The sequence below is a fragment of the Sylvia atricapilla genome, chromosome 10 (assembly GCF_009819655.1).
Source record: "Sylvia atricapilla isolate bSylAtr1 chromosome 10, bSylAtr1.pri, whole genome shotgun sequence".
Classification (NCBI taxonomy): domain Eukaryota; kingdom Metazoa; phylum Chordata; class Aves; order Passeriformes; family Sylviidae; genus Sylvia; species Sylvia atricapilla.
The window spans coordinates 13,931,150-14,001,422 of record NC_089149.1 but is presented as its reverse complement, the minus strand read 5'-3'; the positions used below and the strand labels follow the sequence as shown (position 1 = coordinate 14,001,422).

Below are 70,273 nucleotides of genomic sequence, written 5' to 3'. Positions count from 1 at the left end.
CACGTCTGAGGTGTATCTCTGGGGCTCAGCCCTGAGAGGTGCATTGAAACAGGCTCAGTGTTTGGGAAGGCAATAGGGGGGGTGTGGTGGCTGATTTACTCCAAGGAGTTTTACAGTGTGCAAGAGGGAAAACCCCCCAGTGCAGGGGAGCTCCTCAGGATTTCTCCCCCTCACCTTCCCTCCCTGACTCTTGGGGCACCAGATTTTAAATTAGCTTTGCCTTTCTCCCTGCTACACTGCTCAGGACAGGATGTGGATTGCTGAAAGCATCTTAGTGCAGACCAACAGCATCTTACAAAAGAAGTGTTTATTTAATTGGGTAGCCTAAGATCACTCTTCCCTGTTTTTGGAAAAAATGCACATACTTGGCTGTTTGTTGTTCAAAATAGAAAAAGCTGTTTAAAGGATTCTTAAAAGATTTAGGTGGTAGAAAATGACTAAAAAGCTTTTAGCTTTTATTTTTCAAGTTTCCACCACAGCAAAATCTGCAGCGTCTGTGGGCCAAACTTGGGACTGACTGGTGAGAATCCCTGTTGGAATGGAGGGGAGTCAGACCCTCCATCCTGAGGAAGCCTGCAGGGAAATCATCTGCCTGAAATGTGGGAAAGGGCATTTGCTTTGGGATTGCTGCCAACACAGAGAACTGTCATCATCATTAAATCGATATCTGGAGGGCATCAGCATGAGAACCTGCTGGGCATTTGGGTCCCCAGTGAAAAGGCAAGAGCTAAAATCCCTTTGGGGTCACCTGAACAGCATCCAGGGCATCCCATTGCGTGGCTACACATCACCCAAAGGCAGAAGTGACCCCTGACCTGGGGAGTCATTAATGAAACCTGCTCATCAAAAGCCAGCTCTTTGGGAAGCTGCAGTGCCACCTGCCAGGATCTGACAGTAATTCTGTAAATAAACCTCTGGCTTGGCAGATGGGGCAGCTCAGAACTCTGAGCTGGGGCTTTGGGGTTCCTGCCTTGGGCTGCACCCACTCAAGAGAAGCACAGCCTGGCCAAGCACATTTATTTCTGTAACCTCCTCACTTGCCTGCTCACTTCCAGCAGGTCTAGATAGATTTCCTCCGTCCCTCTTGTCTTAATTATTTTATTCTTATCTGAAAAGTATCAGTCTCATCAAATTCAGAGAAGTGCAACTAAAATAAACATGCCCTCTCATTTCTTGGAAACACAGATCCCTGTTTGTTAGACATGCCTCTGACCTCCCAGGTTAATTGAGCAACTTTCCAATGCAGCGTGGGGGTGAAGCTCTCCTCCGGTTTGGTGTCAGATGGAAAATTCAGGAGGGGGAGGCCTTTCCTGCAGAATGGGCCTTGGAAATGTGCAGTGTGAGCATGGGGCAGCTGTGTGAAACAAGTGCCCCTCTCCAGGAGCAGGGAATTGCTGATCTAGTCACTGAGCTGGTTCCTGGCAGCTCAAATCAGACCAAACCAGGAGCAAAAGCTCCTGCTTCCATTTCAGACCCAGCCGAAGATGTTTTAGCACTGGAAAACTTGTCTGATTAATCCTATTCTCACAGATTTACCACTGTGTCACTCTGGTTTTTAATGCAAGGTGGTGGGCGTTTATGGCAAATTACATTGAAATCCCCAGCATGTAGAATTAAGATTGAAGGACGCTCTTTCTGTTGCTAATCAATCTTCATCTATTCCTTAAACATATTTTTTATCTTACCATCATCATTTTGGAATGAAGGGAACAATTCTGTTATTTACCATATTTATAAGTCAGTCGTCTTGGTTTTTTCTTTTGTTTTCCTCACCCTTATTTTTAGGGATACAAATAAGGGAGAGGAAAACCAAAGTTTCCCCAGTTGTAAGATACGGTTTCATCTTTCAAGAGGAAGACCATAACTGATGTTGGGGTTTAGCAGTGGCAAACCCTGCTGTGACTGGAGGGTGCCCTGGATCCAGGGGGTCACTCAGTGCTTGGCATCTCCTGAGCTGGGCATGGTGTGATTGTGGTGCTCTGGCAGGGTCTGCTGGGGGAGCTGAGCCTGAGCCCAGCTTTGGGAGCTGAGCCCAGCTCTGGGAGCTGAGCCTGAGCCCAGTTTTGGGAGCAGAACCCAGCTTTGGGAGCAGAGCCCAGCTCTGGGAGCTGAGCCTGAGCCCAGCTTTGGGAGCAGAACCCAGCTTTGGGAGCTGAGCCTGAGCCCAGCTTTGGGAGCAGAGCCCAGCTTTGGGAGCAGAGCCTGAGCCCAGCTTTGGGAGCTGAGCCCTGAGAGGGGAAGGCTCTCCATGCAGTGCATGCAGAGAGGACACTCTAGGGTTTCCATGCAAAGAGCTTTTGTTATTTCTGTCAGAGACTTTTTTTCATGCTAATTTTAAACTTTTAAGATGTTTCTCATGGGCTGTTTTTAGAGTCTTCAAAGGTCCAGAGGGACTTTTTCTGTAGAGCAATCCTGAGAACTTTGCTCAGGGAGACTTGCCAGGAGCCCAAGCCTTTCAGTGATCATACTCAAATGCACAGCTCACTAAAGAGGGTGAATCCTGCAGGCTTAAGGCAGCTTCTCAGCTTGGGCTGAACACACTGATGCTGAGGGAACTGCTCAAAAGATTTCAGATAAAGGCTTGTATCTATATGGATGTGTGTGGGGCTGGGGTCAAAGAGATTCCAGTACCCCAAAATCTGTACCTTTTGAAAACTAGGCTGCTGAAAGAACTTCTCCAGCTGCCATGCTCCTAAAAAGTTAGGGAAAGACCACACATCCTCACCAAGGACACCTTATTTCGGAGAAGGCAGTTTTCTCACCTGACTGACCCCATATGCAGCAGTTTCCTACCTGGTTTCTGTTATGCTGAAAAACTTGCAGCCTGACTGGGTTCACTGTTCTGGAGCTTAAGGGGACAGTTAAATCCCTCCTCTGCTCAGCAGTGCACATGTAGAGGTTTCTTTCTGAAAGCAAACCTTTCTGTAGTGAGGATTAAGCATCAGTGGGCAGAAATAAAGACAAAGGAACAAACAGTCCTCTCTGAGGTTGTTATAGAAGGCCCTGAGGAATAATACCTCAAATTATTGACTGCATTTGGGTTATATAGATGGACAAGACAGGATCTTTTCCCTGTGTTCCCTCCAGTTCCAATCTGATGGGAATGAATTTTTAAACCCAGGCAGTTCAACAAAGCAAAGGCAGGGAATTGGTCACATAATGCTTGTATAAATCTGTTTCCAGTTCTCGTGATGGAACAGAGTTGTGTGAACTTTGACTTTAATCATCTTCTTTTATTTTCCATCTTCCTTTAAATAGATGCTGAAATTCCTTCTCCGCTGTTCATCAGTTTGGGCTGTGTAACTGTGTCAGTTGCTAATTTAGAGCAAGTGGAATAGGATCCTCTCTAATCATTCCTCCCATGTCTCCTTTGAAAGGATGTTTTTCTTTCTTGGATCACAGCAACTTCTGCTGGAAGTATTTGTGGCTGGCACTTGGTGCATTTTTACTACATTTAGATCATAAGGGTGGCACTTGCATGAGCCCTCATCAGTGGAGCTTTTTTTCAGCATCTTTGCCTTCAAAAAGCACTCCAGGCTTTTAAATCTCCTCTGTGGGAGGTGCTGTGCAAGGCTCCATTAGGTGTGAGCAGCAGGCTTTGAGTTATTTGAAGAAAACCTGTCTGTGGTGTGTGAGGCTGGCTGCTGAGGGACTGCAGGCAATGAGAGATCTGCTCTGTTGGCAGCACCAAACGGGGCATGGCAAATGTGCTGCCTTTGGGACGTAGCAAAAGGCCTTCTGTGAGCTTGGTAAGGTCCTTGGGTTTGTTTCCATCTTCAGCTTTGTTTCCATCTTTGATTACAGCAGAGGCTCAGAGTGCTGCAGGTGTGAGCCAGATCTCCCTGTCTGTGCCCATCAGCAGGTTAGTGCTGGGGCTGGTGCCCTGGAACAGGGGCCAGACAAGATTCAGAGAATAAAGTGGGTGTTTATTAAAGGCCTTCCACAGACACACCTTGGGCACTCAGAGCCTCCCAGAGGTTACACCCAAGGTGGACCATGGTCACGGGTTTTTCAGACAATTCTGAGTTTGGTCCGTTTACATCTCAGGGGTGAATGCTGCAATTACAGCTTCAGGTAATGAGGTAGTTTACCCCCAGTTTGCTCCCCCCAACTCACTTTTGTTGATGCTTTTCAGGCTGTGAGGGTGTCCTTGTGTCCAAGCCCAGAGGAATTGTTCTGTCTGACCAAAATGTGAAGACAGTAACTCTTCATATCGGGTTCAGAGTTACACACTCATGTGGTACAGGGCCTGGGAAATATAAAAGCTAAAATCCTAAGGCATCAGTGCCTCATAAAAACTCTTGTGGGCTGGGGATCTCCAGTGTGTAGGTCACTGATACCCCAGTGACCTAGGGGTATCACACTGACCATACTCAAATGCACAGCTCACTAAAGAGGGTGAATCCTGCAGGCTTAATGCAGCTTCTCAGCTTGGGCTGAACACACTGATGCTGAGGGAACTGCTCAAAAGATTTCACATAAAGGCTTGTATCTATATGGATGTGTTAATGTGAAGGATCTCTGTGGGAAGGATGTGGAAGGATCTCTGTGGCAGGAGACTCCTTCCCAGCCCGGGATGGTGTCAGGGTGGGACGTACCCAGGCCAGGGCAGAGCTGTGGGAAGGAGCTCTCTGCTCACAGAGATCCTTCCTTCTGTTTCCAGATCCTTCCATTCCTGCCTACAGATACATTCCTGCCTTCCAGATCCTTCCATTCCTGCTGCAGCCCTGCCTCTGCTGAGTGACTGAACCACATCAGTGCAGTGGTGTCCAGCTCACGGGGAGCACGGGGAAGGGATGGCAGGAGCTTTTTGTGCCTTTGGACGTGTCTGCAACTTGCAGATTGAGGAGTGGATAGTCAGGGCCAGGCTGTGGCACCTGCTGACAACCAAGTGCTTGCCCTTTGGAGCACTTCTGGCTGCGTGAGGATGTGCAAAGTTGACCTGAAAATTTAAAGTTGACCTTAGAAATGTAAAAAGCACCAGATTTGTTTATATTGGTTAAAGCCTCCTGTGGACCTGTGTCACTGTAGGACATGAAAGAAAGACTCCAAATATTTCAGAAGACAAAGAACATAGAAAAAGAAGGCTTTATTGTCTAATTCTTACTACCTTTTATAAGGTGTTCCCATGCAGACTGACCATGGTTGGGGAATAGGAACCTCTCTAATGCCATTGGTTAAACCAGAGAAACAGCAAAACACCACCTGGAGAAAGATTGTTTTCAGAAAGGAGAGTTGTTTGCCAGGATTGTTTTGAGAAGAAACTTTTTGGAGAAATTTTTACTTTGGAAAAAGTTAGCAGCTGCCAGCAGGCTAAAATCTCTCAGACCCAGAAATATCAGGCCAACAGATATGTGGATTTCAAACAGTGTTGCTTTACTATCAGGTACTTCAGATTAATTATATCTGAGAGTACAGTAGGCACCACCAACTCAGAATCAAAGCAACTTAATGCAGATCACACAATTAACTTTAAACCCACCCCCCTAAATTAACTCCAATGGATTTCCCTCTGTGTCCCTGTGCAGGCAGGTCCAGGGCCCCAGTGCTCCCCAGGGTGGTTCTTCTCTCCCAAGCAGAAGAAGCTTTTAAGTAAATGAATTTGATGGCCTGAAATTGCCTCATCACTCCTTTTTCCCTCCTTGGAAACTGCCTTTCTCCCTGCTGAGGAGCAAACACTGTAATGTTACAATTAATGGCACTATTGTAATTAAGAACTGCCTGGAAGACACCCTCTGCTCCACTTCTCATTGGAAAATCTGGTGGAAGGAGCTCGAAAAGCTCTCAGTCTCTGTCATCTTAGTGACAGTCCCAACACTGCTGCCGAAACATCCTTTTATGTTTAAACCACAACTGATAATTTACACTTTTTGCAAGAGTTGGATTCCCATTTCGCTGGGTGTTGCCATCAAGCCTTCTGGCAAAGCAGAACTGGGAACATACTCTGAAGTAAAACTGCATGCAAGCACGTGAATGATGATCTGGAGGATTTGATGCTGCCTCCTCTCTCCTGCTAAGAAAAGGTGCTGAGAGGCCTGAAGAAAAAAACAAAACAAAACAAAACAAAACCAAAACAAAAAACAAAAAACAAAACAAAACAAAAAAAAAAAAAAAAAAAAAAAAAAAAACCCCCAAAAAAAAAAAAAAAAAAACCTGTGGGGAGGGGTGAAAGGGGCTCTGCAAAAGTCATTCATGGTCTGCAAGTTCAACTGGCCCTAGCAGCAGGACTTGCTGGTGCTCAGTGAAAATCAAGGAATCAGGAACAGGAAAAGGGGTATGTTCTGGTGTATTCTCCCTGCTTGAGTTGCCAAAACATCATGAAAGTGTTGCACGATCCTTTATGGGCTCCTTAAAGTTCTGCTGTCATTCTGCTGTCAGTTGTTCATCAAAAACTTGCATATAGTTTTATGGGAAAACCCAATAAACAGAAAACCATTTTCTGGGGGCTGGATGTTATTGCAGTTGTCAGCGGTGGGACCCCGGAGCACCACTTTTTTGGGGCAATATTCCCTAAGGCTTAGGGGCAGAAAAAGCCATCCAACCCACGTAGAAGGCAAAATCCGTCACTATAGCAACTGCAGGGAATGTTAATCACAGTGACTTTAGTTCTCCCCTGGTACTGTGCTGTGTAAAAATAACGTGTGTGTGTGTGTGTGTGTGTGTGTGAAACTCTGCAAGGTCGCTCCAGAATGACTGCTGGCTGTCCCCTCTTGCAGTAACCCCAAATTTCCCTGGGATTTTGCTCCCTGCAGCTCCAGCAGGTGCTTCTCCTTCTGCTGTAGGACTTGTGCTTGTTCTGCTTCTATTCTGGGCCTTTTAAAGCTAAGCTGGTATTTATGGTCAATTCAAGGTGAGGCAGAGGGTGACTGAGAACTGATTTGCCTAAAATGAAGTTTCAGACTTTGGGCCTGAGGCTCTTTTAGAGTGGTGAGAAAACTCTGTTGTCTGAAGAGACTTTTCCTCACAAAACTCCATTGTCTGAAGAGACTTTTCCTTTCAAAACTCCATTGTCTGAAGAGACTTTTCCTCGGGCACAAGGAAAGAGTTCTTGAAAGCTTTTCCTCTAATCAGCCCCAGAGGGTCTGTGCCTCTGGGTGAGGACATCTGATGTGTCCCAAGGGACACTGCAAGGCTCCCTCCTCCCTGGGAGGGTGATGGTTGTGCTGGAATCATCCTTTGTTACTGCTGCCTGATGCCAAGAAGGGAGAGCTCTAAAGGAAATGGGGCTGCTTGGAACTGTTTAATGTTCATTTCCTTTCTGGTATCAGTTTTGCTTGACTCGAAACCCAGTTCTTGGATTTGCATCTGGAAACTCTGCAAAGTCTCTTGTGGGATATCCTATGGGTTCCCTAGGGGTTGGGTCTGCATGCAGTGAAATGCCCACGTTCAAAGCCAAAGAGCTTTTCCTTATCACAAAACAAAAAACAAAACAAACCAAAACAAAAAAAGGATGCAAAGTAGTGCCAGGGACGAATTTCAGCCACTAGGTAATTTTTCATCTATTGAAGGTGCTGAAAAACAGATAAGGGAAGGCTTGACTCCTTGCTGAACACCCTGTGATACTGCTAATTACACAGCTACTGTGCTTTGATTAAAACAAATCTGGGTAAATGGTTATGAAATTGTCAGCTCTGCTAATGACAGCCATTGCAGACAGCAAATCTACCTGCTGAAATGAAATGACAAGCTGCTCATAAATCTCAGGAAGTACAGAGCTGTACACTCCTTGAAAAAATGGGAACTGCACCTCCTTTTCAAGAAGGAGAATTTTGCTCTCGCTTTGGATGTGTAAATTGAAATTTGGGGATATTTGTGTGGTTTTGCTTGTGCTGGGGTGTGTGTGTGGCCTTTTCTGGATGTTTTTCATTAAGCTGGTATCACCTAGATGGCATTATCCATCAAATTGTCTGGAGTATCCCAAGGGAACTGTTGGGCAGCACAAGTCAAGTGCAGTTGCTGTCCCTTTGGTGCCAAATTTGAGAATTGTGTGAGGGCTGTGGTAGTGAGTTGTTCAGGAGATAAGGCTGGTGAGGTTCCACAGGAGAATATTTTTATTTACAGCTAAAACACCCTCCATGTTTCCAAGCAGGGCAGTTACTGTTTGCAGCAGGTTACAGGGTTAATGGAACAGAAACCAACAATTTGTGTTGAAAACATACATTTGTGTCACAAACCATGAGCTATTGAACACCTCAGAGACATCTACCAACACCAGATCTGTATGCTCTAAGACAGAATAGATCCTTGCATGTACAAAACCCACCAGTCACAGAGCTGCAGTGTTATTATTAATGTAGAAATTCATACTGGAATTTAACCATCCACCTGGAGAAAATACCAAGGGAAAAGATGAACTGAAAAATTCCTGGCGTGCTTTCTAATCTGAAAATAACAAACTACTCTTTAAAAACATGTGCTTGGGAATAAATAATTGATTAGTATTGCTTAGCAGTAAGTGCATCTATTGCTTTGATTTCATCCATTAATGTAACCTCAAGTGAAAGCCTCAATTCATGGCTTCTGTTTCTGTATTTTAAAACACTTGGTGTTATTTAGGTTATTAGTACAATCGTGGTTTAGAGATTAAAAAAAATAGATTGTGAAATAATGTTGTGACTACAAGGAAGCTTTTGTTAATATTGCAAAGAAAAAAACAAACCCACGTCCTTGGAATAAATAAAATAAAATAAAATAAAATAAAATAAAATAAAATAAAATAAAATAAAATGACAGCTTTGATCATCAGAAAAATCAAAAATGTCCATTTGGAACAGGTGCCCTGGTGGTGATATGCACAGAGTGTTCATTCACTGACACAGACCCCTGTGTTAGTTAATATATGGTAATTGAAGCACTGTGGTACAAGTTTTTGACAGCTGTGTTGGCAGGGCTGTGGATTTGCCTCTGACAAACTCCTCTGAAAGAAAGGATTTCCATGTAGTTTGGGATTTGAAAGGTAATTGTTCACAGAATGGTGCAATTTCATGTTTTCCTTCCAATCTGGGATGAAAATATTGTCTAAATATTGAGATAGTGCTCAGAGCTAATGAGGGAGAAGGTTGTTCCCTATTTGTTTGTTGGTTTGTTTATAATTCTTCCTCCAGCTGCACTTCTGAGGCTTTCCAAGGCTTTTCTGTTTGGAGGAGCCACCACCTGCCCCTTCCTTCCCCAAGATGCTGCAGGAGAAAGATCCTGTAGAAAATCCCCACCCAACTTTCCTGGTGGGGTCACAGGGACAGCTCTGGGGAAAACCTGTTCCCAACTGTATTCCCACTCTATTCCCACTGTATTCCCACTCTGCTCCCACTCTATTCCCACTCTGCTCCCACTCTGCTCCCACTCTGCTCCCACTCTATTCCCACTCTATTCCCACTCTGCTCCCACTCTATTCCCACTCTGTTCCCATTCTGCTCCCACTCTGCTCCCACTCTATTCCCACTCTATTCCCACTCTGCTCCCACTCTATTCCCACTCTGCTCCCACTCTGCTCCCACTCTGCTCCCACTCTATTCCCACTCTATTCCCACTCTATTCCCACTCTGTTCCCACTCTATTCCCACTCGTGCCAGTGCTCAGGCTCTCCCTGGGGCACTGCTCCCACCTTCCCTGGTTGTCCTGGCCCCGTTGGCCCCACAGAGATCCCCGTACCCACACTTCTGGACAGCTTTGGAAGCTTTTCCTCTATCAGCCCAGGGGCCTGTGCCTCTGGGAAGGGACATCTGCTATGTCCCAAGGGACACTGTGAGGCTCCCTCCTCCCTGGGAGGGTGATGGTTGTGCTGGAATCATCCTTTGTTACTCCTGCACAATGCCAAAAAGGGAGAGCTTGTTCCAGCCCTTCTAGAAACAGGAATCACTCCTGTTTTCTCCTCATGCTCACCAACTGGCGGGCTGTTGGAATTCTGGAAACTTAGATTTTAGGGGTTTAGTATGAAGTAGTGTATGTAAAGCAATAGGGAGGATTTGGGGTGTTGTCTAAATCCTTCACCATCATCTTCTTCTTGGTTTTCAGTGCATTTTTCTAATTGGGTGAAAAAGGTCCTCATGGCGGGCCTCGGGTGGTCATTATTGGGTCAGAAATATAAATAATATAGTTGTCACCTCGTTATTGGGTGATTAGTGCTTAAATAACCTTGAAAAAAAGTTAGAGGTGCTCCATTTTACCTTGTTTTCTTGGTGAGAGCTCACGGCTGGTGAGAGCTCACAGCTGGTGAGACTGTATTATAAATAAGAAATAATAACCATCCAAGTCCAAACTCTGAACCTCCACCTCCCATGGTTCAATCTCAGCTTCAGCAGTGGCTGAAAAGAACCCAAAACTCCGACAGCAGATTTCCAGAGCAAGGACTTTACCCAGCTGAGTGCTGTGCATTCAGAGCTGCTTCCTCGCTGAGTGTTGAGAGGGAGTTATTTTTTTGGTGCAGTAACTTTCTAACCTGATAATTAGAAAGGAAAGTCCCTGAAATTTGTATTTTCCTAAGCTTCAGCTGCAATTTGTTTGAAACATAACCTATACACACGCTTTAAATTTTAGTAGAGCTTTACTTTGTAACCACATAGTTCTTCCTAATTTATTCAGGTTGGTATTGAAAAGACTTTTTGGAGGAGCCCAATCCAAAGCAGGGAGAGAGGGGCCATGTGCAGGCTGATCATTCCCTCCTGGAGAGCCTCCTCTCTTCTCCTCCAGGTTGTTTCCTGGAGCTGTCCCACAGCACCACGCTCTGCATCTCTGTTTTGGGGTGGGTGGGCTTGGCTGGGCTTTGGCAGAAGCTCTTTAGAACCTGGGTTTTGTTGTTTTTTTTAACCTGGGCAAGGAACTCACGGTGGGTTTGTTGCATCTCAGTAGAGCCACAAAGCACCTGTAAAACTGTCCCACCAAGAGAACAAGTTAGCAGGAATTCAATTCACCTTGGGTTTTATAAGACAAGCTTTATCTCATGATCTTTGTATTAATTAAATTCCTGGGACAGCTCTGGAACAACATGGCAGGGATAATATTTTGCATTGGAGGTTGAAATATTTTGAAGGAAAATATATGTCATTGTGCTGAGAGACCTTGACCTCAGCATGAGCAGTAGAGAGGGGAGAGAGCCATAAGCAAATTTCTGGGACAGGTTACGGGCCTGAAACAGTTGCCCTGTGTTTTTATTGATTACAAATACCACTGACTTCATGGCAGTGCAAAGAATAGAAGGGACTAAATGCTCTCCAGCCTGCTTTCAGGTCTGCAGGATCCTGTCTCCTGACTGAGCTGATGGGAACACTGCTGTGGCACAGAGATTTGGGGGAGCTGACAATCCCTGCCTGCAGTCAGGTTATGGATATATCCCACTGCCAGAAGTGTGGTGTGGATTGAACTAATTGAATTACCAATGACACTGATGCTGGCTGGTTTGGTTTGCGTTTGAGCAGCAAAAAGATGAAAACTTGGTTTAAGCTCTCAGAAGGGCTTGGTTCAATATCCATACCTGGGGGGATTTTTTAGGTTGTGTGGCAAAACATTCTGTGTGTCTGAGAGCAGAGGGCATGTGCCAAGCATGAAGGTGAGGAAACTGCCTGCAGCTGAACAAATGGGTATTGTAGGTGGTGTGGATTGTGCATGGCCTCCCTAAAGCTGCAGGGTCAATAACTGCTGATAACTGATCTCCCTGCACTAAACAGCCCAAAACAACTTTGCTGGTAATTCTTTGTACAACACAGCTGCTAGCCACAAGCTCTGACAACTCTTGTTATCAACAGCCAAGTGAAAAATCATGCTGGTATTTCATCAGCAGCCTTGCTTGCTGGGGAAAATGGCTTTTTCAAAGTTTTACACAAATTTTGCATCAGCTGAGGTTCCTTTTTTTTTTTTTTCTTCAGTGAAAAACTGCATTTTCTCAGGATTAAACACTTACTTCGCAATAATCATAAATTTTTCATCAGCCTCTCACTGAGCACTGAAATATTAAGCAGCTTCAAAACTCGTGGGGAGTACTGTCTGTTTTCTGGTTTTTGCTTTGCCCCCTCCCCTCCTGGTCAAGCTCACATGGCTCTTCCCAGGCACCTTTCTGCAGCTGTTTCATCCCCAGTAGATTTCTGTTACTGCTCGAGAGTCTCCTCAATCTGTTTAACCTTCACCTAGTCCTTGCCTGGATGCATTTCCTGCATTTGAATGGTATTTTGTCTGGCGTGTTCTGGGATTTTATCCAGCCTGATTAGAGATTTCTGAGCATTTACCAAAGTAGGGGAGGAGCCTGGACAGACTTGTTTTAGAAACTGCACAGAATTAGAGGGCAATGTCAGCTGTGTGAGTTGTTAACTCCTATAGATTTTCAGAGCCTCAAGAACATATTGGTGTTGAATGTGGTTTTCTGAATGCCCAACACCTCCTGCTCTCCCCTGCCTGGCAATTCTGGGTAGCTGCAGCATCCTCTGCTCTGAGGTTCTCTCCTGAGAGCAGAGAAACCCAGGTTATTGACTTCTTATTCTGCACTGAGCGTGGAACCCTGAGCACTGATTGCTGCTACAATACTGAGCAATGGGAACCAAGTGGAATTTAAGAAAAATCCCAAACCAGGAAACACCCCAAAAAACCCTCCACAAACGAAATGAAGGAGCACCGGTAATAAAAGTTTAAGGTGAACTTCTGGCATGGACAAACCCAGTTCAGTTTGGGTCTAGCTGCTTCCTCTCAGCAAGCTATTTATTAAAAAATTAATTTATCACTGTCTGTAGAGAACCCCTCTGCACAGTCTGTGCTGTTTTGGAGTGCTCTTTCTAGCCCATGCACACGTTCAGATCAGCCTGTGGGTTCTGAATTGCCTCTCTGGATTCAAGCAGGGCTGGGTGTGTTTGAAGGGAGTCAGGGTTACCCTTTGTGTGTTGCTGTGCCTGGGGCTGTTTCCCGGCTCGGGGGTGGCAGCAGCTCTCCAGTGTTCCAGGGGCTTCCATGAGAGGGTTTATTCAAAAGTTAATAACAAAGGGAAAGGGAAAGGAGTGCTCCTATCCCAGGGAAGATGTCAGGGAATTCTGTAGAAAGGGCCTGCACCCCTCTGAGCTGTTTGTGGCAGTGAGTGGAGCTGATGGATGCTGTGGAGATGATGGATGGACTCATGGAAACTTTCACTCCCTGGGAATTTTTCATGTCCCAGTAAAAACACCCACAGCTAATTTAAGCCAGACCTAAATCAATCTTTTACCATCATCATTTGTTTTCAAGAGAGACTGAGCAATTTACTGTCTGTCCTCCCTAAAAGCTTCCAAAAGTCATTTCAAGTGGAGGATTTGCTGGACACAGAGAAATGAATGATCCACCTGCTGTAATCCCAGCAGTGCAAAGATCAATGCCTGAGCACATGGGCTGGAGGAGCTGGACCTGGCTAAGGGATGGGAAGAGCTCTGATGCTCTCTGTTTTTCACTGTAGATCTCTGCTCATTTTCACTTTTGTTCTCTTGGACCACCCCAGCTGCTGCCTGCTGTGTCCATGCCCTGCTCCAGCTCCTCTGGCAGTGCTTCCAGGCAGATCCTCACTGCTCAGGGCTCCCACCGGCTCTTAGGAGGGGAGAGCAGGACCAAAGAGTGCCTGAAGGATCTGAGGGGGGTTAAAAGAATAAATCAGGGAGGGGAGAGGAGGTGTTGTGAAGAGGAGGAGTTACTGTGGGCACTGTGCTGTGCTGGGGCTCGGCGTGGGGCAGCAAGAGCTCACATCCTCACAAGACTTCACGTGTCTGAGTCACCTCAGACAATTTCTGGTGTTTTCATTTTTGCCAGAACACAGATTTCTTCTCTTTTTGTCAAATTGTGCAAAGGAATGGAAGGACCTATCATTTGCCATGTGCACATGTGAGGAGTTGGGCGTCCAGCTTCCAAAAGTGCAGATTTGTCAAACACATTTGCTCCTTGGAGCCCTCGTCCTAACCCTAACCCTTTTCCAGAGCTTCCCTCTCATGGATTTGAGTGATGTCACTGATGTTCTCTTTATCTCCCCTGTCTATTTTGTCACTCTTTGCATGCCTTGAATCCAAATGAATGAAGGAGAGCATTTCACTGACCTGTTTGTTCAGAAACACGTAGATGATGGGGTTGTAGACCCCAGGATGGCTGGGATGATGCTGGCTGCAGGGGTGATGAGCCCAGGCTGCCCAAAGGTGGCTGTGAGAGCCACAGCTGCATAGGGCAGCCAGCAGAGGAGGGAGCACACCACCATCACCACCACCATCACCAGGACACGCTGCTCCCACCCATGGGCAGGGCTCCTGTGGATGCTGCTCACCTTGAGGGACACAGGCACAGGTAAGGCACAGCACTGCAGTGCTGGGGACACAGGTGGTGCCTGGGAGCTCCTGGGGTGGCTGCACAAAGGGCAGGGCTGGCAGTGCCACCTGAACCACTCTGGCTGGAGACAACCAGCGGGGCAGGGTCGGTGTGGGATATGCTCAGAGTGTCCCTGACAGTGGGGCAGTGACACCTTTTGGGGCTACCTAAAAACAGAGGCCAGACAAAACCCAGGGAATAAAAAGCAGTTCTATTTATGAAAGGACATTCAGGTACATTTTGGGCAGACAAACCCACCCAGGGGCTGCACCCAAAAATGGACCTCAGGTCACAGATTTTCACACTTTTATAAGTTTGGTCCATTTGCACATTGGGGGTTAATCTTCCAGTTACAGCTTCAGGTAATGAAGTCATTTTCCCCAAGTTTGTTCCCCCCCCAACTCACTTCTGTTTCCATCTCTGGGGGCCTGAGGCAGTGAGGTGTCCTTGATCCCCAACCCTGGAGAGGAATTGTTGTGTCTGACCAAAATGGGAAGACAGCAGCTCACACTGTGTGTGGAGTTTAGAGTTATACACTAAAGAATTGCAAGATTACAAATATATGAAAAACATAAAAGCTAAAATCCTAAGGCATCAGCAGCACCAGCAAAAGTGCTCTTCATCTACAACAGCCTTCTCCAGCTTACTCCAAATCCCAGCTTTTCATGGGAGTGTCCTGGGCAGTGCCCTGGTGAGAGCAGAGGACAGCAGCTCCCAGAGCCACTGCCCGAGGGGAGATCCCCCAGCAGGGATGAAGGGCCCTGTACCCACAGGTGCTGGGGCAAGGAATACCAAGGGGTTGAGAGAACTTCCTTCCCTGAATCCATGGCAAAAGGCAGCATTTGAATTGAAGTGATTTACAACAGGCTCCTCCTCTGGAATTTGGGCTCACACACACTTGAAAGTAAATCACTGCATATAAACACTGCTGGCCTGTGCCTCAGCCTTGTTTCCTAGTTTGTTTTGAAAACCAGACCTGTCAGTGGCTGCTGTGTAATGCCTGTGCTGAGAAGTGCTGCAGCAAGCACGAGGAATTAATTATTACAAGCAGATTTATGGGGAATCCATTGGGATGTATTTGAGTGTTAGAAGTCACCTTGAGACTAATTAAAAAACCCAACCAAAACTGTTCAAAAAATAGAGCATATCTGTAATTGCCTGCTGAGGGAACTCAAATACCAAGTACTTTATAAATATCTTGTTAATGTGCAAATGAAATCTTTTATGACACTTGTCTGTGATTTAAAAGGAAAAAAAGTGGTATTTGCCGCTAGGCAAATAAAGTTGTTAATCAAAATATTTCCATTAGTGAGAAGTGAATATTTCACTCAGAGCCACCCACAGGCATCAGTAGCTCAGATTTATTCACAGACATCTCAGACAGAAAGCTCACATTTATCTTTTTACATCGTATCTCCTGAAGCTGATAAGAATTTTTGCAGGGCACATTCCCTGTGTGTGGATTTCTTGAGAGTCTGGCACGCCTTGGTACAAAACTTCACTCAGGCTGTGTGGTGAAATCCAAACAGATGGATTGGGGTGGAAACGGGGATGGAGACAGGAGAGGGGCTGCATTTGGCACTATGTGCTCTTGGCTTTTGAGGCTCCTGATGAGAGGCACTGAAAGGCATCAGCACCAGCTGCCAGGGCTTTGTATCCTCACACAAATCCCAGTTTCTTTGTGTGTTCCTGAGGTCCTCTTGTCCAGCTTCCCTGCCAGGAAACACCTGGGGCAGGTGCTGGGTGATGGCTTGCATGTGGAACACCTCAAGGCAAACCAAAAGCTCCTTTTGGTGCCATTGCTTTCTGTCAAATTCAGAAAAGAAAACCCACCAACCTCTTCCTTCAGGTAGGGTCAGAGGGGACAAATGTTTTACTGATGTGTTCTAGATGGAAATCAGGCTGGTGTGAGGCTGGGCATGGGGGGCTCTGGAGGGATTTCCCATTTAATAACCTTGAGCAGGGGTCACAGGAGCTGTGCAATCTGCAAATCCTGCTGCAGTGGGGCACGGAGCTGCACAGGGGGGAACAGCTGCTTTTGGCCACTGGCTTCAGCTTAAAGCCAGTGGGGGACTTCAGCTGCTGACTGTTCCCCCTGGGCAATGCTCCCTCCCCAGGTAAACCCTACCAGCTATTGCTCTCCTGACTTTTGAAATGTTTTGTCCTTCAAAAAAGAGAAAAGCTTTGCAGTTTTCAGGCTGCTGATGCCAGGGAATGGCTTCATGGGTAAGCAAGGAAAGGTTTCAATTTCCTTGCCAGCAGCAGGAAATTATTATTTTCATCCTATGGGGACAGAAAGTTTGAATATCCTCCCACTTCTGTACCTCTCCTTGAAGCATTTTTGCTTTCAACTGCGAGGTTCCCCTGGTCAGTCAAGGAAACTTTAGATGTTCATATTTGGCACCCATGCAGAAAACTTCTGCAAAACTACCCAAACCCAGCAACCCTGAAATGCTGCTGCACCCCATCAGCAGAGGGTGACTTGGCCATGCCATGGAACTGTGGGCTGTGCCTGGCCTCAGATCCCCCTCTGGAGGTGGACACAGCAAAGAGCTGTGTAAAAACGCTGCTGATGAACGGGACTGTGGGCTTTTAGTTTAATTTTGTCTTGATAACTTCCAGGAAAGCTAAGAGCACAAGTGTGGCCCATGGAGACTGGGAAGTCAGTTCAGGCTGTTCCTGGTTCAGGGGTAACAGCAGCAATGCTATTGCAGGAGTTTAGCCCCGGGGTGCCCTGGCTGTGCTCTCACCTGCTGTGCACTGTCCTGTGCTTCTGGTTTGGTCAAAAACCTAAACTTCAGTTCTGCTGTGCAAGAAATTTGTTTTTAGAATCTCACTGTTTCTGTAGGTTTTGGTATAATAAACAGCCATGAAAAATGTGCTTTTATAGCCTTCGTATTTTCCTCACTGGAAACTGAGTCTCTGTGGCTTCTAAAACGACCTTTTCAATTTCCTAGATTTTTTTTGCCTCTGTATCACGTCTTTTATATGTTGAATGAGTGGCCAGTGTACTGTGTTAGCAGGACTGAGGAGCTGGAAGCCATTGGCCCCATCTTGCTCTTACAATATTTTATTCTCTTACTTCCCATGGGTGTTGATTTTTTTACTGGCTAAGTTTCTTTGTGTTTTCTCCTGCAGAGAAGCACCTCAAGGTGGTGATTCAGCCTGCAGAAGTGATTAATTTGCCTTTTTTTAAATTTCACTGACGATAATTGGGATTGTACACAGCCATCCTCCCGGTGTGGGAGCAGAAATGCTCACAAATAGTGTTTGTGTGGTGTGGCATGGGATGTCACAGGCAGAAGGATGTGGATGAGTGACTAATGCACCAAACAATCAGGACAGGTTTAAACAGAGGTCACAGTGGACACAGCAAATCCCTGGTTGATATTGCTGACACTGTGCAGAAAGAACAGAGTCATCACTTCCCTAGGAAAGTAAAACACGTGTTTTCAGCACTGGGTGTGGAAATTGCTCAGCACATCCAGGCCTGGAGAGCAGAGCTCAGCCACCAGGGAGGGTTAGCCAAGAGGCTCCTGAATCTCCAGGGTTATCTGAGAATCCCAGCTGAGTGACTGACTGTGTTCTGTCTTTTTGTGAAACCACCCCATTATTTAGAGCTTGGAGAATTGACAGCGACACTCGTGGGACTAAGAGGATGGTCCTTGAGAAATGTCAGAATAAGGGAGAAAAAGTGAAAAAACCTCAACCAAACTGTGCCTGTGCTGGCCTGAACATGCCAGCTGAGCCCTGTGAGCAGGGCAGAGGCAGAAGGGGCAGCACAGGCACTCCTGGGCTGTGGCAGCAGCTGAGCACCTTCGGGCATCACTGCTGTGGAATCAGATGTACCCAGTTGTGCTCTGCCCTGGAGAACTCCTGGCTGGGGTTGTCTGAATATGTGCTGAGGAACCAGACTGTGACCTAATGGAGATACAATTAAAGTGCACAGCCTGTGCGTTGAAGGTCAGTCTGGTTTCTTCTGAAGAGGATGTGAGGATTCCTGCTGGTCCCTGCCCATCAGCACATGCCCTGCTTCTAAGGATTGCTAGATGCAGGTCGCTAAATTGGATGCTTCAGGGGAAACCCTCAACCCTCTGGGGTTGGGATTAGATGATTTTTAAGGTCCTTTCAATCCCAACACAACCCATTCTATGATTCTATGATTACTGAGAATTTCCTTGAAGTTCTGAAGCAGTGGGCAGCCATTCAGTGCTGGTTTAACAGCATTTCATCATCTGTCCTAATACCAATTAAAAATAGTTTTGCTTGCAGAGGAAATAAATGGCTGACACTCCCATGCAGAAATGTTGCAAGAACAAGCTGGTTTTTATTTTTAAGGAAGTTTTTTCTACCCCTCCTAACATACAAACTTTTGCATTATGCTTAAAAACCTCTAAGCACAATCATAAAAGCTGGGAACTCGTTACCTGAATCCACAGTGAAGCACTGGCTTTCTCAGGGGTCCCATCCATTCAGTGCCCTGCCATGAGAAGGAGAGTGGGAAAAGCAAGTTGCCAGCTCTGTTCCATGTATGTGTTAATTCTGTCTGTGAGAGGAGAGTTCAGCTCCTGACAGACCTGGGGCTTTTACCCCACAAAACAGTGAGGAAACACCTTGAGCTCAGCAGAGCAGTCTGCAGCCCAGCCCAGGGGCACAGGGGGAAGAGCAAAGCTGGACACTCCAAATGACCTGAGGCAAAAAACAGCTTCACTGCTGGTTTGCCCCTTGGAAATTTCTGCCTCCCAGATTCCCAACGTGCTGACCTCCTGCACCAGATCTGGAAAATTGACATATCACGAGGCTTCGTTTTATCACTAAATTATATCACTTAGTTTTATCACTAAAATCCAAAATTCCATTGTTTGAGTGAAAGACAAACCTTTTGTAGTGCCCTTTGTGCAATACCAACTAAGCCCTGTCGCCACAGGTTGGGGCTCAGGTTTTTCCTATGTAAAAGAGAACCATTAGAAGCCCCTCTGATTTATATATATATTTCTATGTGTGTATGTATATATGTATATATGTGTGTATATATATATGCATATGCGTGTATATATATATGTATATGTATATGTATATATTTAAATATATATTTCTGCATGCTTTTGAGGGGGATGGGGGAGTGTGAAGTGGGGGTGATGTTTCCTAAAAATGGGAAATTTTAAAAGAAACATGAAAAGAGTTTCTCAGCCCTCTGAAAGGCTCAGAAAATGCAGCACCTTTTTCTGCAGGGGCAGCAGAGCTCCTTGGCTGAAAGTGGGGGGCTCTGGCAGCCCCAGCTGCACACCAGCAGAGCTGAGCTGCCAGGGGACAGTGGAGATGGAAACCCATGACAAATTGTGGGTCTTAGTTTCAAGGGCAACCCCTCACTGTTATTCTCAAGGCTGGGAATCCTCCCTCAGGATTTCCAGGGCAGAAGCAAGCCTGTCTGCAGGCTGTGGAGAGCCTTGCACCTTCCTTCCACAAGCACAGCATTCCTGACTCTTGGTTTCTTGCCTGGGACTAAGTGTATTTTTATGGATAATGGAATACCTTATGCACGGGAAGGAATAAAACATCTGTTAAGAATTGCTTTTGTCTCCAACAGCTGCAGAATTTCAACCAGAATTCCATCCTTTTTTTGCAGGAGAGGTGCTGGGCTGCGGGAGCTGAGCCTGGAGTTTGGCTTCACTCAGGAGCTGCTCTGCTTTCCCTGCCTGAAGTCTCTGGGTTCCCTGCAGTGCCTGTGCCCTCTCCTCGCCCAAACACAGATTTCAGAGCAGAGATGTCTGTGACCTGCCCAGCTGAGAGCTGCCCCTCTCTTCTGAGGGCACAGAAATCTCATCTACAAAGGCAGAGAAGTCCTCAGCCACATCAGTGCATTTGTATCGCTCAAGCTCGACAACAATCCACCAAAATTATCAATTTTTCCTAGTCAAACATTTCCTTTCCCCGTGCCTTTTTCCTGTGCTGTTTTACCTTTTCCTCCCTCAGTTACTGACACACAGTTTGGGTTGCCCTGAGGATCTCCTTGCTTTTGGAACACTGTGGAGACCTCCACCCCACTGGGCTGTGCCAGGGAAAAGGGACAGATGACAAATGTGGCCATTCCTGATGTACAAAATATGCTCCAAACCCCACTGACCCTCCTGCCTCAGCTTCAACCCCGAATACAGGGCGTGTTCATGTACCTGAATGAGTTGGGTTTGCACCAAAACACCCCAAATTTGCCTGTTCATAGCGAGAGGACACCCACAGGTTTGGTGGGTCCAAACAAAACTCCTGCCCCTCGGGCTGTGCTCCTGCCCAGCACTAAGAGCTGAGGGAAGATTTGCCTCTACAAATTGTGTTTTCTTTTCTTTTCCTGAAAATGAAGCCTGTGGAAAAATCTCCTGTGGTAAGTGAATTACCAAGAATGGTACTGTGGAAATTTGGCCAAAAGCACTTCGAGCTGGCTGTAAGCAAAGCGAGGTAGACTCAGGCTGGCAGGGGATCACACAGCCCAGGCAGGGACCATCCACTGCTGATGACTCTCTGGAAGCTGCTGTTTCCAGCACTAACATAGACCTCTGCCAAAGCTTAGAGGGAGGTGACAGCAGAGAGAGAAGAAATCCATTTCCATCTGCTGTGCTGATGATGTCTTTCACCTCTGCAGCAGTAATTTTTCTCATTTCTGAGAGGGCTTGGAAGGTGCCAGAGGATTCAGTGAGGCCCTTGTGGTGTGCAAGGGAGGAGCTCTCTGGGTCAGAGATCCTTTGAAGTGCTGGCAGCATCCTCTCTGTCTCCTCAAGGGTGAACCACATGATTTAAGATCAAAATTTAAATCTCAATTCCGTCTCTCACTTGCTGTTATAAACATAGAGGGCTGTAAGGAGAGGTCCTGTAATCACTAAAGGGGGTTAATTTTTAATTCCAAATACCAGAATATTGAAATAATTCCTCCTGGTTGTTGTTTGCAAAGGTTGGAGCAGTGAGGGTGGGCAGGATGGGGGGCTGCTGGATTGTGATTTTGGCCTCATCTTTCTCAGCCCCTGAGCTCTCTGTGGCACAGCCAGGGTTGTGTACACGCCCAGGCCTGGGGGCTGCCTGGGCAGGGGTGTCCTTTGGAGTTATGGTCTGCCCAGCCCATCAGCCAGTGAGAATGGGGATTAAAACATCTCAGCAGCACTGATTGTGGCATTGGTTTGGTTCCTCTCCTTCTGCGCCTTGCACTGGTTCCTCAATCAGAAATGACTGTGGTGAGAGTGTGTTCTTCTCATTGAGGGTGGAACCCTGGAAACTGAGAATTTCAGGCTTCACCCTCGAGCAAGCACTGCATTTGACCTGAGGCTTCCAAAACTGAGTGATGGCACTGGGGTTGTGGGTGTGCAGTTTGAATAGAAGTGTGTGATCTCACAGGGTGGAAAACTTAGGATTTAAGGCTTTACTGTATAGTAATATATAGAGAGCACAATGGAGGATTTGGGGTGTTGGCTGGGTTCTTCTTCTTCACCTTCTTCTTCTTGGTTTTGGGTGATCTTTTCTAGTTGGGTGAAAGGGTTTGCACTGTGGACCTCGGGGGAGTCATTACTGGGTTAAAAGTATAAATAACAGAGGTATCACCTCGTTAGTGGGTATTTATTAAAGACCATGGAAGGAGTGAGAGCCATTTTCTACCTTGTTGGCTGGAACTCACAAGCTGTGAGACTGTTATAGACAAGAATTAATAAACCACTTTATCAAACAAGAGGAAACTTCATCTTCCATGCTTTAATCCCGGCTCTAACAGAAGAAAGGAAGGTACCAAAAGCACAGAAGTCTTCCCAAGTGTTCTCTGTGACAAGAAGAGAGCAGCAGGAAGAGCCAGGGCAGGGGAGCTGAGGCTGCAGGACACGGCTGCTCCCTGCTGTCCTAAGGACAGAGCTGTGCAAGGCTCTGCTTCCCTCACTGCCTGTGCTCCAACACTGCCCACGTTTGGAAGTACCTGTGGAAAAATATCTGTGCTCCAGGAGGAAAAAAACCCCAAACCCACAGCTGCTTTGTTTTCAGCTAGAAAAATCCACAGTGTGTTCATCAGCTCGGTGACTGCTGTTGGACAAACGATCCTGTGGCACAGTTTGGAGAAGCTGAGGACAGGCAGTGCCTCTGTAAGCAAATCCTCCAGGGATTCTCAGTATCCCCAAGAGGGGGAAGAGTTGCCTGTTGTTCCAGAGGCAGCACCTGGGCTCTGGCCCTCCTTGCACATGTGCTTTGTATTCACGTGATGCCTTAGGATTTTAGCTTCTGTATTTTTCATGTATTTGTAATCCTGCAATTCTTTAGTGTATAACTCTAAACTCCACACACAATGTGAGCTGCTGCTTCCCCATTTTAATCAGACACAACAATTCCTCTCCAGGGCTGGGGATCAAAGACACCTCACTGCCTCAGGCCCCCAGAGATGGAAACAGAAGTGAGTTGGGGGGAGCAAACTTGGGGTAAATGACTTCATTACCTGAAGCTGTAAATGGAAGATTAACCCGCAATGTGCAAATGGACCGAACTTATAAAAGTGTGAAAATCTGTGACCTGAGGTCCATTTTTGGGTGTAGCCCCTGGGTGGGTTTGTCTGCCCAAAATGTACCTGAATGTCCTTCAATAAATAGAACTGCTTTTTACTCCCTGGATTTTGTCTGGCCTCTGTTTTTAGGTGGCCCCAAGAGGCATCACACGAAGGTGTCAGATCCCCCACTGCACACAGAAGGAGGAGCCCTTCCTGCAGCTCTGAGAAGGGGAACTGCAGCAGGGACCAACCACGAGCATCCCGAAAGGGCAGAGCTCCTGCTGCCGCCCGAGTGGGGAAATACAGAAACATCCCGCCGCCTTTTCCCTGGCACGGACCTCAGCTGAAGCCAGGAAAGACAATTCTTTGGTTATCCTGAGCGGGGCTGGATTGACCCAAGGTGATTTCCCTCTTCAGTCTCTGACCTGCACGGTTCCTGCAGCTCCTCTGGCCTCAGCTGTCTCCACACTGATTTATTTTCTCTTCCCTGGTGTCTGAGGTGTTCCAGGGCTTAAGCTGTCATGATTCCTGCCTTTGGGAGTGTGTCTGTCTCACATGCCCAGCTCAGCCTCAGTTCATGGTGCTATTCATGCTGCCCAGATTAATGCTAAAGGGGCAGTGGAATCACCCTTTCCCCTTCCTGCCAGTGGAAGGGAATTGCTGGAGAACAGTGCAAGGGAATTGCTGGAGAACAGTGCTCTTCTCCCCAGTTTCTCCTGCCCATGTTATTGTAAGCTATAACCCCAGCATTAGGAACTGCTGGACCTGCTAATTGATGTAATGAAGTTACCACATAACGTGAAATGCCTCCCCACTGCACTTCTTTCTTCTCCATGACACATGAGGGCCCAGGGGGGCAGAGGGCTGGTGGGGACCATGCCAAGGTGTTGGCTTTTCCTGCCTTGCCTGTGGCCACTGCTCCAGGAAGATTTTCCCTGATATGATTCAACCCAGGGTAGCAGTCTGTGCAGAAAAGCAGGATATTGAGCCCTGCACTGATCTGCTTGGATGAACACTGGTCAGTGATTTGAAGGCAGGCCCTCAGAACCATTTGTCAAGGAGATAACAGAGGAGCAGGTGATCTGTGAATGGAAGGGAAAAAACCCCAAGCACACTGTAATACAGTGACACAAAAGCTGGGATTGATTCTATTTGCATTGTGACAAGTCATGTGAGAGGCCTCAGCCAAGCTTGTCAATGACTCTAACTAATGACTTTGCAACCCCTGTGCTCACAAAATGCTTTATCTGTTTCCAGCAAGCATTTTTAAGGTTGCATGTGCTGACTACAGCTGTTTGAAACCTGGCAGTAGAAGGGTTGTCTCCTGCAGGATTCATGAATTTTGCCTGTGTGCTGCTTTCAGTGAGGTGGCTATTCGCAGCCAGAATTTGGGATGCAGCTCGTGTTTGACCAGGAGGTTTGCTTGGACAGGTCTTTACTGGGCATCTTTACCCACCACACCTGGGGCTGTGCCAAGGGCTGAAACACAGGCACAGGGAGAGCCCTTCATTCTTCAGGACATCCCCAAGCTCGGGGTGAGCCCAGGGCTGCCTACCAAGTACTGGTACTAGAAGAAGAATCCTAAACTACAAGAAATTCTAAACTACTGTTTCTTGGCAGCCCATGAGTTGTTTGCATTGCCAAAGCTGTCTTTGAGAGTCCCCATGCACTGTATCTGCTGGCTGCAGGGGGTTTGCAGAGCTCACAGACCAAGCTTTTCAAAGCAGCCAGGCTGTGGATGAGGATGAATCCAGCCTCTGTCACTGCCCAGCTGCACGTCCCAGAGGGTTTGCCCTGCTGCAGGCAGTGCTGGGACAGGTTACCCTGAGAGCCCCTGCCCTGCCCTGGCTGCCAGGCCCTCCCAGGCCACTGGGCTCTGCAGAGGGAGAGGCAGATTTGCTCTTCTGCTTCTCACAGCTTGCTCAGCCTGCCTGCAGCTGCCTCCCAGGCTCTCCTTCGCTTCCGGCACTTCCAAACCTTCATAAATTCTGTCATTTCCCCCAAGTGGTTGGAGCTGAGGGATTAGAGCTTCTCTGCTGTGCCATAGAGCATGGATCCTGTGAAGCCCTCTGGAGCTGCACACTCAGCTGTGGGGGCAGTGACATGGGGCTCTGCAAAAAAACCCGAGGCATCCTGAAGTATCCCTGCTCTCTGCAGCAACCCCCAGCTGCAGATTTCTGCTTTTCAGGAACGGGACTGGACATGAGGGGCACAGCCACCTCCTGCCATCCCCTGGGCACTGTGGGGAAGCCAAGGAACAGAGATGAAGCCCCTCACCTCTGGCTGTCTGCCAGGGCACAGCTGCATGTGGCTCCTGCTTCCCCAGCACAGCAGCAGCCTTCTTTTTCTTCTCCCTGGGCCCTGCACAGTCCTTCCCAGGAGAGCTATGAAATCTGCATCAGGGCAGAAAGCCTTCTCAGAAATGAGATAATTAAGACTAAAGCTCAGTGTGACTGGAATCCTAGATAGCCCTCATTTTCTAATGGCTGTTTTCAGAATTCAGATTTATTGTTGACAGTGTGCTATAATACATCCCAGCTCCTGTGGTATTCATTTTAAATGGCCCAGAAAAAACCCTTCCCTCTGGCCATTCCCTGCCAGCCTCAAACAAGACATGGGAGGAAGAACAGGTCTGTTCTCAGTGGAGAAAATTTCCTTCAAGTTTAAGGAAACTGTGGCCTTGAAGCAATATAGTGGGAACGGGAGCCTGGACCCATTTTCCAGGAGGTTAAGCCCCCTGTGTATCTCCTGTGCTGACAATCAGGTCAGAAATCAGAGCATAAGAATACAAATGTCAAGTGAAAGGATACCACTTTTCATGCCTGGCTGAAATCAACCCCCCTGATCTGCCAGCACAGTTTTACTCCTGTAAGTGGTGCAGATAATCTCAGCTACAGACAGATATTCATGGCAGGAGCTGGAAGCACCATTAAAGGCTTAGAGTGTTGTCTATAATTTAGGATCCACTAAAAACACAAATGTCTGTTCAATTCCTTAAATATTAAGCTGGGATGTGAAGGTTATTTTTTTTTCCCTCTCTCTCTCTCTTACACACACCAGGGATTTTGCTGCTTCTGCACCTTGCTGCCCTGGGGGATCCTGGGCAGCAGCACAAGGGGCTGGGAGCAGCCTGGGTCAGGAATGGGAATGGCACTGGGGATGGGAGGCAGGAGAGAGGCTCTGAGGCTTCTGCCCCTGCACCTCCCCTCCCTCCTGGCTTCCCAAATGAGCCCAGGTGCATCCGCAGCACCACCCAGTTCTGACTTTCCCTCCTCGTGGAAAATCCCCCTTCCTGAGAGGATAACTTAGGACAAGACAGAACCATTTTCCTATTATTCTCCCATGTTTGGGGGTTTCTACAGGACCAGAGAGCATGGGAAAGACAGCTCCTGACCTTTAGAGTTGTCACCCATCTGACAGGGAGGGTAACAGCTCCTGTCCCTCTTCCATTCCACTGTGGTCCCTGCTGGAGCAATTCACTTCACTGAAGGGATCTCATTGCTCACTGCACTCACAGAGGGCTCTGCTAAAGCTGCTGAGTCTACTGCAGCCTGAACTGCTGCTGTCACTCACCCTGGTTAATGTCTGCAGCTCTCCTGAAAACAGACAACTCTCCTGAGCCCAAACTTAACATTTTACGTGATGGCTGCATCGGTGGGAAGAGTATTTAATGTAAAAACTTACACCCTTCAGTGCTGCTGCACAGATGCAGCTCCAGCAGAAGTCAATGTTCTGTTGGCACTGGAGAGGGCAGAACCAGGACAGCTTGTCCAAGCTGTGGGGATCACTCTGACACATCAATCAGCACAACCCTTGACAGGAAAGCAGGTTTGCCTGCCCTTTCTGGCCATTGGAGGAGCTTTGGACAGGAAGAACCTCTCTTGCAAGCAGGACCTGCTCCAACCCCAGCTACTGTGAGTGCCTACAACAAGCAGCACCTCTAAAACAGTATTTTTAGCTTTAAAAGATAGAGAAACACTGAAGTCCTATGAAATCCAGCCCTTGCCTGCACTCAGGACACTGGTCCATGGTGGTGTAGGAGAAGCAGTTGTTCCCAGCAAAGGGAGACCAGAGAGGACTGAGCTGGCTTTTGTGGGGAATGAAAAGTATTTGTAACAAGACAACGGGCTCTATGAGGATTAATTTAAACATCTCCACTGATTTAATTTGCTTTTGCCCAAAGTCCCTGAGCAATAGTAAGCTTAAATTAAATGTTTACATCTGCAAATGTGGCTCACGTGGTGGGGTTTATCTAATTCCCTCTTACCCTTCAGGTGCACACTGCACGAGGTGAGCCCAAGCCAGGTCTGGTAACACTGATGGAGCTGGAGGCCAGCCTGGGGTGGGCTCCCAGGCTGCAGGGGCCCAGTGTGGCAGTGTTTAGGGGGTGAATGATGCCTTTGTGCTGGCAGAGAGTCCTGCCTGTGCACAGACTGCTCCCCAAGGAGGGGCTGCCCCGCTCACCAGCCTCTCCCAGCACCTCTGTGCCATGAGCAGCGAGTGTTGCTCCATCACTCCCTGGCACTCGTGGCTAAAGGCAGATGTTCTTCACAAAGGAGGAAAAACCTCTGCACTGGCATTTCCAGCTGGCTGGCAGTGCTGCCCCAATGGTGTTTGGTACCAAATGTTCCACTGGAGTATCAGTGTTTAAGGCTAATATTCCTTATCTTGGCAAGAAAAGCTCCTGGTCATTTATGGACTGGCTTTGCTTCGTGTCCAGGGTTGTCTGCTTCATGTCACGGGTCTGTCTCACAGGTTGTGTTTGTTAGGTTACATCTTCCTGCTTTGCCTGATCCCACCAGCAGCTCGGTTAGATGGCAATATTTTCTTAGCAGCCTTTTTTTTTTTTTTTTTTTTTTCAGGGTTCATTTTTCTGCTTTCAGAAGAGCAGTCAGAAATCACAGCTCCCACACTCCCTACTGACCACACAGCTACTGGACCTGCTGATAATGCTCACTTCTCCATAGCATTCCTGCAGATTTAAATCCTAGGACCAACCTCATCAAGGTAGGTAAATCTTTCCTAGTTTTTATTAGGGGAAATTTGAAGTATCTAGAGTGCTCTGGCAAACTTCCCTCATCTGTGATGCTGTCATAGGAACCTCTGATGCCTTAGGATTTTAGCTTTTATATTTTTCAAATCCTGTACTGCTTTAGGATATAACTCTAAAGCTCTAACTCTAAAGCCTGTCAGCTGCTGTTCTGTTTTATTCAGACAGAATAATTCCTCTGGGCCTGGGACTCAAGGACACCTCCCTGTCTCAGGCCCTGAAAAGTATCAACAAAAGTGAATTGGGGGGAGCAAACTGGGGCTAAATGACTTCATTACCTGAAGCTGTAATTGCAGCATTCACCCCTGAGATGTAAACGGACCAAACTCAGAATTGTCTGAAAAACCCGTGACCATGGTCCACCTTGGGTGTGACCTCTGGGAGGCTCTGAGTGCCCAAGGTGTGTCTGTGGAAGGCCTTTAATAAACACCCACTTTATTCTCTTCATCTTGTCTGGCCCCTGTTCCAGGGAGCCACCCCAGGGCATCACCTCCAGCTGAACACACCTGAGTACGACTTTTAAAGCCCTGGCAAACTGGAGCCTGTCACCAGGACAGTCACAGGACAGGCAGTGTGCAGGGGTGGCAGCACATCTGGCAGCAGAGGAGTTCTAAAGGCGGAAAATGGTGATCCACAGCTTCTGCCTGGTTTGGGGTCACAGTCAAAAGACAGCTGAGGAATCAACTTACCTGTCTGACAGCACAGAGCAGCTTCCCATAGGAATAGACAATGATGGCAAAAGGGATTACGAGGCAAAAGATGAAAAGACAGACGATGTAGGATGCGTTGTTGGCATCCTTGGAATGCCAGTTCACAGAGCAGGTTATCCCTGGCCCTTCTGGTCCATAGCTGCTCCAGCCAAAAAGCGAGGGAACAGTCCAGAGCAACGAGTATGTCCAGGACAGGATGATGCCTGTCCATGTTTTCCTGTAGCTGTGGTGTCAGGCTCTGCTGTTCTCATCATGGTGCAATAACGCTCGTACGGAAGCACAGCCAGGGAGATGAGAGAGATGATGCCTGTGTCAAACCAGACACTTGGGTCAGCAAAAAATTAATGAATGAAGGCTTTGCTCTGTCTCCCCCAAAAATATTTCAAGCTATGGATGAGACTGATGGCACTGGCTTTGGAAACTAGGTGGGCAAGGACTGGGACTGCTGGTGTCCCCCTAAGAGCGAGAGGTGCTGAGAGCCTGACCCCACTCACAAAAAGCTGGGAGTGTTTAAACATGTGTCCAGCCAAAGCCAGTCAATTATAAATGTTGATCAGCAATTAAGCACATCTGTCTGTCTGCACATGTGTGTGTGTGGGACCTGCAGCAAAATCCTGATGGCTTCTCCATCACGGTTGGTTCTTGCTGCACCTGTAAAATTCAAGATTAAGTGTGGAGCTGATCTGGTGCTCCTCTGCCAGCTGCGAAGTGCAGCCTTCTGAACCCTTATTGGGGAAGTGCAGTCCCACAGGATCTTCACAAGGATTTCATGCTCTGCATAATGAAGAGCTGTAGATTAAACCTATCCCCTGAAGCCCCTTGTGCCGGGAAGTGCCCCGGTGTGTCCTCCTCAGGGGGACAGGCAGCTTGTGAGAGACTTTGCAGAGACAGATATGGGTCTCCTGCAATTGGGGTACTGCCAGCAGACACCAACGGGGCAATAAAACCACCAGCAGCAAATCAAAGGCTTCTTTTGCATGCAGAAATGCTGGAGGGGAGGTAATTTCTAAAGCTGATATAAGAGTTTGCAATTTTCCTCCACACGCACCTCCCAGGCTGCACTGTGGAAGTGATGCTGGCAGGTACAGGGGGATGTTGCTGGATGCTGATACACTCCTACTAAACTTTCCTTGCCAAATAAATGTTTTACATGCACAAATTTGGCTTGTTACCCTGTACAGCTTCATGAGGGAAAGAGATGGCAGCAAACATTCGAACTGCAGCTGCTGTAAATATCTCTTTAGAGTGTCCATAACCCATGTCAGTGCCTCCTAATGGGTTGTGTGAAGCCTGGATAGCAGGCTAAGCTGTGCCCCTGGGGGTGTTCAGGTCTGCACCAATGGGCAGAGGGATGCTCTGCTGGTAAAGCCTCTGCTCCATCTGAATGCTGGCACGGGGAGAGCCCCACCGATGTGTGTCTGCAGTGGTACAAAAGCCTGGGACTGATAATCAGCACTGGGAAGCCTGAAAACATGAGCTATTATTATGTATAACATGATGTCTGTCATAGCTGCCGTCCCCAAAGCCCCTCGCCTGTGCTGCCCGGGGACTCTCCCTCTGTGTGCGAGGCTGGCAGGGGAGCACAGCCTGGGGAAAGGCACAGGTACACGGGGGAAAGGCACAGGTACACAGGGGAAAGGCACAGGTACACAGGGCTGCTCTGCTCTGCCGGCCCTGCCCAGTGCTGCCCACTCCCGCACTGGGACCTGGGACCTGGAAACACCTGTTTCCACACACCAGGTGTGCAGGAAATCTCGGCTCAGAGCTGCCCGAGCTCAGACGGAGCACTCAGGGACAGGGTTTAGCGCTGGGTTTGCCGGCGCTGCCCTAGTAATTGACCTGGATGAGCTTTAAGGTCTTTTCTAACCTGAACGAGGATGGTTCTATGCTCCGTTTTCATCGCTTTAAGTTTGTGGACCTCTCCCGCAGCCCCTGGAAACGCGCTGTGGAGCCTCAATGAGGACCCCCACTTCACGCTGCCTGGGGGCTGCTGGGCTTTTCCAGCCAAACCCCCCCTGAGGCCGGGAAGGTTTCAGCCCAGCCCTGTGCTCCGGCCGGCCCGGGGTCCCACTCCCCTCGCACAGCCCCAGCCCCACCGCGCCCGACCTGCGGCTGTGGGGCTGTGTGGCTGTGGGGCTGTGAGGGGCTGTGGGGCTGTGGGGCTGTAGGGCTGTGGGGCTGAGGGGCTGAGGGGCTGTGGGGCTGAGGGGCTGTGGGGCCGTAGGGCTGTGGGGCTGTGGGGCTGAGGGGCTGTGGGGCTGTGGGGCTGTAGGGCTGAGGGGCTGTGGGGCTGTGGGGCTGTGGGGCTGAGGGGCTGTGGGGCCGTAGGGCTGTGGGGCTGTGGGGCTGAGGGGCTGTGGGGCTGTGGGGCTGTAGGGCTGAGGGGCTGTAGGGCTGTGGGGCTGTGGGGCTGTGGGGCTGAGGGGCTGTGGGGCCGTAGGGCTGTGGGGCTGTGGGGCTGAGGGGCTGTGGGGCTGTAGGGCTGTGGAGCTGTGGGGCTGAGGGGCTGTGGGGCTGTGGGGCTGTGGGGCTGAGGGGCTGTGGGGCCGTAGGGCTGTGGGGCTGTGGGGCTGAGGGGCTGTGGGGCTGTAGGGCTGTGGAGCTGTGGGGCTGAGGGGCTGTGGGGCTGAGGGGCTGTGGGGCTGTGGGGCCGTAGGGCTGTGGGGCTGTGGGGCTGTGGGGTTGAGGGGCTATAGGACCTGCCGCCGCTCTCCCCATCTCTCCCCGGAGCTGTCCCCATCTCTCCCCGGAGCTGTCCCCGTATCTCCCCGGAGCTGTCCCCGTATCTCCCCGGAGATGTCCCCGTATCTCTCCGGAGCTGTCCCCATCTCTCCCCGGAGCTGTCCCCGTATCTCCCCGGAGATGTCCCCGTATCTCCCCGGAGCTGTCCCCGTATCTCTCCGGAGCTGTCGCTATCTCTCCCCGGAGCTGTCCCCGTATCTCCCCGGAGCTGTCCTCATCTCTCCCCGGAGCTGTCCCTATCTCTCCCCGGAGCTGTCCCCGTATCTCTCCGGAGCTGTCGCTATCTCTCCCCGGAGCTGTCCCCGTATCTCCCCGGAGATGTCCCCATCTCTCCGGAGCTGTCCCTATCTCTCCCCGGAGCTGTCCCCGTATCTCCCCGGAGCTGTCCTCATCTCTCCCCGGAGCTGTCCCGTCTCGGCGGGCACAGCCGTGCCCTGGCCCCGCGGTCCCCTCATCCCGCCGTGTCCCCGGGCTGTCCCGGCCCGGGCGGGCCGCACTCCCCGCAGAAGCGCTGGCGAGGCCGTGCCAGGCGCTGGCGGTGCCCGGGGCGGCGCCGTGCCCAGGGCGCAGCCCAGCAGGTCGCCGAGCGCGATGTTGAGCAGCAGCAGGTTGATGGGGGAAGCGCCAGAAGAGCAGCAGCACCAGCAGGTTGCTGCAGAGGCGCAGGCTGCCCGCGGCGCCCCGGCAGACGGCGGCCGCAGCCTCCCGGAGGGGCTCAGGCCCCGCTCGGCGCCGTCCCCTCAGGCAGCGCCGGGCCCGGCATCGCCCCGCCGCGGGCAGGGGTGTGCTCGGCGCTCCGCCGCCCTGCCCGGGCCGGCCCCGAGCGCGGGGGAGCACCGGGGGCATGGAGACCCCCGGGGCCGGGCCGGGCTGCCCAGCTCCCTGGGGCAAAGCTCAGCGGGTCGGTAAATGCAGGCAAAACCCACGGCGCTGGCTGTGTGCAGGCGCGATGTGCGAGCCTCAGCTGGGCCGGCAGAGCTTTCGGAGTAAAGCTGAGAAGAGCACGGGCTCACCCAGACTTGCCCAGGGTGCAGGGAAGGTGAGGCTTGAGCTGCCAGCCAGCTACAGAGTAAAGTATTTCCTATCAGTTAAAGTTCTGTAAAATGTAAGTTCTGGTCATAGCCCACCCTTCAGTAAGGAGACCACTCTCAGACATTTTAATGTTTTACGTGCTGACCTAGAGATAAAAAAAAAAACACCCCCATTGTTCTACTCACAAAGGAATTTTTCTGTGTTTGCAAATATAAAGTTAATTTGTCCAATTTCCTAAAGCTTGGTTGCCGTGAGCAATTAGTACTGAAAAGCCGAGCGTGAAGCCTGATAACCTCCCTCCATTTTTATTTTTTTTTTTTTAATCACTTCTTTATTACAAGGAGGAGGCAGTTCAGAGTGTTTCTGCTTGTAAGGACCTTCAAGTTGTTGTTGCAGGTGTTTTTTGTTTTTTGTTTTGTTTTTTTTTTTAAACCAACCCCTGCACTTTGGGAAAGCTCCTTGCCTTTCCTCAGGGCTGCCAAGGGGAAGGACAGGGTCCAGCATGATGCTATTATTTATCAGCATTTCTGGAGACCGCGAATGTAACTGGGCAGGTAGCACAAGAAGTCAGTCACCTGAAACTCTGCATTTAGATAAAAATAAGGGAGGAAAGCAGACTCTTCACCAGCTTTGTCACCCTCCTCTGGGTACGCCCTTCAATGTCTGGCAAGGAGTGAGGGGCCCAGAACTGGACACACAATTTGAGGTGTATCCATCCAGGTAGTTTTTAATGCAGTGCAGATTGTGCCTGTCCAAGCTGTGGGCTGCCAATTTTTCCAGGAGAATGCTGTGGGATGTTTCAGACCATTTACTGAAAATGTGTCAAAAAGTCGGTTTCATTTCAAATGGAAAATCTTTTCACTTTCTATTTGTTGTGGCAAAAGGACTTTCCAATCTCATTTAGGGGAAAGGTGCTCCAGTACAGCACGTCTGTCTCCTTGATCATCTGGAAACTTGGCTGGAATTGCACAGCTGCTGCTGAAACTGGTTTCTCCTCTGAAAAAGGGATAGGAATTACCTAAACCCAAATGTGGCATCTGAAGCGACTTAATTTTCCCTCAATTTTAGCGACGGCCACAAGATGGCACAGGGCCGCTCCGAGTAGGATCTCTGGATCCCTGGGGAAAAGGGTTTTCCCAGTCGTCTGGAGCATGAATGGTTTGGCCGAGTGCTTGGAAATGAGCCGTGGGCAGACGATGCCCGCGAGACGTGGCCTCAAACCGCGTGGGGGACAGCCGGACACAGGGTGACCCCGTGTCCCCTTGGCATTGCCAGAGCCGCTCGGAGGCTCCAGGAGGTGGTGACCCCCGGATAAATGCCCTGTTGAAGGGACCTCTTTCGGCAGCCCAGCTCCCCCGTCGGGCTGGGCGAGTTCCCTGCCAGGTGAGGCGGTGTGTTTGCGGGGTGTGGGCAGCGCCCAGGGCACGGCTGGTCACTCCTGGCGGTGACACAGCGCGGGGAGCGCCGGACACGCGGGGCCCGGGGCAGGGCTTGGGGCTGGCCGCAGGACAGGGATCCCCGGGCTCCTTGGGGCAGCAGGACCGGGATCCCGGGCTCCTTGGGGCAGCAGGACCGGGATCCCGGGCTCCTTGGGGCAGCAGGACCGGGATCCCGGGCTCCTTGGGGCAGCAGGACCGGGATCCCCGGGCTCGGTGGGGCAGCAGGACCGGGATCCCCGGGCTCGGTGGGGCAGCAGGACCGGGGTGTCCCCGGGCTCGGTGGGGCAGCAGGACCGGGATCCCCGGGCTCGGTGGGGCAGCAGGACCGGGGTGTCCCCGGGCTCGGTGGGGCAGCAGGACCGGGATCCCCGGGCTCGGTGGCCGATCCCAGGGCAGGATGCCGGCCACCCAGGGCGGTGTCGGTCCCGCCGGTGACAGCGGCAGCGCTCAGACGCGCCGTGGGCAGCTGGAGCCGGTGTCGGCTCCTCTCTGCGGGTTACCGAGCATCAGCGTCCAGCCGGCATCTCACCACATCTCCCAAGCAAATATTTTGGTACTGGCCGGAGAGGGGCAGGAAAGAGACACGGATAATTCCCTCTGGCTCGCACTACTCCGTGGGCTGTGCTGTCCTGTCTATCCTTGTCCCGATGTGGAAATTCCACCAGCCACAGACACCAGTGGCACTGAAGCCAACAGTGTTGTGGCAAATTATTTTTTCTCTCTTACTAATGATAAGAGAAGTAATAATCCTCCTACAGGACTAATTACAGGGAGAGAAATTGTGATAATGAAAGGAACTCCCTTTGCCAGCATTTGAAAAGTTACAATTTACATGAACTAAGAGGCTTATGTGAATCGTGATTATTATTTTATACACGGCTCTCTCTGGTCCCATCTATTCTGATCTCAGTAAATGAGGGTGTAATTAATCACAGAGGATTAAATGCTGCAGGACAAAAACTGGAAAATTCAATAGAAGCAAAACTCTGGTTAGTTTTGACTTTAAAAAAACTTGGGTTATCTGTCACAAAGGACGTGACAGCTCTATTTCCCACTGCCAGCTCCTCTTGCTGCTCTCAGAAATCAGTGTAATTCTTGTTTCAAGTTCTGATAAACTTATTTATTAAATAAGGGGTCTTTTATTTCTTAAAGATTCCCTTTAAAAAAAAATCTTTATAAATCATCACATCCTTGTAGGGCTGTAAGCCCCAGAGTGTCTCAGAGATGTCCTGGCCCTGAGCTGCAAGCTTGGGTATCCCAGTCTGGATCATGCTGCTGACACAGGGTTCAGATCTCTCTGCAAAGCATTGTTCTTGTGTTTATTAGTGCAGACCTGTGGTCTGTGCTTCTCTCCAGCCTTTCAGCTTCCCCAAAAGATGGGGTGTGGTGGAACAGATGAGCGCAGCACTATGGTCCTTGTGGAGCCAGCAGACCGGAGTGGCTTCCATGCCAGGGAAGGGGTCAGGGGAGGAATGTGTGTCTCAGGGAACTTGGAAATTAAATAGGATGGACATCAAACTGTGAAAAAGTTTTTAATTTAGCACTGAGGGCAAATAGACACTAAAAAGGCAAAGAAAAAGCAAAATAAATTTGTTGCTTGGGATGTTTAAGTCAGTAATGTCTGTGTGAAAGACAGCCTGGTACAGAAACAGAAATTTTCCCTGTGTGAAAATCTCCAGAGCAATAAGGGAAAGCCTTTGGCTAGTTGGAGTCCTCACTGGCCTCTTCCCTCCCCTGTGGCCCAGGCAGCTGCGTGTGTGGCAGGTAAAGCCCCTGCTGCTGAGCTCAAAGACTACAGAGGTGGTATGAAGCAGAGCCTCTGCTCACAGCAGAGAAGAAAAACAAGAAGAAAAACAAAACAAGAAAAAAACAGCCCTAACCAAAACCACAGGAGAAAAATAAGATTTAACTCTTTTAACCTTTGACACAACAGCATTTCTGAACAGATGTGTCAGTGACTGATTTCCTAGGACACATTTCTCCCAGCAGGGCATCCTCAGGATCCCTTTCATATCACAGCAAGACAGAGGAGCTGTGAGGCATAAGCATATAAGCACTGTTTGCCCAAGGCTGAATCCCAAAAGAGGCTGGCAAAGGAGAAGGTAGATAATAAGCAATGGAAATGAGGGAAAAGCTTAATGACTTTTTCTTGATCTTTTTTTCCGAGGCCAATTAAGGCTCCTGGGACGTGCTAAAAGCCAGAGAGGTCCCCGTGCTCTGCATGTTACAGATATTTCCAGATTTTTTTTTTCTTTTTTTCAGAACTGGGCAAGGGCAAGTGCAGGGGGAGTCTCTCAGCCATCAGAAGGTGCCCTGCTGCCACAGCTGTGGGTGCCCTGGTGCCCTGAGAGAGCACAGCTGGCCCCTGGATAGTGCCTGGAGCTCGGGGGCTCTGCCTGTGACTCCCTGGAAACCTCCCAGCTACACAAGGCACTTAGTGGGTTACCACACCACCCACTCACCTCTCTGCACTCCTGGCTGCAAAACCCAGGTGAACAAGCTGAGCCTGGTGCCAGCTGCCCCTGTCCCCTCTGAAGGATGCACCAGTGCCCCAGCAAAGGCTGTGGGGTAGGTGAACAGCCAAGGTGTCCTGGGGGACTCGGCTGCACACGGCCACACCCCGAGAATAATTTTGGACCGACTGTTTAACTTTGTTTTGTCCAGCTGCAAGTATTTAGAAGGTCCTCCAGCAGCTCTGTGTAAATGATGTCCCAGTGCCAGGTCCCCGCTGTCACCAGGGCAGTCTGAATTTGAGATGTCACCCCTGCTGCTCTCAGAAATAACCAGCACGGAATAGCAGCCCGAATTACACCACAGCTGGGTGTTATTCATATCTAATTCTTGTGGCATTGAGGGGCCATCTTCCAGACAGACCTTAACACCACAAATGAGCCTATTTCCTCTTTTTGGCCATTAAAAATAATTTGAGCGTCAGTTTTCACAGCCAAATTTAACACTGGTGTGAGGAAAGCACTTTAACTGAAGGTACCAGAGCTGAGTTGAGCAGGGACACAGCCCAGCAGACACAGCTCTGCTCACAGGGAGGGCTGCTGAGGCTGTGTTTGGACTTACCACGGTGATGCCAGTGTCTTCAGAACTGGCAATTTCAACCCTCAAGTTGTTTCAGGCAGGAATCACTTTTGCTACATAGATGGAGCACCTAAAAGCAGCCTGGACCGTGTTTAGGACTTCAGGTGCTCCTGCACTGAACAGGGGCCTGCCTCCCTCCCAGGGGTGGATCTTTCCCTGGAGAGAGGCTTGAGGCTTTGAGAGCTGCAAGTGCTCAAATGTCAAGAGGAAATATCACTCTCATGAGAATCTGCCCACACCATGTGGGGCTAACCTGAATTGTAGAGGATAAAGTCTTGCACTTACACACTGTTTTATCTGGAAATGATGATACAAAGTTAAGAATGACCTTTAGACACCTAGTTCAGACACCGTTTCCCCCTGACTAAAACCTTCTGGTCACCTTGGGTATTAGAGAATCAGGTAAGATGATAAGAAAAATGGTATTAATGGCAGAGCCACTGCAAATTGGCTGAGAGCAAAGTGGAGATTGATCACTGTTTAGAGGAAAAGCAACACAGTGATCTGCAATCAGGAAAGCAAATCAAGCTGAGATTTCCTGAGACAAAAGGCTTACAGTGAAATTATTATAGCTGAATGGAAGAGAAAGGAGCAACCATGACTGGTTTCAATAAACACGTAAGCAAGTTGAACAAATAATCTTTTCCTTGCTCCCTGTTCCTTTCCCTGAGAGGACATGGTTTTGCTTGGATTTACTGGGTATTTCTGTTTGAGGATCTGTATCTGTCAGGCTGATAAGTCATCACTGTGGGTTTATGTTAGTGTGAGAGGGAGCAGAGCACAGCTGTGGGGCAGCAGAGCAGAGGTGTGGGTGCGAGGGCAGGAAGGCTTGGGGCAGGGGGGTGCTGGAGGTGCCTGGCCCAGCTCCCCTCCTGCTGTGCCCAGAGCCCCCCTCCATCCTCACCCTGGTTCCTTCAGTGCTGCAGCCCCTCAGCCGGGGGGCAGGAAGGAAATTTCTCCTGTGTGGCTGGTGGGGACCTCCCTGAACACACACAGGTGCACAAGGCTGAGGTGGGCAGGTGAGTGCCCACAGCCACGCAGGACCAGCATCCTCCTTCCTGTGGCAATGAAAGGTTGGGGCACTTTGATAGGAACAGTGGTTAGGCACCCCAGGACTTTAACAAACCAATAGAGAACTCTGTCACCTCGTAGCAAACTGGAAAATTGCTTCCAAATTGAATGCAAGTAAGTCATGGAAGGTTACTTTCTGTGCCTGTGGGTTTTTAAACCTAAGGGTCTAGGAGGCAAAAAATAAACATCACATCTCACTTGTGTTGTATGACTTCTGGTAATATCAGCAGAGGAGGCTGATTTTTCCCTGACCTTTTACTTCAGGGAGGAAAGGAGAACTACCAGATGAGAGGTTTCATCTGCATATGGGACACACTGCAATGTGCTCAATGAGTGGAGCGACCGACATCTCAGCTGAAATGCCAGAAAGATGCTGATGCAGTGAAAGAAATAATGCACCTTTTAGGGGCTGTTGGGATGAAGCAATAGCCTGAAGTCACACAGGCGACTTAGAGCCGCACATGTGTCCCCATAGGTTCCTGGTCAGTGTCACCCTCAGGGTGGCAGCCTGCTCTCTGTAAGGTACTGCATCAGAGGGTGGCTGGGGCAGTGCATTTCAGGCAGCATCAGCAGCAGATTTGCTCAGGAGCCTCAGGTGGGGCTTTGTCAGGGCCTGCTCTGTGTGCAGCAGTGGTGACATGCACAGCAGATGGAGACCTCCAGTGTCGGAATTCTGGAAACTTAGAATTTGGGGTTTCAGTATATAGCAATACATGTGAGTCAAGATGGAGGGGTTTGGGTGTTGTCTTCTTCTTCACCTTCTTCCTTCTTCCTCACCTTCTTCCTTCTTCTTCACCTTCTTCTTCCTTCTTCTTTATGGTTTGGGTGGTTTTCTGTAACTGGGTGAAAAAGGGCTGCACTGTGGGCCTTGGAAGGTTATTATTGGGTCAAAATCATAAATAATATAGGTGTCACATTGGTATTGGGTAATTATCACTTAAATAACCTTGGAAAGAGTTAGAAGTACTCCATTTTACCTTGTTTCTCTAGCTTGCCAGTAAGGGTTCATGGCTCGTGAGTCTGTAAATAGGTAAGAAACAAAAAACATCCAAGTCTGAACTTGAAGTCTACATTTCCATGTATTATTCATCCTGACCTTGGAAGAGAAAAAAGAGACTGAACCATCACATCCCAGCACGTAACCCCAAAAGGTTTTCTCTCAGATGGGGATCACTGGTGTGCTGGGAGAGGGGCTCAGTGCTCTAACTCATCCCAGGGCTCTGGAAGCAACTGGACAAGTTGGTCACATCACTGTGCTTCAGTGTTCTGCTGGACAAGCAGTCAGGAGATGTCTGTGCTGCTTCTTAAGGATCAGCCTCTCACAGGAGGTCTTTTCTTCTCCAAAACAATCAATACTGTAATAAATGAGTATTTTAAAGCATTGAAAATATTTCAGCCATTGAAGCTAGGGAGAGGTGAAGGGCAGGGACCCAAAAAAGGGTAAAGGGGCTGCTGTCACTATTGCAGCCACAACAGTTGGGCAGGTTTGCCAAGCACTGAGGGAAGCCCTGCCCTAAACAGGCAGGAGAAGGTGCAGGGCTGTTTATGTGCAGGCTCAGGGGCCGTATCAGTGGCATCTGGAATCTGCACTGCAGTCAGATATTTGCACAAAGGAGCTGTGGGGAAATTTGCTGCCTTGCTGCAGCTGTGGTGACAAAGGCTGTCACACAGGAGAAAGGTCCTGGAGCAAAGCTGACACAGACCCAGACACCACATGAACCTGGCAGTTTAAATGGGATCCAGCACAACTTCATGTGGTTGTCGTTTTCCCCTTCTCATGTGCTCCCTGATGCCCTGAGCTCACTGCTCTGCACAGTCCCTGCTCAGTGCTGGGAGGGGGAGCAGCCACCACCACCACATGGAGCCTTGTTTGGCCAATTTCCCCACCCAGCTTTTGGGTTCTCTTCTTTTCCTAGACAACAGGGAGGTCTGGAAGTCAGAGGCCCATGGCAAGGCTGTGTGTGCTGGCAGAGCTGTTAGTGTAGTCAGGGTTCTCGGCAGAAGGGTGGGTCTGGCATGGGGCTAGGAGGCTGGAACTGTCGTGCATTGCTGATTTCTTACCTTTGATGAGTGGTTGGATAACAGAATGATTAAGTAAGAGTGGAAGTGCCTTGGTGTAAATAAGTGGCTCTCCGTGGGTGCACATCTTCACTGGTTTTCACTGTGAGATGCTGAAAGTCAAGATTTCCAAGCTCAAAATTAAATTCCAGTGTCAGAGGCTGAAGCTGACCTTACCAAATCACACTTTCTCTGCCTTCTGTCCTTGCACGTGAGAAATATGCACATCTCACAAACGTGTTTTTCAGCCAAGTTCATGTTCTTTGCTCCTCTGTTTCCTCCTCTGAGCACAGTGTGTCAGCACAGCCCTGCAAAGGGGAAAGGTTACGATAGATATTTTTTATGGATATTTAGAAATGTGCTTACATGCCTCCCTGGCCTGAAAATCAAAGCAAACATGACCAACTTACTGTTTTGCTCTACAAGGCGGCCCTCCATCCCACCACTGACATATTACATTTTCTACAACTGCACAGTCAAATCTGTGCCTCAGACCACCCAACAGGATCAGGGTGGTATCAGTGCTTTCAGTCCTGTTACTCCAATGCACAATGGTATTGTGCTGATGCTCTGTAGCTTGCAAAAGGAAAACAAAACAAAACAAAACAAAACAAAACAACAAAAAAAAACAAAACAAAACAAAAAAAACAAAAAAACAAAAACAAAAACAAAAACAAAACAAAAAAAAACAAAACAAAAACAAACAAACAAACAAAAACAAACAAACAAACAAACAAAAAAAAAAAAAAAAAAAAAAAAAAAAAAAAAAACCCCAACAAAAAAACATTTGTCATTAGCTGGTTGCCCTCTGTCCCTAGTGCTTTGGAGCTCTTGACAGATCTTGTGTATCTCTGGTAGGGAACAAGTTTTTAGCCACTCAATCCTTGATGAGACATTGATCTTCACGGGGCTGGGGACAGGGGCCTGCAGTGCTCATGTCATGGAAGGTTCATACAGGAGGGGTAAACCCAGGTCCTTCAGGGACCCTCCCCTAAACACTGTTCCAGGTTTCCCCCTCCCTTGGGTGCTGAGGAGGCCAGCCCCAGCCCTGCCAGGCAGCAGTGGCTGTGTGCAGGCAGTGCCCTGTGCCATGCTGTGACACAGATCAGCCATCATCACTGTGTCACGAACCAGGCTGCCACACTGAATTTTCCCTTTTTTGTGCTGTTCTGTGGCTTTTTCTTTGTGTTGCTCATCTCTCTATCAGAAAAAAGGGTGAGTTTCTGACACGCAAGAATGAAGAGAAAATCAAAATGTAACTCCTTGGCATGATTATTCTCTGCCAAACCTCCCTCTCTGATCAGTTAGCTCATTTGCCTTCAGGAAGTACCGAATCAAAGGGTGATTCTAAATCACTACTCCTAAATTTCCATTTATTAAAGTTATTATTAAGCTGTATTTCTAAATTTGCTTTAAGTTTCAGGGAATGGAAACAGGTCTGATGTAACAGCAAATTTTTGGTACAGACTCATCATCACCTTTCCAAATGAGGTGAGACCAACTTGACTCTAATTTATCACCTCTCCTTTGCCAGGTTATTTCTAGGTCTTAAATGCTGGGGCAATTTTCTTTCTGGAAAGTGGATGTTTTTGGAGCAACCCCTCCCCGTACCTCTGTGGACCCTCTGATGGCTTTCCTGCCTCCTGCAGCAAAAGTTGCCCATTTAAAAACCTCTGAGCTAAACTGCTCCTTCTCATCCACATTTATGAAAAACAAAATGGGATTTAGAAGGCAAGTGGAAAACTGAGCAGGAGGAAGAAGTCTGGTGAATCCAGTGAGTTTTAGGAACACTTTTATTTCAGGAAACCAGCACACACACATTTCAGCCTAGTCTCTGCTAGTAATACCTAGAAGATTGAGAGAAAAGAGCAGTTCTGTAGGCAAAGTCCAAAAGCATAAGCAAAAGCCTCTAACCCTCATATGTATGATATTGAAGGAGTGATGCTTCTCCCAGGCTGAAAGTGCCTCTGTCTAAATGCAGATAACTACAGGCAAATTACAGAGTTCTGGGCAAAGCCAAGGATAAATTGATTTGCTCTGCTGGGACTAGACAAGGTCAGACTGTGGGTTACAATTACCAGACTTACTTCCACTCTCTTCTGTTGACTCCCATTAACAACCCTTTTTTTTTTTTTTTTTTTTTTTCCCAAAACACTTTTTTTGAGTGTCTTGTGGTTGAGGGAGAGTGATGAAAAAAATCTGGTGGAGCTCTTGAAGCATTAGATATCTCCACTCAAACACGGAAACACGGGGCACTCAGAAGCAAAATGATCCTTAGAGAGGGAGAGAGAGAGAGCAAAAGGGAGTTTTTCTTCTCGGGAAATCAATGATGTGAGTCTATAGCATCATCATAATGAGGCAGGATAGGCTGGAGTGCAGCCTGAAGAGCACTGAGGATTTGGTCCAGTGTGGGTTGGTCATACATAAAATGGCTCAATTCAGAGGCACCTGTGGGATGTATTTTTACAGCATTGTCCAAGTGGGTATTGCTGCAGCCCACCCTGAGTAAAGCATGGCTGGCTGTGCAAACACTGCCATCCTTAGCCCATCTTTGTTTTCCTCCTTCTTGGACATATGAACATAAATGGTAGATAAATTAAGCCTTGAATTTGGAATATTAATGAAGGTGAAGACCTTCCAACCCCAGAGGATTGCATAACAAAGTGACCTTTCAAACTGATTATGTAAGAAAGAGATGTTCATGACTGAAGGAGGGGAAGGGGAAAAAAACCCAAACCAAGTTGAAGAGAGTTTTTGTCTTGCTGTCATGGAAAAGGTGGTGCCTTTGAAGGTTGCCCAGGCTGGCTCATGAAGGTTTGCAGAGTCTTATGTAGGAGTTGCCCCTGTTTCACACTACACCCAAACCCACTTTGTTTAGTCTTACTTAGTGTACTATATTTTAGCAGGACACAGATGTAATCTGCACCAGTTAAGCATCTTCTAGCACTGAGATTTGGTAGAAGACAGGTAAAAAATGCCAGGTGCTCAGGCAGACCCAGCATGAGCAGCCTTCTCCTGTCGTCCATGGGGGAATGAATCCTTCCATCCAGGCAGCAGGCAGGTGCCCCTGTCACAGCCTGACCTCCCCCCAGGGCTGCTTGGCTGCCACCATCCCAGAGGTCCTCTACTGCTGTGTCTTTGTGTCCCCTGTTCAGTGGTGGAGCTCTTCAGCCTGGACAGTTTGGCCAGTTTGGCCAGCCTGTATCCATCCCTGTCCCACATCCATGGACTTCTCTCCCCAGCCACCTCACCCTCCTGGTTTACAGCCCTCTTTGGGGCTCTTTCCTGGGTCACCACCTCCAAACCAGCTGGAGCTCCATGGGCTGAGTTCCATCTCCTCTGACACTGGCATTTTTAGTCCGCACCATCCACTTCAGCCCCTGCAGATTATGGTGGCACAAAGTGATTTTCCACTGCTGCTCATCTCCTCACCTTTTACAGCCAGGCCTGCACGTGAGCTGACACTTAGGGTGTGTTCTTCCCTGCAGCACTGCTGTCTCCTCAAATGTCACCCTTCAGGAAAGGCAGGAAAGAGCATCCAGACTGCTGCAGAACAGCCCCTATAATTCCTCCAGCTGAGGAGGAATCACTCCAGACACCTGGACCAGCTGGGGCTGACCCACTGGAAAGCAGTCTGGCAGGGAAAACCTGGGCTCCAGGAGGAAATGAGGCTGATGGTGAGCCTGCAGTGTGCCATGGCAGCAGGGAGAGGGGACAGCAGTGTCTTGGGCTGCAATGCAAGATGTAACCAAAAGCATGTATTCTATTCCCAGCTGTTGAAACTGCCTGGGGAGGTGGTTTTCTCTTCTATGACCCATTCCTGGTGACTCCAGGGGAGAGGGTGGGTGTCTTCTGTTAATGGGCAGCTGTTCAACCAGCTGGGGCAGTGTTCTTTATCTCTTCCAGGACCCATCCTCTCTCCAGGGGATATCTGCTGTTCATGGGCCATCCAGGCTCACTGCAGGGCTGAGACAATTACATCATCCTACTGGGAGATGCTCCACCCAGGGGGGGGAGCCCAGCATTCCCACCTGGATCAAACCTGGGATTCAGAACACCAGCACAGCCTGTGTGCACTGGATTCCCAGAGGGAGACCAGACCCATCTCACCACCACTGGACCTTCAGAGGAAAACTGCACCCTTCTACAGGATCATCTCTGCTTCAACAGAACCACAACTATTACTGCAGGAGGACTTGACTGGACTGCTGCTAATGCCCTGACCAACAGGGGGTCAGGTTGTGTTCTGACTCTGTGAGTGTTTTTCTTTTTTGTTTGGTTGGTTTTTTGTACTACTACATTTTTATTTTTAATATTCCTAGTAAAGAACTGTTATTCCTATTTCCATATCTTTGCCTGAAAGACCTTAATTTCAGATGTATAATAATTCAGAGGAAGGGGGGTTACATTCTCCATTCCAAGGGAAGCTGCAGCTTTCCCTGGCAGACACCTGTCTTTCCAAACTAAGACACAGCAGCTGCGTAAGAGTGAGCACTGCCAGCAGCTCGAGGGAGGTGAGTCCTGCCCTTCTGCCCAGCACTGGTGAGACTGTCTCAGTCTATCACTGCATCCAGTGCTGCCCTTCAGTACAAGAAACCCCTGGACCTACTGGAGTAGGTCTAGGGAAAGGCCAAAAAGACAATTAAGGAACTGGAATATCTCTTGTGTGAGGAGAGGCTGAAAGAGCTGGGACTATTCAGCCTGGAGGAGTCTCTCTAGGATCTGATCCATGTGTATGAACACCCAGTGGCAGGGAGTAAACTTTCTTTATGTTTAAACAGGGACTCCTACAATTCAGTTTGTGCCTTTTGCCTCCTGGCCTCTCCCTTACACTGCTGAGAGGGCAAGAAGCAAAAAGCACCTGGGAAAGTCTGTTTAAACATAAAAGAAGTTTACTCTCAGAATGATCAAGCACTAGAACAGGTTGCCTGGAGAATGTGTGGAGATATCCTTCAAACTATTCAAAAACTGTTATCCTTCCAAACTATTCAAACTGGACATGGCCTCAGACAATGGCTCTGAGCAAAGGGATGGTGGAAACCTCAGCAGGTTCTTTCCAGTCTCAGTGTTTGTGAACAAGGCCATCACCTGGGCTCTAACTCCAAAATATCTCACACCATCAGCCTCTCTGGCAAATGCAGCTGCAGCTGCCACAGGCAAACATCTCCCACCACCTTTGCTTTGGCCCCTCAATACCACAAGTGGCTCTCTTCACACAGATCTTTCCTGTCCCTGAACACCTGCTGTGACCCTCCTGTCCCACTTGCCCACTGTGACCCAAAGAGCCCCTGCAGCATTTCATGTCACCGTGCGTCCCTGCCCCCTTCCTCCACAGCATCTCACAAATGCCAGATGCTATCCGAGGGGCTTATCAGCCTGTGGTTCAGAGATATCTGCCGTGCCTCCTGCCTTACACACTGGCTGTTCCTGCTGTGACAGGCACACCCAGGACTCTTGATGCCTGTTTACCTCCCGGGGGCTGTGATCAGCACGCACATCTCTGAGGTTATGGGATGGCTGCAAGCTGCAGAAGCCTTGTGGTGGAGCAGAGCAAGGGATCTTATCTCCAGGATCCTGTGCCTGGTGTCCTCCCCTGCACAGCCTCGTTTGGCAGCTGTGCTGCAGCTCTTCCTTTGCCTGGTGCCACCCAGTGCCTCCCAAGCCAGGGACATGGAACATCCTGCCATCCTTCACTCACCATGGCAGTGCCTGACAGCATGAGCTCCAGCCAGCTTCTCCTTTTCTCTCACAGCTCCCACAGCCAGGAGAGCACCCACTGTGCTGACTGAAGAGCAGCAACCACCAGTGCATCACTGCAACAAAGCAGTGCAACAGCTGGCAGGTACAAGGCTGAGTGTGCAGTGAAGAAGTCCCCACTAGCAGCTGATTACTGATACCAATTAAACAGCCCACTACAGAGCCCTTTGGGGCTCACAGCTCTCCACTTCTCCACAGCCCCCTCCACTTCTGTCCGTGCAGATTTTGACAAGTGAGGCTCTTTGCCATCCATGTGAGATGCCAAGGCCTTGCTTTACTTGCCTGCTGAAGCTCTCTGATGGTTTGGCTGCAGCTGTGCTCAAGCAGGGGTGCAGGCCAGAGCCCTAATGCTGGCCCCAACATGAGCCTCTCCTGCTCCATCCATGATCCATGCCCCAGGCACCAAACCCAGCCCAAGGCACCATCTGAGTGGAGCATTTGAGGAGGGCTGGGGAGGTTTTCCTACACCACTGGCCGAGCTGCTCCGTGTGCTCACCTCCATGTCCAGAGCTGTGCAAGCCCAAGCCAGATCAACACTCAGGTGTACCTCCAGCTGCATGGGGGGATCCAGACTACGTGTTGCACCTTCCTGACTTTACTTAGCTTAGCCTTCAGCATGGCATTTCAACTCCCCAGTTGCTGAACATCTCTGTTAGCCACAGAACACACCCTTTCAGAAACTGCAGAGCGGTGAGGCACCAGGGCTCACTGCAAAGTAGTGCCATGAGTGATTTGGCCAGAAGGTTGACAGTTCAAAACCTGACTGATGTGAAATCTCTGTTACGCAGCAAGAGGAGGTGCTATGGAAACCCTCAAGTAGCAGGGAGCTGTTGGTGCCAGGCACCTGCCCTGCACAGCAGCCCGTGCCTGTCCTCCAGCCTCCCTCGCCCTGCCCAGCCCCTGTGCCCTGCCTTGGGGGGCCCCTGCTGCTGCCTTTGTCACCTGAACTCCACAGGTAATATCACTGTTCCCTCTTCTCCTGCTGTCTGGGAACTGCTGAGCAGGGTCCTGCTGTGGCTGGGGGGAGGCAGAGGAGGCTTTGAGCGTGGGGCAGCAAGGTCCCTGTGAGGCAGGAGTCCCTGGGGCAGCTTGTGATCTCTGAGCCCTTCAGCTTCTGTTCTTACTCCAAGGTATTCTCTGGGTACTTTACCTGGAATATCGCAGCAGCTGAGAACTGGAAGTTAACCCCAGCACAGGAAATTACTGATTCTAACTTTTTTTTTTTTTTTTTTTTTTCTCTATGAGAACTCCTTCCAGCATCTATCAAAGCAGATCATGATTAGGGTGACCACATTATTGTTTTCAAAGGGATGCAGTAATAAATGAGCCTGAAAGAACACAAGTATCAAAAAAAGAGAGAAAAAACTGCTGTGCCTTATATGCTTGCATTTGAGAGAGGTGTGAAGAGCAGCAGCAAGGTTGGAGCAGGCAGTTTGCAGATTTCTTTATGCTATTTGGAAACAGAGGGGAAAAGCTCCTCACTTCAGTACCATGGCAGGGCCCTCACCTGGGTCTCCTCTGCCATGGGGGCAGTTTGCCTGCTCCCTCTTTCTGGCCATGCTTTCCCCCAGCCCAGCTCCTGCCCAGGGCAGGCCAGCTCTGTTCTCACACCCGTGCTGCATCTTCAATGAGCCACCCATTCCATTTACAGGCATCTTGGTGACAGTCAGGGCTGTTGCCATGGAGGTGGCAGGTCTGAGGGCAGCTGATGCAGAAGATGCTGTGCTGTACCCAACTCCACCCCCATTTTCCTTCTTGCTCTCCCTCTGCTCGGTTGCAGGTCCCTTCCCTTGCCCACCAGGGCTCCCATCTGTCCTTAGCCACTTCATCCTCCACAGTCACCCTTTATTTCACCCACCATATTCACACTTCAGCCCTTGGTGCCTGCTCACTTCTGAGCTCTCCCCAGAAGGAAGGAAGGAGGATTTTCCATGCAAGACTCCTCTTTCAGTACATCTGCTTTCCCACTGGAAAAGCACTGGATGCAGCCACCACAGTGCTACTGCAACATCCCCTGTGCCTTCAGCCTCTGCCTTGCATCTGTTTCTCCAGCCTCTCCGTTCAGGGTCTGGCAGAAGCCTCCTGCTTCTTCAGCTGCTGGAGGAAACAAGCCCAGCCTGGGCCTTCCTCTTCAGATGTCACCAGCTTCTGTGCTGGGGGACAGCTGCTGGGCAGCCCTCCCCAGCCTGTGGTGGGGTAGCAGCACACCCTGCACAGGACTGGTGACCTTGTCTGTGGAGCCCCAGTGTCAGCAATTGAAGAGATGGGCTCTCCACGGTTTGCATCCTGAAGCCAGTTTTACTGAACAGCCTGCTGGTTTATAGTTTATAAAACTATAGTTTATGGTTTAGACCTTTCAGGCATAACAACCATATCCATGTCTCTTAGTAACATTGCTTAGCTATGGGCTAGTGCAGACCTGTACAGGCCTGTGCTGTCCTGCACACAGACATACACACATACACCCTGATCTCTTCAGGGTCTTGCCTTGACTTCCCAGGGCTGTAGCCCTCTAGCACATCTACTCCTGCAATGAGTTCAGTAGTACTTTGAGTCCTGCTTCTGAGCTGTATTCCCACACCCCAGCCTATTCCTGGTCTTCCAGCAGCAGCAAGATGCTGTTTCACAGCTGTCTCCATCCTTTTGTCACAGCTGTAAGTTGCTGCCTAGCCCCTCTGCTGCTGCAGGCATTTCATCTACCCCACATGAAGCATTTCCAGCAGCCACAGGTTATGCTAGTTGGTCAAGCTGCTCTCTTTAAAGATTTTTTTTTTTTTGCCTAGTCATACTCTATCAGTGCTTTTTGGCCCACTTTAAACCTTCTACTCATTTTCTCCATCCTCCTCCCAGCCTCTGGACTGCCTTGTGGCCTGGAGCACTTGTGAGCCCTGCTGCTGGAACTGCACTGGAACAGCTCTGCAGCTCCAAAGGGAGCACTGGACACATTCCTTTGATGCTGCAGAGCCCAGAAATGTGGTTTGCCTGTGCTGCACCTCTGCAGAGGCTGCTGCAGGCATTGCTACAGCCATTGCTGACCAGCATTGCTGCAGGCAGTGCACACCAGGGCAGTGAAAAGAAAGCTGGGCACCAGTGCAGCTGTCAGACTTCTGCCTCGTGCCATAACCAGTGGCCATAACCAGTGACAGTTCCCTGCTGGTACTTTCCATATTTCAGAGAGGTTTTCCTCAGGGACAAGTGTCCCCTTCCTCACAGGGTCCTGGCAGTGAGCAGCAAGCCTCTATTGGGAAACCCAGACCTGAGCACACAAGAACTGTGCAGGAGTCACATTAGTGACACTTACATATACCCCCAGCAACTGAGTTATTTGTGTGTTTTTCAGTCACTTTAGAGCTGAACTCTGATTTGCAGGCAGTGCCTTCACCAGCTGGCCACAAGGTCTGCATTGCTGGTGGAGGCAAATAAATGCTTAACCAGGCAGGTGTGATATCCCTTCCCATGTCCCTGGAAGCCACAGGATTTCACCAGATCCCTCCCCACTTCACTCTCCTGTTAGAGTGGCAAAGCACTTTTTATATTGAAAGGTTATTCTTTTTCTGAAGTGCATTTGGATGCAAGCAGAGTGACAGATACTCAGAATCACCGGTTCAGAGAATTTAATGCCCATCCTGTGCACGTCACATGAAGCCACTTGGCACAGATGGGTTCTGCTGAAAGATGATTTTTATCAACCCACGAACTCACACTCTCTACACGATTAGTAGTCTTGCAAAACATCTTGCAGCCAGTGTGACAGAGGCTCAACATCTACTGCTCCTAACACAGATTTCTGAGGGTTGCTGGATGCCTGCCTGGAGCAGGAGCCGTCTAATTCAGCCTTTAACAGCAAGCTCCTAGTTTTGCAGTGGTGTTCCTTCTTCCAGATGTAGCTTTCTGCTTTGCATCTGCAGACTCATACTCTCTCCTGGAACAAATGGGCTTAAAATCAGCTTAATCCTTCCATCTCTCATTCCCCTCCTGGTGAGGTGGGGAGCAGCATACCTCACTGTCTCCCTTAGGGTTTCAGGTATGCCTTTGGGGAGCAGGAATGCAGATTCAGCTGTTTTCCTCACCTTGGAGAAGGAGATCCCGGTTCACAAGGCGATGTAAAGGCTCAGAAACCTTCCCAGTTAGAGCCAGAGCATGAGGATTTCTATCAAGTGACATCTACACTCCCAGCCCTTCACCCCCATCTGAATCCAAAACCAGCAGAACTGACAGAAGAGCTTTTGCTCACGGGTTGTGCTGGGCTTTAGTTTTGGTTGCTGCAATCCTTGCCCTAGCTCAACACCAAACTAAGGGTAATTTGACATCATCTGCACAGCCTGCCTTAAGGAATTAGTGTTCACATTGTCACAGGAGGTGCTCACTACCTATGGGGGCTCTTCTACGTGCCGTGTTGTCTTCTGCCCTCACACACTTCCAGATATTCCTATTTAATTAAGGCTGTCTGCCATGTCCTGTTGGAAGTGTGCCCTGAGACACTCTCAGAGTGAATGAACATAAACAAGGCTTGACAAAGGATGGCACAGGCTGACTGAGAAAGACAGCTCTGTAAAGCTCAAATTCAAATTTTAACAAAGGACATATGTACTTATACGTGCTTTTTTTTACATCTACAAACAGGTCTTACCATGTCTTTTCCTGTTTCAGGTCTCAGAACATCATACAGCATCAGGACAATGAATGTGTCCAACAACTGCAGCACCACAAATGTAGAACTGCATCACCACGTTCGCCTCATTGAAATTGCTCTATATTGCCTCATTTTCTTTTTGGGGGCACTATTTAATGTCCTTGCCTTCTGGGTGTTCTCCTGCAAGATGAAGAAGTGGACAGAAACCAGGGTGTATATAATGAATTTAGTCTTTGCAGATTTCTCTGTCATCTGCACCTTGCCTTCTATGGTTTATTTGCTCTGGAATAAGTCAGCCCAAGGGAAGCTCTGCCAATTCAGGGAGATGATGTATTTTATCAACATGTTAGTGAGCATCTACACCATTTCCTTCATTGCCATGGATCGGTACATTGCCATAAAGCACCCTTTGAAAGCCAGGACCTTCAGGTCCCCATCAAAGGCTGCCCTCCTCTGTGGGCTTCTGTGGGCCTTGGTGATAATCAGTGCCATCATCCAGCTCCTGCAGGGACACTCAGATCTCTGCCTGCAGACCTACACCCCCATGCCTGCTGCTCTTGGCCTGCTGGCCATTTTCTTTGTTTTCACTCTCCCATTAGCAATCTTGACCTTCTGCTCCACAGAAGTCATCAGGAACCTCAAGAAACATCTGAACACGAATTCACCGGAGGAGAAATCAATCCAGAAAGCTGTACACATTATTTATGCAAATCTGATTGTATTTCTGATATGTTTTCTGCCAGCCTTCCTTGGGCTACTTGCCAGGTTCATCGTGGAGAGCGTTGGAGCTACCTGTCTCCTGCTCCATGTCATGAAGAACTTCTCCTCCATGATGAGGTGCATTGCCACGTCCAACTGCTGCCTCGACAGTGTCTGCTATTACTTTGTCACCAGGGAGTTCCATGAAGCCTTTCTTCAGCCCAAAGCCAGCACTCAAAAAACAGAAGCCACCCATCCCTTGCAGATACAGCCTTGCTAAAGGAAAAAGTGGAACAAAACCCACCCCCAACATCCGCAACATAAAAAGGACATAAAGCTTCAGGGCTATTGGCATAATATTGCTCTTTTTCTCTAGAAAGTTTTTTGTTAGGTTTAGAAATTCATACTTCATGTAGGTTTAGAAATTTATACTCTATGTTTCCATTAAACAGATAGGTCACAGAGATGTGGGAAAGTGTCTATGTAATCACTTGTTGTTAATGTGCCTCCATTCCACCCTCCAGGACCTGCTTGTTACTCTTGCAGGAAGACAGGTGAGCCATGTACCCCTTTAGTTCCTTCTGCAGCTAAAATCTAGTGATCCTTCTTGCCAACGTGTACAAATGTACATATCGCATTGTATCTCATTGTGTATTTCAGGTTTGCATTATTAAACTAGTCCAGTTTTCGTTTATCCCACTCCTTTGGCAGGTTGGGTGGCTGTTCAGTGGTTCTGGCGTATTACGAAGTACATGTCCCCTCAGAACAGCCTAGGCTGTACTGGCCTCCCTCCCCTTCAACTCAACAGGTCAGACAGGTGTGAAGGAACACTTTTGGGATGAAAGCAACACTTGTCCAATGCCACAAAGGCACAAAGTCCAGATTTCAGAGCTGAGTCCTGCCAGCTCCCCTCCCGCTGCCCTGGCACAGAGACACCTCCTCAGAGCAGCCATCCCTGCAGGGCTGTTCCTCCCTGTCACAGTGCAGCTGGTGGGTAGCTGGACAGATAAATCTGGCTAGAAACCAAATAAATCTGGTAAGAAACCAAATTTGGCTCTCCTAGTCCAATAAACAAGTCCCTGGGTGAACAATGATGGGACAGTTTTGAACTCAGACAGGGACCCTCAGCCAACCCTGTTCAAGGCTAGATGCAGACACACCACTGGCCAGAGACCTGGGAGGAGAGAGATCCCAGCGAACTGGGCATCTAAACCCGGGGAATTCAAACCTCCTGTAAAAAGGGCAGCCATAATAAACTTCTGGCTGTTTGCTGAGGACACTCAGTGTGTTTGTGTCGTCTCTGTCTCCAACCAATGACCCCACGGAACAGCTCCCACTCACAGGAAAGCCATTTCACTGCTGCCTCAGCATTTACCACCAGGCTGACCCCCAGGCTGAACACAGCTGGGGCTGGCTTTCCTCAGCCTGCCCACATTGACACCCCTAACATTTCCATCAGGGAAGTGTATTTTTCCCTGAGTCAGCAGCCTAGAAAAGTCAGGGGAGGAAGGAAGTGGATAAAGGCTGTCTAGAACTGGGCTTTCTCTCTTTCTTAAAGTTACAAACTCCCAAAATGGCATAGAGTCTGCCTCAACAATGCTCAGAGTGTGTGGAGGAGTCTTTCCTGCCCACAAACACATCTTTCCCTGTGATCTACATCACCCTCAGTGAGCCCACAGCTGACGCCTGATCTGCTGTTGTCACCTTTGAGAACATGACCTCCTGTGTTGGTTTTGCACGGCCTGGTTTTTGGCAGTGGGGAGGCCACAGAGGTGGCTTCTGTGAGAAGCTGCTGGAAGTTTCCACCGTGTCTGGCAGAGCCAGCCCCTGGTGGCTCTGAGCATGGACCTGCTGCTGGCCAAGCCTGGGCCACTGAGAGAGGATGGTAATGCCTCTGTGATAGCAGATTTAGGAAGAAAATCAAAACAAAGGAGGACACAGCTTTTTCTAGCCAGAGAAGAGGAGGAGATGAGAACAGGTAAAGGAAAGAATATGGAGACACCAAGGTCAGTGGAGAAGGAGAGAGAGGAGGTGCTCCAGCTGCTGGAGCCAAGATTCCTCTGTAGGCTGTGGTGAGACCATGGGGGATGCAGCTGTGCCCCTGCAGCCCTTGGGGATCCTCGGGGGATGCAGAGATCCACTCACAGCCCCTGGAGATCCACGGGGGATGCAGAGATCCACCCACAGCCCTTGGGGATCCACGGGGGATGCAGAGATCCACCCACAGTCCTTGGGGATCCCCAGGGATGCAGAGATCCACCCACAGCCCTTGGGGATCCACAGGGATGCAGAGATCCACCCACAGCCCATGGGGATCCGTGGGGATGCAGAGATCCACCCATGATCCACTCTGGAGAAGTTCATGGAGATCTGTCTCCCTCGGGAGGGACCCCCATGGCCTCACAGGGGAAGGAGCAGGCAGTGAAAGAAAATCTCGGTGATGAACTGACCAAAATCTCCGTGCTCTGTCTCCCTGCACAGTCAGTGGGGAGGAGGGAGGGGCTGGGAGAATAAAAGGTGTTTTAAGGTCTTACGTTATTTCTTATTATCCTCCTCTGATTTTGTTAGTAATAATCTCACTTTGTATCTCTAAGATGAGCCTATTTTGCCCTGGGAGTGTTTTCTCCCAGTCGTTATCTCAATTTAGGAGCCCGTTATTAAATTTCCCTCTCCTCTGCCCAGCTGTGGCAGGGGAGGGCGAGTGAGCAGCTCTGGTGGGGGCCTGGCATTTGGCCAGTGTCAAACCATGACAGCTCCAAAGACAAGACAAGAATTAATGGGACAAATCCTGAGGGAGTCAGCCTGGCTCCTGTCAGCTGGCTCACAGAGACGGGATTGCAACTGCTGTAGCCAGTGGACAGCAAAAACCATCCAAATGTCTGTGAACTACCCGCAGGGCATGTTCCTGAAGCCCCAGCACCTCACTGCCACGCTGGAGGGCTGTCACTGCCATGACCTGGCTTCCCAGTGATGCTGACGGGCAGAGTTATGCTCCTGGCTGCTGTGCACAGCGTGAGCCAGCCACCGACATCTGTCACCTCGCAGATGACAGCGGCACTCTGGGTCCCTGGATTCTCTGTCACCGGTGCACAAGCACCGATTGTCCCCTCGGAAAGGTCCCTGTCCCCACCCGGGGACCCTCTGCCACCGCAGCAGAGGCTGCACAGCCTGCCGGGCTCCCTGCGGAGCCTGCTGCTGCCAGGAGGGCCATTTGCAGCCATTAGGGGCTTTATGTCAGAAATCGTTCTCCCGCGACTGAAAAGATGCAATTTTAATTGCCAGGTTGGGGAGGCGAGGAGGGGGAGCGGGCTGTGGGCGGAAAATCTGACGGTGACACTGTGAGCTGCTGAGAGTGGGACAACAGAGGGCACCAGAGCCTCCAGCTCAGGGACATCAGGGGATAAATGAAGCGCTGGTGGAGCTCCCGAGTTCACTGCTGGTCCAGCACTGCGGGGCCGTGACAGCCCGGGGACAGCTGTGCCAGCCCGGGGACAGCTGTGCCAGCCCGGGGACACCTGTGACAGCCCGAGGACAGCTGTGACAGCTGTGACAGCCCGGGGACAGCTGTGCCAGCCCGGGGACACCTGTGACAGCCCGAGGACAGCTGTGACAGCTGTGACAGCCCGGGGACAGCTGTGACAGCCCGAGGACAGCTGTGACAGCCCGGGGACACCTGTGCCAGCCTGGGGACAGCTGTGCCAGCCCGGGGACAGCTGTGACAGCCCGGGGACAGCTGTGACAGCCCGAGGACAGCTGTGCCAGCCCGGGGACAGCTGTGACAGCCCGGGGACAGCTGTGACAGCCCGAGGACAGCTGTGCCAGCCTGGGGACAGCTGTGACAGCCCGGGGACAGCTGTGACAGCCCGAGGACAGCTGTGCCAGCCCGGGGACAGCTGTGCCAGCCCGGGGACATCTGTGCCAGCCCGAGGACAGCTGTGACAGCCCGGGAACACCTGTGCCAGCCCGGAGACACCTGTGCCAGCCCGAGGACAGCTATTCTAGCCCGGGGACACCTGTGCCAGCCCGGGGACACCTGTGACAGCGCGGGGACAGCTGTGACAGTCCGGGGACACCTGTGACAGCCTGGGGACAGCTGTGACAGCCCGGGGACACCTGTGCCAGCCCGGGGACACCTGTGACAGCCCGGGGACAGCTGTGACAGCCCGGGGACAGCTGTGCCAGCCTGGGGACAGCTGTGCCAGCCTGAGGACAGCTGTGACAGCCCGGGGACAGCTGTGCCAGCCCGGGGACAGCTGTGACAGCTGTGACAGCCCGGGGACAGCTGTGACAGCCCGAGGACAGCTGTGCCAGCCGGGGGACAGCTGTGACAGCCTGGGGACACCTGTGACAGCCCGGGGACACCTGTGACAGCCCGGGGACACCTGTGCCAGCCCGAGGACAGCTATTCCAGCCCGGGGACACCTGTGACAGCCCGAGGACAGCTGTGCCAGCTGACAGCCCGGGGACAGCTGTGCCCCGCAGTGACGTCCCCTGTGTCACGGCGGGTCTCTGTCCCTGCCCAGGCACGGCGTGTGCCCGCAGCCTTTCTGAGGAGCCCGCCCAGGTGTCGGCCTCACACGGAGCAGGTAAAGGCTTGTCCTTGTCCCACGGTGGCGTGTGGCAGTGTGCTCTGCTCGGACCCTCACAGTGTGCTTTTGTCACCTCTGCTGGGGGCTCTGCCAACGCCGGGTGCCCTTGTCCCCTCCTGCTGGCACAGCTCTTCTGCCTCTCTCTTTTGCAGCCACGTCCCATTCGGGGGGTCTTTGCCCCTCGCTGCAGTGTTCCATCAGTGCTCCCTCAGGTGAGGGGACACCTGGCCTCAGGCCCGTGGCCCTGGGAGCTGCCACATCTCTGCCTGCACGGGGACCCGCTGGGGCTGCCACGTCCTGCCCGGGGGGCTCAGCTGTCCCTCAGGCCAGTGAGTGGCTTTTTCACTGCAAGGTGACCACAGCAGGCTGCCAGGAACAGCTGCAGCACAGGCTGAAACCACAGAGTGGCCCAAACTTGTGAGGCTGCGCTAGGACACAGCCTGTATGTTAGTTCCTCCACGAATTCCACCCTGAAAATGACTGTGTGCCGGTGGTTCAGTATTGCCACGCCAGTTCTGGTGCCAGGGCAGGTGCTGTGCTTTCCTCTGGGGTTGCCAGATCTGCCTCCCAATCTTGGAGGAGAAAACCTGTTCACTGACTTCGTGCCATCATGTATTCTCACTACAATTTAGATGTTGATGGTTAGAAGCTGCTGACTTACAAGGCTATGTGTTGGTTAGAGATTGTAGGAATCTGAGCGCTTTCCATGCCTGGCTCATCGTAAACACTTCCTTTGTGAGCTGCAGACGAAGTCTGATTCATCCTCCTCGCTGGTGCCAAATGCCCTGAAATAGTTACAGGAGGAGCAGGAGATAGTAGAAGTTCTCGGATTTATGTTTTCTGCCCTAGCAAAATTTTGGCTTCCTACCTTTGAAGGCTGAGATCAGACACATGTGCTCACTTTCCCTTCTTCCTCTGGAGTCCTGTTATCTGCCAGGGCTGCTGCTAGCCCTGCTGAGCTGCTCCTCCCCAGCACAGCAATGGATTTGTGTTAGGGGGCACAAATCCTGCCCATAGCAGCCACCCACCCCTCAGCAGCCTGCAGCAGCCTTCACACTACCCCTGGGAGCAAAGTCAGTGGGCTGGAAGGGCTCAAGCCCTGAGGATGTTTTCAGGTCTGGCAAGGCCCAGAGCAAACCCAGGGGGTGGCTTCAGCAGTAGACAAGGGCTGTGGAGAGCAAACGGGGAATGCTGCCCAGGGGAAAGGAGGAGTGCTGCCCAGCTCTGATGTGGGCTGCCCTAAAGCCAGCGGTTCTGGCAACCACAGCAGAGGAAAAGGTAAGAACAAAAATTATCATTTTGCTTTTCTATGACCCAAGCTGTTCATACCAGGGCTGGAGGGATGATGAGGCAGGTTCAACCCTGCAACAGCAGCAAGAAAGGGCTGTCTCAGTGGTTCTGTCAAAGCTGGCAGTGAGTGACAGTGTAGCTTGGATGGCTGAGGGAATGCTGGTGCTGAATCCCTCCAGAGGCTGCCCACATGAGCAGTGCACGGCCACGAGAGGGGGGCACAGACCCTGTCACTGAGCTCAGTCTCATCCCTGCACTCTTCCCTTGCAGAAAGAGCCCAGCATGGAAAACTGCACCGAGAGTAAAGCACAGGGTAGCATTGTGCTGCTTCAGCTGGTTGTCTACATCCCAGTGCTTGCTCTGGGGATCCCACTGAATGCAATTGCCTTCTGGGTCTTCTGCTGCAAAATCAAGAGGTGGACTGAGACCAAGGTGTACATGATCAACCTCATCGTGGCAGACAGTTTCCTGCTCTTCACCCTGCCTTTCCTGCTGTATTTCACCAAGTATCAACACCCCATAGACCAGCTGTGTTTAGCCATACAAATAATCTATTTTACAAACATGCCTATGAGCATCTTTATCATCACCCTGATTGCGATTGATCGATATATTGCAATCAAGTTCCCTTTAAAAGCAACAATTCTTCGATCCCCACTGAAATCAGCTTCTATCTGTGGCTTTCTGTGGATAGTACTGATAATTTATTCCCATTTATTCCCACATGGCAGAGAGTGGGAAGGCTGTTGTTTTCGAAAACAATCTATTCGACCTGAGTATTTCTCTTTACACTACAGTATCTGTGGGTATTTTATTCCCTTAGGGATTGTGATTTTTTGCTCAGTACAAGTCATCAGATGTCTAAAAAAGAAGATGGCCACAAGCCCCCATGAGACAAAACTATTCCAGAAGGCCGTGCACATAGTTTCTGTGAACCTGTGTGTGTTTGCTGTCTGTTTCTCACCTTTCCACATCTCACTGCTCCTGCGGTATGCAGCGGTAGTTGCTGAAGCTCATTCTCTGCTGCCGGGAATTACCACCTATCTTAAGGTCTCTGCATGCTTAGCAAATTGTAACTGCTGTCTGGATGCATTTTGCTATTATTTTGCAGCCAAGGAATTTCCGGAGTTATCGTCTATGCTCCCCAAATGTATATTTATGAGGTCCAAGATGAACCAAAGTGAGGAGACACAGCCACCTGTGCAATCAGTGATGACATAAACAGAGTGCAGTGCATGGCAGGTGTTGAGTGCCACAATGCTGCTCAAGTTTTGAGGCACAGGGAACGGAACCACCTGCAGTGTTTGTAATCATTGTAGGTATAGGCATATGTACAAAAACGGGCAAACTCGTCCAAAGGGTATGATGTTCACTTGAATTCTGTCCTGCTGTCCTCAGTGACTTGACTCCAGCTCTAGTCTTGTGTGGTTTGCATCGCAGCTCCAGGAGCCTCCTGGTGACAGCTTGTCTTGCTTGGCTTCATGGCCCTTCACTTTCTGTGTCTTCTGACTTGCAAACCTCTAAAAATTTCCTCCTGGGACTGCAAGCTCATATTCTGCTCATGTAAACTCAGAGGCAATTCACTTCCCCAGTAACAACTGACATACAGTTCCCCTCCAAGTCTGTCATCGTGCAGTGACACGGGTTCAGACCACGGTCTGAAACCACTGACTAGACCCTGGTCACATAAACACGCAAAGGACTGTTCCCAGCATGGAAACTGTCCCGTATCCAAACATTAGATCCACCTGCTTGGTGTCAATTCTTTGGCAGACAACACGGTGGAAGCTGCAGTGAGCAACTACGCCATAAAAACAGATGAAACTACTCAGGTCATTGAGCTGGTAATTCATGCCAGTTTTCTTCACTGGGGTATTTTCTAATGCTCTGGCATTACTGGTATTTCACTGCAAGGAGAGCTAGTAGCCTGTGTGTGTATGTGACCAGTTTAACCATTGCACACTGTTTAGCCCTTGTTCTGCCTTCTAAATTTTCTTTTCAAAGACAGGAAAAGATATGGGGGACAAATAGTGCCCAATCTTAACAACCATCTATTGCTTAAGGACACGTGTGAGTGTTGTCACCCCTGTAGCCATCAACAAATATGCTGCAATTAAGTACCCTCAGAAAGCAAGAGGCTTCTTGACAGACATCTCTTACAATCCAGGCAAGTTCAGCAAGGAAAAACACTTCTGCTTCAGGAACAGCACAGAGGGCCTTCAAAAACATTTTTGAACCTAGGATTTCCTTCTGAGACCTTGCATCTCCTTGCTTATAATGTAAGCCTGTCCCAAAAAGATTATTATGATTGTTTCTTATTATTTTGAAAAAAGAGTTGAAGATTCATATCAACCTGTTAACCTTCTGTTAATCTAGAAAGCAAACAACTTGCGTGTTGTTGCAGATTCAGTCATGCTCATGTTTTCTCCCAGTTAACAAGGAGAACATGTTCAATTGCCAGTGGGCTCCAAATAGGTCATCTACTCTGAAATACAGAACTGCAATGCTTTTATACATGTGGCCTCACATATAAGTCTCACAGGTGTTCCTTTTTCTCTTTGTAAAGAGGAAATTAGTTGACTTTACAATCCCTGTTATCATTAAGTTATTTTTGCTGTTTCCACTGAATGCTGTGAAAACAAAAAATCCGTACTTTTGCAAGTGAAAAAAAAGGTGTGTCGTAGCATATCAATGTAATATCATAGTAATATATGTATAAATAAATATTCATTTATTGCCATTATACATCAGAGTCCTCTACTCTTAATGCCAAACCTATACTGGAGGTTGGGAGAAAAAGCTTTGCTACTGACATACAAGATCTGCCTTACAGCAGGGTATTTAACAGTGAAACCCAAAGATGAGCAAGGAACTTTCTGATTATCTGAAGATGTATCTTCTACCTAGAAGAAAAATTGTTATCTGGTTTATCTGCCAAGTTTAGGATGGGTTTCTGGCATCCTCCTTCAGTCTGAACAAAGCCTCAGCTCCCTGAGTGCTCCCAGTAAATGGTACAGATGAGTTATCAGACCCTGGGCCACAACCTCCTGGCCACCATCCAGCACTGCAATCACAATCCAGGAGGATGGCGACACGCTTATCCCCAAATCCTTTCCATTTCCTCGCACAAGAGCCTGGGAGACGGTAGTGGGGACCAGCCACAGTTGCCAAAGTCCATCAGCTGCCCCAAACAGCAAGGCTGAGCCTCTGCATTTTACCAACATTTCTGCAAGGTACAACTTTCCTGTGCCTTTAAAGAAAAAATGCTAATAAAGGTTTCCATTTCAGGATTAAGAGAAAAAACAAAACAAAACAAAAAACCCCCAAGAAACCCAAAACAAAACAAAAACAAATGAACAAAAAGACCCCAAACACAAAAACCACACAAAGAAAAGCCTACAAAGTAATTCAGAATCTTGTTTTTGAGTGAGTGAGTGAGTGAGTGAGTGAGTGAGTAGCCACCAGATACAGCATTTTTGGCCCTCCTATGCATGGAAGGCAGGGGCTGGCATAAGACAGTATTTTGCTGTTTGGTGGCATTTGGGCAGGCCTGAAACTTGAGTTTTCACCAGAGGTTTGAGCTCCAGGGGGCTGAAGGACACGTACTGGGGAGCTGTACAGCTTTCAGGTGTTGGAGGCATCTCAGATTTGGTTTCCTTGGCACAGCACAGCTCAGCAGCCTCCAGGGAGCTCCACAAGCACTGAACCAGCGTCAAGCAGTTGGAAAGCACAGGCTTTTCCATGCCCTGCCCAGTGTGTGCACACAGATACTCAGCTGGTCTCTGCTGCTCCTGATGCCTCAGCATTTTAGCTTTTATGTTTTTCATGTATTTGTAATCCTGCAATTCTTCATAGAGTGTATAACTCTAAACTCCACACACAGTGTGAGCTGCTGATTTCCCATTTTAATCAGACACAACAATTCCTCTCCAGGGCTGGGGATCAAGGACACCTCACTGCCTCAGGCCCCCAGAGATGGAAACAGAAATGAGTTGGAGGGAGCAAACTTGGGGTAAATGACTTCATTACCTGAAGCTGGAACTGGAATATTAACCCCCAATGTGCAAATGGATCAAACTCCTAGAAGTGTGAAAACTCATGACCCATTGTCCATTTTTGGGTGCAGCCCCTGGGTGGGTTTGTCTACCCTAAATGTACCTGAAGGCCCTTCAATAAACAGAACTGCTTTTTATTCCCTAGGTTTGTCTGACCTCTGTTTTTAGGTAGCCCAAAAGGCATCACTGGAGAGCGTGGGGAGGGCTGCAGCACAGTGAGCCCTGACAGAGTTTGTCTGTCTCAGACTATTCCATGTGGTGCTGGGGAAGGGAAAAGGGGAAACAGCCCCAACAGCCAGGGCTGGGCTGGTCACTGTGTGGGGTTGCTGCACTTAGCCTCAAACTGCCTTTGACATGTCAAAAGTAACATGACATGTTTTGCTCTCAACCCTACAGTTCTCTTTTGGTCGAGATCTGCAATTGCACCGTCCTTGCTCCATCCTTTCTTGCCGTGAGAAAGGCAAGAAACAAACCACACGGGGCAGGGCCGGGTGCTGCAGGGCAGCCCAGAGCCCTGTGTCCCTCTCCCGTGTGTGGAGATGGTACCAATATCCCTCACACCTTGCCAAACGCTCTGCCCCACCCTGACATTCCAGCAGCTGAAGCCAGCAGGACACAGACGTGCAGGGGAGATGGAGATTTTCCCTGGCAGGGAAAGGAGGCAGGAGCCCATCAATCTGTCTGTCAGCAGGCCGTACCAGTGGTTCTTTATCTTACACTAATATTTTGTCCCACTGGCGACTTTCACTGAGAAAATCCCTTTTCCAGGCACAGTGTGGTGGATGGTGGTGTCAGTGCAAGGTCCTTTGGAGCTCGCTGCAGGCAGCAGTGCAGCCTGTGCAGACACCAGTGCTCTGCAGTGCTGCTGGAATAGCCTGGAGTGCCCTGCCCCAGAGCTGCCAGCAGGGAAAGGAGAACACAGCACAAGTGTCACCTCCACTGCGCCACGCGGTGACAGCACTCACAGGACTGAGGCAGGCTGAGAACTGCAGAGGCAGGGGAAATACCGAGTCACTGCTCCGGGGCAGGGCTGATAAAACCTGTGACTGCATGGAAGGAGGGGACCGTGAGCAGCTGCAGGCGAGGGTGTCTGATGGGGAGGTGAGGTGGGGAGAAGGATGGGGACCCTGAGGCTGCTGTAGCCAGGAATCAGGCACACACCCAAGAGCCTCAGCAGGAGACATTAAGTTCTCCACAGAGAACACTTTATCCTAGCTTTGCCTGCTGGTTGCTGGTGTTGAGCTGGCTTTGACACATCCTGGTGAACCTGCTGCTCACGGCCAGCTGCTTTGTGCCTGGTGACACGGCTTCTCCCTCTCCTAAGACCTCACTGGGCTGATGAGAACCTCATCTGGCAATCACAGCACCAAGCTGTGGATGGGAAGCATCACACCGGAGAGGTGCTATGAGCTGAGCCCCTCCGGGCACGATTTTGACTGCTCATGGTTCATACCACCAGTGATCGCCTGGACATAGACCAGAGGAGGGTGTGAACAACACCTGAGGATGATGCAAAGTTTTATATACAGTGGTGAAACTATCACAACCCAGAGGCTGGGTGACTTTGAAAACCAAAGGACCAACAAGGACCATGATATAAAAATGTAACTGGGGATCAATGAACTAGGCACGCTAATATGTGAGTAACTACTTGTAAGCATTCAAGTAGTTGTGAGCATCCACTGGCATGGAGTTATTCTCAAGGTCTGGCTTGTGCTGTGCAGACAGACAACGCAGAAATACCCCAGAAGCTGCTCTAAGATGACCTGGAAAGTGGAAAGGGGAAATATGTTTGCCCAAGAGAGCAATTCAAGGTACTAGCATCAGGACTTTTAAGCCCATTGATCAGCTTGTCTGAGCTTTTCTGGTAGACAGGCTGCCATGGGGAGCCCAAGAGCAGCCCCTGGAGCACAGGCACCTGCAACCACAGAGCAGTCACAAAGTCAGCAGGTCACAGGGTCGTGGTGCCACGTTTTCTCGGAATTGCTGGCTGAGAACAACTATGGAAGACAAGAGAACTACTATGATTCAAAGTGAAACACTTTATAATAATCACAGAACTGCCTACAAACCACTGCCCTCACCTCTCCAACAGCTGCAGGACTGTTAGGGCTGTTCTGTCGCAGGGCTCAGGCAGTGTCACAACAGAAGCTACTCCTGCTCCAATCCCAGCAGGACTGGCATTCTTGGCGGCAGAGAGAGACCTCAGGACTTTCCAGGGCAATGGGTCCCCTTCAAGCACAGTCTGTTGGGTGAGGAGAGTCAACAGGCACTGCCCAGCGAAACATCAGGCAATGGAAGGTAAAGCAAAGGAAAAACCCAAAGCTATTCCACAGCCAGAGGAGCTGCTGCAGGGATTCATGGCACACAAGCCTTCCACCTCCCTGCAGGACTCTTGCAGGCTCCTCAGTCGGCAGGAGGTGTTGAAGCCACACCAATGGTGATGACAGAGGAAGCTCTGCCCTGTGCTCAGGAGGAGTGCGGGCGCTTCCTCGGCCGGCGCTGCTGCTCCCACGGCCAACAGGAATCGGCTATCAGAGACTCCTTGCTGGTCATGTGCACGGAGCCCTGCTCATCCTGCCTGCACTGTGCTCCACGCCTGGGCTGGAGGAACTCGCTCTCTCCAAGGACAGCAAGAGCACAGGTAATTTCTCCTGGCTATTTACTGACACTGTTAGTTGAATTCTGCAAGGCATCGCCTTTCCCCAGCCATGGTGGGACCCCAGAATAGAGATGGAGAAAGAGAGGGATGGAGCCAATGTATTTTTTAAAGGTTCATTTTGATACTGACGCATTTTGGGACGCTTAAGGGCTGTGTCAGCCTTTGCTAGATCTTTTTTAGGTCTCCCTGTTACGATCTTCCCCTATATCTTACGGACTCGTAATGCGTTTCTCATGTCCAGAGGACAGAGCTGTTGCAGGTATCTGCTGTACCACATTCCCTCACCTCTTCAGAAGTCTCCTGGCATGATTCCTCTGCTGCATGATTTTCAAAGCTAACCAAGACCCACAGATGCAATAAATGCTGCAGCACTGCCGTATGGTTTGCTCACTAGGGATGCTTTTGAGAGCCATGAACCTTCCCCATGGAGCCACGTTCCCCTTGCAGGGAAAAGCCAAAGACGTGTCAGACATCCTGGGTCTTTTCTGTCCATGAACAGTTGCACCTAGAATGTGCATTAAATCCTCCAAAGCTGGAGGGCAAACAGCAATTTTGCCCTTAGATCCAAGGTGATAAAACCACCCACTAGACCAAACATAGCTCATCTCTTCCACGTGGCTGCTGATCACACTCCTGCCATGGCACCTGGGAGTCTCTTTTTTCTTGGAATTGTGGCAGTTTGCTTTAATACTTCTGAGATAAAGGTCAGCTTTGACAATCCTCGAAAGGCAGTGGGCAGACCCAGTACTCCAACTCTCAGTGCAGCCCTCACAGTGCAGAATTTGATGTCACCTGAAACTAGTGAGAGATACACTAATAAGAGATACAGTAATAATTGGTAATGTAATATCACTAATGATATTACATTAGTGATAGTACCACTAACGAGAAATGATGCAGAGACATCTCATGACTGAGGGAAGGACAGATATCCTTCCTCTGCACATCTGGAACATTTTAGGCTGTGAGGACACGGGCTGGCTTCCACTGAGCCCTTCTATAAGGGAAAGGATGAGACTTGGGTTTAAGTATCCCCTTCTCATTATCAAATGTTTGCAATGGCTCACATAATCTCTTGCTGCAGGATATGTGCTGCTGCCTGATACAAGTCTGTACCAAAATTGGGGCCCAGGCCCTTTTCCCTGCCACCCTCCAGGAGCAGTCATCCCCGCACAGGACCCAGGGAAAATCTAAGTTTTTCTCTCCTTCGGAACTGATCAGGCTTGTGTCCATGTCCTTCTTCTTCCCACTAGGTACTCTGCTTCAGGTTTTCATGAACTCTCTCAATTAGAATTAATCACTGATTCCATCCAGAACCTCTCTTGTAAAAGGCTTAATTTGCTTTTGCAGGAACTGTACATTTCGATAGTCCCAAAATGAACAGCAGCAGCTGCAATATCACAGCCTATGATACATTTTCACTTGTCCAGCTGTGTGTTTACACCCCAATTTTGGTTTTGGGCATTGTGCTGAACGTGTTGGCGCTGTGGGTGTTCTGTTGCAAACTCGGCCAATGGACAGAAACCAGAGTATACATGGTCAACCTGGCTGTGGCTGACTGCTTGCTGCTCTTCACCTTGCCATTTAAAACCCTGTCCCAGTTCCATCACCTGAAGGTAGACAGGTGGTGCCTGGTTCTGGAAGGTGGCTATTTCATAAACCGCTTTATGAGCATTGGTATCATCACCCTCATCGCCGCTGACAGGTACCTTGCAATCAAGTACCCTTTGAGATCCAAGGCACTGAGGTCGCCGCTGAAGGCAGCTTTTGCCTCTGGATCCCTTTGGATAGTCATCATCTGTGAGACTTCCCTCATTAAAAGCTTCGAGGACCGAAGGGAAGATGATTTTTGCTTTGAAAAGTCTTCTGCGACGCCCTCGGTGATCACGCTGTGCTCCGTTATCACAGGGTTTTTCATACCCCTGCTCATCCTGAGTTACTGCTCCATACAAACCATTGCAGAGCTCAGGAGAAAGAAGAACCAAAACGGCCACAATAAAAAGCTAACCAGGAAAGCTGCGTACATTGTGTCTGCAAACGTGGCCGTGTTCATCATATGCTTTTTGCCTCTGTACCTGGGGCATCTCCTCCGCTTCATGGTGGACTCCCTGAGCTCCGACTGCGCGGCCATACAGAGCATCAACGACTTCGTGCACTTCGCCTCCATCCTTGCCAACACTAACTGCTGCCTGGATGCCATCTGTTACTACTTTGTCAACAAGGAATTTAAGGAAGCATCTTCCAAGTTAGCGAAGTCCAAATCTGAGGGCAGTGAAGGAGCTGAAATTCAGCTCCAACATGTAACACATTAACACAAAACACGTACAGCACACATTTTATATTTGCTGTGTTCGACTGGGACTCACCAGCAGGGTTTCACGCTTGCTTTTTATACATAGTGGGATGGAGGGACATTCTGCTAATGGGAAACATTCAGATACATGATTCAGCTCTGAATCAGACAACCACAGCAGCCCAGACCCTGATCTAACAATCTAGACTGTTGCTGACAATTCTCTGCCTTAACACAAATTTGCATAAAATGATCGCTTTCCCCTGCCAAAAATCCCCTGTCTTTCATTTTCCCACAAAACCCAAAGAAGCATAGGCTTGGTTGGGTTTTGTCTCTCATCCCCACCTTGGATCAGTGTTTGTGCAGCTGTGACAAAAAACAATGGGCTATTCCAAGTACCAACAAATTAAAAAAAAAATTCAGAATGAAACCATGCAAAGAAAGAAAGGATGGTGTTTCCATAAGTCACAAACAAACTGGTTTTTAGTTGCTAATAGTGCAAAACCCCAGAAGAGGCATATTTAGCTTGCTTTAAAGAACTGTACAGCAATGTAACAGCTACAAAATGATCATCATTACAATACAAGATCAGAAGAAGGTACAATTGCTTGTACTGGGAAAAAACTTTACATCAAAAATGTTTGAGTCAAATGGCATTAAAATGAAATAAAAGAGTTGGTGCAGGGGAGTGGAAACAAGGATTTTGTATTAGGACTCTATTCAACCTTATAGTGTAAAGGCTTGTCTAAAGAAAGTGGTAACAAAGATGTTCCAAAGAAATCATCCTAAATAAAGTTGTGTCACTAGCACGGAAATTCACTTTCTTAATGAGTTAAATGGAAAATGTGGTGGATGAGGTAGAGGACCTGCTGTGCTGTCTGTCCAGGAGGGACAGCTCCCTGCTGTCCAAACCAGGGGCACTGGGTATGAGCTCCAACTGGGACTGGGAATTTCTAAGGCAGAGCAGAGGGTTCCACCTCGTGGTGGTCTTACCACAAACACCAAAGTAGGTGAAACTGATGCCTTGGGAAGGCTGACCTGAAACACAGACTGGACAGAGGTAGAGAAAAAAGCAGATATTTATTGAAAGGCCTTTAGGATTCACCTTGGGCAGGACAGGAGCCTGGCCAGGGCTACACCCAAGGTGGACTAAGAATGGTCACAAATGGACAAACTGTCATGAGGTCTTACATTTTTATAAGTTTTGGTCCATTTGCATGTTGGGGTTTTATTTTCCGTTTACAGCTTCAGGTTGTGAGGTCCCATCCTTCTTGTGTTCTCCCTTCAGCCCACCCTTGTTTGTGCTTTTGGGTTGAAAGTTGTCCTTGGTCTTCGGCAGGAAAAGGATTTGTTATGTCTCTGTGAAGAGCTGAGTGACACTGACTGTGAGGCCCAGAACTGCACCCCTGGGCACCACAGAATCTGAAAAACATGAAAACTAAAACTTAAGGCATCATTTCCCCCCTTTAGAGGCTTGACAAGGCCTTTTCCTTGTCAAGAATCTATTCTAAATATCTACTAATGATAGGGATTCAATAACAAGTATCTAGCAATAGTAAACAGCTAACAATAACAACACTCAGCAGCTGCAGACCGCAAGCCCTGAGCTGGGCTGTACCACACTCACACCTCCACTCACACCTCCCAACCCCAGCCTGGGCTGCTGTATTTGTTTTGGTTTAGGGCACATTTTGGGAGGAAACTTCCAAAGGGGTTTTTCTAGAAAGCAGATTTAGGTGGCCCTTTTCCCAACTGGTTCAGGAAAATATTTCTTTGGAGAAAAGTGGGAAAAACCTGTTTATTTAACAAGCAAAGTATTCCCAAGCATGGTAAAAAAAAAAAAAAAAAAAAAAAAAAAAAAAAAAAAAAAAAAAAAAAAGAACCATATTAAACAATAAATTTTCTTGCTGTTTTGAAGAGAAGGCGAATTCAGAAAGTCTATTTTGTGGGGTGTAGCTCAGCTAGCTTTGTCTTTTATCAGTCTCTCTTGAGTTGGAAAATGCTGCATCCCGTGGGCCACAGGTGTGAGCCCCTGGTATTTTTTGGGGTTTTCAGTCCAGAGCAAGGCTGATCAGTTTCAAGAAAAAGAGAAGTCACAGTCTGGGGAACTTCTCTGCTTCAGTTAGCTAAAAAATACTAACTAAAAAGCAAAGGAGAGTTTTTTCTTGCTGTCTGTGCTGCAGACAGTCTGTGAGATGGAACGCGGGGGAGCAATTGTTTCTGAAAACAAACTGCACACTCTTTTAATTCCCCTTCACTTTTGGAACCAGCCTTAAAGATGCAGAACTTGATATCGAGCATAAACAGAACAGGTGACTGGGGATACAAACATCATACAGCCACTCTAGCCAAGCTGCCAGCCACCTGCCCGTGCTGGGCCCATCTCTGCTGCCACAAAAATATCCTTGCAGGTCCCACACCCAGCCCTGCCTCTGTGTCTCATCCTATCCAAGGCAACGCCAAAAGGAGGAACCCCAGCTGCAGACAGGGATTGAGCAGAGCCCTCCATCCACCTGGGCAGTGATGTTCAGGATAGCAGCCAAACCCTGGCAGCTTCCCCAGGGGATGCAGGCTTCTCAGCGTGCTTGCCAGAGGTTCAGCTAGATAGGGGGATAGCTGCTCTGTAATCACCAACATCTGAAACCAGAACCTTTCTTTTGCATACTACACAACGGGGAGGGAAAGGAGGAGAGGTTCTGGCTGCAGACTTCTTAAGGAGGTTTTGTTTTTTTTCTACACTTGCATTTTTTTTTTTAAGTCATCTAGGAAGGGTGCTGTTCGTGCAGAGATGGATTACCTGCTGCTGCCCAAGGGGCACACCCTGCTTCCCCAGCCCTGCTGCTGATGCTCTCCTGCATCACTGAATTACGTCTGCACCTCTGTGATCTGATGGATAGTTCCCCAGTAAGGCTCAATAGATCTTTAACATTGTCTCCCCGGTACAGGATAGGGTGAGAGCACGGTGATTTGAGAGATACCTGAATGCCAGCGTGTTTGTTCTGCACCTCCAGTCTCATGGATGCGAGCTCCCCAGAGGCAAAAGCTCTGCACAAACCAAACTGCTGTTAAAACCAGGCAAGAAAAAACCCACTTCTACTCCACTAACCGCTGATAAAAGGGTGGGGGAGATACAAAGCAGCCAGTAAACAAAGCATTTCCGAGCACACTCTGCTAACCCACCTAACTTCTAGTAACGCCTCTTCCTCCGGCACACCATGAACGCCTGGCCTGAGGCAGCCAGGCTTCCTCCCCACAGAAACCTCCCTGCAGAGCCTTGGAAACTGCTGTGCTCCACCATTCAGCCAGGCCACTCCGGGGTTCAGGAGTGCAGGGATGGAAATTCGCAGCACGAGGACCAAGAAACCTCCTCGAGTTCCCCAGCTAGAAATCTGGTTTTTACTGTTCTGCTTATTCACTGTCTTTTGCTTTTCCCATCTGGAGCTTTCAGGCTGAGTTAGTAGAAAGAGTCCAGTAAATTCATGACCCACCTGGCCAAGCTCTGCCTTCCATACAGAGAGGAGGCAAGAGAAGAATTAGGCAGTGAGGAGGCAGCAGTGATATACAGGTGTTTCTAGTGGGCTCAGCAACCTCTGGGAGCCAAGGGGGGGACCAAGCACTTGCCAACAAGATCCTATCAAGAAGGCAGACCATAACTAGGCAGTGCAGGCCCTGCCTGGCTTGCTCTTGTCTTGCTGCAAAAACCTCTCATGACATCAGCCAGCTTTCGAGTATGTACAATTTAACCTTCACAGCATAGGATGCACTCTGCCTTTCAGGTTTTCCAGATACCTCTGGAGCCAAGTGTGGACAGCACCAACATTGTGCTTGGCAGCTGAGGAGGGCAGGGGTGTGAGATGGGCTGGAACCTCCACCCCTCAGACTGGATGAAGAGGCATCTCCCCACCCGCAGACTTCACCCTGCCCTGGTGAGGCCACGCTGCCCTCCCAGCAGCTGCAGGACACAGGCAGCACAAACATCTTGCACTGGCAGCTCCTGCATTATCACTGGCAGCTCCTGCATTATAATGGTTCTGTGATTCTGTGAATTGATGGCAGAGCTGGACGCAGCCAGTGCCATACCTGTCAAAAACACTGAATAGATGTGTTACAAGACCAGATGGAAGTAGAGCAGCTGCAGCACTGGAGGTGGCTGCACAGGCAGGACACACACCCAGAGTGCAGGTACACAGCCAAACCTCCCTCTGACCTTCATGTTGGTGCTCACAAAGGTCTGGTAACATCTCACACCAGATTTCTTGCTTGGGACTTTCCGTTTGCTCTTGTTGTCACATTCTAACGACAAACCCTGCT

At 49.3% G+C, this 70,273-nt stretch overlaps 4 protein-coding genes across 4 annotated transcripts; 3 read left to right on the top strand and 1 right to left on the bottom strand.

Moving 5' to 3' along the window:
* Positions 1-10,689: 10,689 nt before the first annotated feature.
* LOC136365802 (pinopsin-like) lies at positions 10,690-32,140 on the bottom strand. The gene is given in 6 exon segments (XM_066326501.1): positions 10,690-10,866; positions 14,031-14,071; positions 14,074-14,251; positions 28,532-28,782; positions 28,785-28,859; positions 31,792-32,140. Coding segments are annotated over 6 exon segments (987 nt in total). The 3' UTR covers positions 10,690-10,773.
* Positions 32,141-50,420: 18,280 nt separating this feature from the next.
* Positions 50,421-51,415, top strand: LOC136365775 (G-protein coupled receptor 35-like). Its single transcript, XM_066326478.1, has one exon. It carries the CDS (start codon positions 50,421-50,423, stop codon positions 51,351-51,353), a length of 933 nt encoding a protein of 310 aa, XP_066182575.1. The 3' UTR covers positions 51,354-51,415.
* Positions 51,416-57,234: 5,819 nt separating this feature from the next.
* On the top strand, positions 57,235-58,438 carry LOC136365774 (G-protein coupled receptor 35-like). Its single transcript, XM_066326476.1, has one exon. It carries the CDS (start codon positions 57,235-57,237, stop codon positions 58,171-58,173), a length of 939 nt encoding a protein of 312 aa, XP_066182573.1. The 3' UTR covers positions 58,174-58,438.
* Positions 58,439-63,087: 4,649 nt separating this feature from the next.
* On the top strand, positions 63,088-66,777 carry LOC136365502 (G-protein coupled receptor 35-like). The gene is made up of 2 exons (XM_066326013.1): positions 63,088-63,651; positions 65,020-66,777. Exon 2 carries the CDS (start codon positions 65,046-65,048, stop codon positions 65,979-65,981), a length of 936 nt encoding a protein of 311 aa, XP_066182110.1. The 5' UTR covers positions 63,088-63,651; positions 65,020-65,045; the 3' UTR covers positions 65,982-66,777.
* Positions 66,778-70,273: the final 3,496 nt, after the last annotated feature.

Bases quoted from the DNA above. Each gene is read 5' to 3' on its own strand.
- LOC136365774 (XM_066326476.1), top strand. From the start codon at position 57,235: ATGGAAAACTGCACCGAGAGTAAAGCACAGGGTAGCATTGTGCTGCTT.
- LOC136365502 (XM_066326013.1), top strand. From the start codon at position 65,046: ATGAACAGCAGCAGCTGCAATATCACAGCCTATGATACATTTTCACTT.
- LOC136365775 (XM_066326478.1), top strand. From the start codon at position 50,421: ATGAATGTGTCCAACAACTGCAGCACCACAAATGTAGAACTGCATCAC.